Here is a 68,342-nt window from a genome sequence, read left to right on the forward strand (position 1 = left end):
CAAGGTTAAGCACCTGGGATATGGTTGTCATTGGAGCCGGTGGCAAGTGTGGGTTTGGTCCAGTGCAAATGGAGCATCTCTGTGAGCTGGGAGAATCTCTATGCAGTGGGAGCAGCCCTGAGTGGTGGGAGCAGCCCTGAATGGTGGGAGCACCTCTGTGGGCTGGGAGCATCTCTGTGAGGTGGGAGAATCTCTGTGCAGTGGGAGCAGCCCTGAGTGGTGGGAGCATCCCTGAGTGGTGGGAGCATCCCTGAGTGGTGGGAGCAGCCCTGAGTGGTGGGAGCAGCCCTGAGTGGTGGGAGCACCTCTGTGCGCTGGGAGCATCTCTGTGAGGTGGGAGCATCCCTGTTTTCCCATCAGGCTTCTCCAGTGGGGTGGGGTGAGGCATGGTTCCTGGAAGTTAAGCCTCGAGCTTGGCTCTCTGCGGCCCTGACAAATCCAGGAGCTTCCGACATCCTTTAATAAATGCCTTTGCAAAAAGAGGAACAACTGTAATAATCCGAACAATAAAGATTTAATTTAGAAAAATAAATAAATAAATGAGTGCCTTCGCTGTGTAACCAGCCGGAATCGGCTTCCGTGACTGCAGCTCAGAGCCTTCCCGATCCCGCACCCTTCTCCCTTTCTTCAAACCCTCGCCCCCGGATATGTTCCCATTGACTTTTAGAGAGAGAGGAAGGGAGAGAGGAACATTTACCAGTTGCCTCCCCGACGCACCCGACTGGGGATCGGGAATGGAACCGGAAATCTTTTAGTGAATGGGACACCGCCTGCCCCAACCAACCGAGTCGCCTGGCCAGGGCCCACATCCTTCTGCGTTATGCTACCCGGACCCTCCTCCCCCTCCAAACACAGACCAACAAGTCCCCGCAGTGAAGAGAGAAGTGTCCGCACGAGGACTCCTTCTGTGATGTCGCAGACACTGTTCATTCTACAGCGTTTACAGCCCGTAGAGCAGTCTGCGCCCCCGCAAACGCGCCAGTCAGCGGGAAGTGCTCTTGTGGGCGAAGCTCGGTTTATTACCAGGCCAACACCGCCTTCAGGCTGAAACCCAGCAAGTGGTTTGCCCAACACACTGTCGTCTGTACAGCGCTGCTGCGTCCGACGCCTGTTGTCGAGTGTACAATCCTACAGCCAGCACCTGCACGGCGTGCCCATATAGTGCAACAGACAAGCAGAGAAACACCACCAGCTACAGAATTTTATGTCTGGAAAGATCCTTGCTGCAGATGGAGAGACCGAGGACAGGGCGACTTGCCTAACACCACACAGCAGGTAAGTGATCAATTCAGGCTCGGCCCGCGAGGGGTATGCCGGACACACAAACATGCCAAATGTCGTGTCCCAGGGTCAGCCTTCTCCCGCTCACAGACGATCTTCCTCTAGATCAGTGGTTCTCAACCTTCAGCCCTTTAAATACAGTTCCTCATGCTGTGACCCAACCATAACATTATTTTCGTGGCTACTTCATAACTGTCATGTTGCTACCGTTTTGAATCATAATGTAGATATCTGATATGCAGGATGGTCTTCGGCGACCCCTGTGAAAGGGTCGTTCGACCGCCAAAGGGATCGCGACCCACCGGTTGAGAACCGCTGCTCTAGGGTATTTGGGAGAGTGTATCAGTCAGACCCACCCAGGTTATGATGCAGTAACAAACATCCCTCAGTCTCAGGGGCTGACACTTAGGTCTCCTCCATTCATGGCATGCCTGCAGCCCCCACTCCCTGCCGCCTGGAGTGGTCCCATCTGGAACACACCTGTCCCCACGCAGAGGGAAGAGGAGCTCTGGAGGGTCTCCGCCCGGCAGCGAAGTGCCGCAGCTCCCAAGGGCCCAAGTCCCTTCTCAGGACTCAGGGCCCCACCAGCCACGAGGGACCAGGAAGTGCAGGCCTTTCGTGTGCTCGGGAGGCAAGGAGCGGAGCACCATGATTTTCGGGGCTTACCTGCAATCTGTCCCATTGCATCCCGGCGGATGTCCTCTGCCGGACAGCCTCCTCACGTCCCCCAGGACCGCCGAGGCTGCTGCCCATGTCACCCCTGGACACTCCGGAGCTCAGGACCATGGTCCCCCTGCTGGGAGGCCCCCTCCTCTTGCGCCCCAGGAGAGCCCACACCAGGGAGCCCACATCCCCTAAGGGAAGTGGTGCGGACAGCTGTCTGAGTTAGACTCCGCTGGGGCCCTCATGTCAGTGAATCCCACGGTCTCCGCCCTTTTGTGTGGCTCATTTCACGGAGCACAGTGCCCTCAAGGTTCATCCAAATTGTGGCAAGTGACAGGATTTCCTTCCTTTTTTTTAAATATCTTTTTACTGATTTCAGAGAGGGAGAGGGAGAGAAACATCAATGATGAGAATCATCGATCAGCTGCCTCCTGCACGCCCCCTACTGGGCATGTGTCCTGGCCAGGAATCAAACTGTGACCTCCGGGTTCATAGGTCAATGCTCAACCACTGAGCCGCACCGGCTGGTATGGATTTACTTCCCTTTTAAGGCCGAGTCATTCCACTGTATGGACGGACCACACTCTGCTCACCCGTCCACCTGCCCACGGACACCTGGCTGCTTCCACCTTTGGCTCTCACGAGTGGAGGTGCCGTGAACACGGGTGGACAAGCATCTCGAGTCCCTGCCTTCTGTTCTTTGGGGCATAGTCAGTCTTTCTAATTACAGATTAAATGTTACTCTCATGGCCAATGGAAAATCACAAATGAGTCAAAACTCTAAAGGGGGCCCCCTTGGCACACCCTGCTTCCTAGCCTTTCTCCCCAAGTCCTCCCCTTTTCCGGGGGCTTCCTCTGCTGCAGGCAGCTCCCCACCTGGCAGAACCCTCCTCTCTCCCCTCAGCGATTCCTGGGCCACAGCCCGCCCGGCAGCACCCCAAAACCCCCTTCTGGAGACTGAACCAGCGGAGCGAAGCGGGGCACTGGAGCTGGGGCCTGGAGTCAACCTAATAGGGCAGTGGTTCTCAACCTTCTGGCCCTTTAAAACAGTTCCTCATGTTTTTACCCCCAACCATAAAATTATTTTCATTGCTGGAGAAACCAAGATGGCGACATAGGTAAACACCGGAAATTGCTGCCTCGCACAACCACTTCAAAAATACAACTAAAAGACAAAACGGACATCATCCAGAACCACAGGAAGGCTGGCTGAGTGGAAATTCTAGAACTAGAAGGAAAGAGAAAAGCACACTGAGACTCAGAGGAGGTGCGTAAGAAAAGGGCAGAGGTGTGGAGGCGCACGTAGAAAGGGCCGGCAACTGAGGACACGGTGGTCTTTTTCACCGCATCAGCCCTGACCTCCTGGACTTGGAGTTTGAGACTTGGGGCACCTGCCTGCTGGTCCTTCAGAAGGCGGGGAAGCTGGGCACCGCCTTGGCCTCCAGCTGGGCTCCGAGGGCTCCAGGTGGCTCTCTCTCCTCTCTTCCTTTGTAACCAGACGTGAGCTCCAAAGAGGAAACATTGCAAAAGAGAGGATTGCAAAATTCCTCTGGCACGACACCCATGGTTGCCCTTCCCTGTCCTCAAAATGCGTTTCCTCCCTCTGTCCACCTTCTCACTGAACTCTGCCTTTCTTTTTTTCATGAACTTTTTTTTCATCGTCACTCAGGGATATGTTCATGTGTTTGTTTTTTATTGATTCTAGAGTAAAAAGGAGAGGGAGAGAGGGAGAAACATCAATGTGAGAGAAACATCAATTGGTTGCCTCCCATATGCGCCCCAACCAGGGATCGAGCCCGCAACCCAGAAAGTGCCCTGACCAGGAATCCACCCTGAGACCCTTTGGTGCACAGGATGACTCTCCAGCCAACTAACTGAGCCACACAGGCCGGGGCCGAACAGCTCATTTTGGAATAATTTCAGATTTGGTGAAAAGTTGCAAAGGTAGTTTTCATAGACCCTGCCCCCAGCCCCCCTGATGTTCATGTCTTACAGAACCCTATACCTGCATCCCGACTGGGGGTGGAACCTACATCCTTTGGGGTCCAGGAGCAATGCTCCAGCCAACTGAGCCACCAGGCCAGGCCTCCCCATCAACATCTTTACTGACCAATCAGAGTGGCTCCATTCTGACCAATCAGGACAGTGTCCTTTGGATCAATCAAACTGCGAGGATTTGTATGAGGACGGACCCATCGGGTACTGAAGGCAGGGCCACCTGCCAACCAGCTGCCCTCTGGCTCTAGGGGCGCATTTGCCCTTTCCTCCCAGCTGGCATTTCCCCAGCTGGAGCTGAAGCACTGACGCTGTCCCCCTGGCACAGAGCGGAGCAGAGGAAGCAGCTGGCACAGGGCAAGGCAACCAGCGCGGAGCAGAGCGGAGCAGAGCAGCAGGGCGCAGAGGGAGCCCACAGCCTTGGCGGGCCCGGGCCCCACAGCAGGGCCGTATCCCAGCTGAGCTGTTTGGCACGCACCCAAGGTGCCTTCTTTACCCTAAACTGGAGATTCCTGTTGGCCTGGAATTGGCGCCAATGATCATTGGTTGACAGGGGTCTGTCCCTAGAGGCGGAGACTAGACAGAAGTTCACCCCAGGGGCCTGGTTCCCCACTGTCCTCACAGGAGGGCAGCCATCTGTCCTGGCGTCTGGGTCTCCTAGCTGGGCCCACCGCCTGGGCAGTCTGGTTTCCAGCGCAGCCTTTTCTTTCAGGACTCGGGCGGGGGTCCTCTCAGTGAGCCCCCGGGAAGCTGCCCCGCGGCTACCGAGGGCCTCCCCGCTCAGAGGTGCGCTCGGTCCAGGCCCTGGGAGCAGCGCTAGGAGTTGCTCTGTTGGCAGCTGGCGTGTGTTCTTAACGCCGGTCTTCCCTCCTCCTTACTCTCTCTTCAAGGAGAACCTGCTTCCGGGATTACAAGTGCCTCCAGGTCACTTCAAATAGATATAAGAATTTTTTAAAGTAAAATTATGTGTATCTATGTGCTGACCCACAATATTGAGACACAAATCCCCGTCCTTTCAGTACACCTTACGCTATCCCTTCAGAGAGGGAAGGAGAGGGAGAGAGAAACATCAATGATGAGGGACAATAATTGATCGGCTGCCTCCTGCACACCCCTACTGGGGATTGAGCCTGCAACCCCAGTATGTGTCCTGACCAGGAATGGAACTGGGACCTCCTGGTTCATAGGTTGGTGCCCAACCACTGAGCCACACTGGCCAGGCCTAAACTGTTCAATATGTTAAAGTGGATTCCCAGGTAGGGGCATCAGAAGCACTTGGGGTGCCTTCCCCAAACCACGTGGCTGCCTGGTGGGCCCCTCTGCTCCAGGGCGTCCCCAGACACCGCACTGACCTCCCCACCCCCCCCCCCATGTGCGACTCCTGTCCTCCCTCCTCCTGTGCCCCCAGGCTCGCCCACTGTTGGGGCCGTCCATGCCCCGTGGCCCTCCCTGCCCAAGGACATCTGTCTCCTCAGGCTTCTGCGCCAGGCTCAGCCTGCCCCACGCAGTGCGAGCGGCCCCGGCACCACTGGAGATGAGACACAGAGAGCTACCACCCCAGGTCCCTTCCCCCATCCCCAGCGTGTTGTTTCTCCTCGAGAACCCGCTGGCCTGAGCCCCACTCCCCCACAGTGTCACCTCCCCTCAGACACCTCTCCCCTCCTCCTTTCCCCACCCCCTCTGATGCCTCCTGCGGTCACCTTGCAGTTGAGTCCTGGTCCCTGGGTCCGTCGGCTTCCAAAGGGACCCACCTGGGACAGCACCTGAGCTACTGAGGAAGAGCTGAACGGATGAGCTAAGAAATGTGTAGGTCTGTGACGGTGGCTGAAGTTGAAGGAACCTCCATGTTAGCCAGACCTGGGGAGAGGGTATCAGTCCAGCATTCACTCACTCAGTCACTCACTCAGTCATTCCATAAACACCATTAGGGCCTCACTGCGGGGATGCAGTCGGAGCAGGAGAGAGCGCCCACCATCTCGGGCAGGCGAGACGATGGTCACTAGGAACAGGGCCTCTGCATGTGGCCAGAATGTCCGTCTGACTTCTCCGTGGCTTGTCCATCTGACCTTCAAGGTACGTAAGGGCGTGCTCTCCCAGCACTGCCAATGGGAGCAATTCTGTTTCCCAGGACGGCTGGAGGGAGCGCATGCGTGACAGAGGACTCCCTGGGTCCTGTTTTGGGGACAGGACAAACCTGGGAGGGGCCTCATCTCTGAGGACCAGTGCCCAAGGGTGGGTTCCTGAGACCCGGATGGAGGAGGGAAGGTGTTTATCTGGAGATGCAAGAGTGAGTCACGTGAATGGATGGACCTGTGAAATATACTGAAGGCGAGGAGAAAGATCTTCTCCCTGTACTCTTTTTGTTGTTGTTGATCCTCACCTGAGGATAATTTTTATTGATTTTCAGAGAGTAGAAGGGAGGGAGGGAAGGGAGAGAGAGAGACAGAGAAAGAGAGAGAAACTTCTGTGTGAGAGAGACACATCAACTGGTTGCCTCCTGGAGGTACCCCCTGGGGCAGGGAGAGAACCCACAACCTAGGTACGTGCCCTTCACCAGGAATGGAACCCGGGACCCTATGGTGCATGGGATTACACTCTAACCAGAGTCACACCGGCCAGGGCCCCTCTATGCCTTTATTTTTTATTTTTTAAATCTTTATTGTTGAAAGTATTACATGTCTCCCTTTTCCCCCCATTGACCCCTCCATCCCTCCCTCGTCCTCCATCCCTCTACTTTTTAAAATTCTTCACTAATTGACCCCTTGAAGTTCTTGACCCTTGAATCAAAAGACAGATTTCTGAAAAAAAAGCATAGAAATTATCTATAATAATAAAAGCATAATATGCTAATTAGACCAGACGACCTTCCGGGGGAAGCCGGGGCTGCAATGTAAGCCCAGGTCCTGGGTGCCGGAGGGAACCTGGTGCTGGCAGCAGGGGGAAGGAAGGACTACTCTTGCACAAATTTCGTGCATTGGGCCTCTAGTTTGGTATAAGTCTGACCAGACACAGGAGCCTGCATAAGGAAATGACTCCGTGGGTGCTCTTATGCTAGTTGGGTGAAGGGTGGAAAGTTCTAGAAAGATGTGATGGGACAGAGGCAATGAGGTCAGTGTGGGCACCTGGGGGAACATGGCAAAACCTGTCCACTCAGAAGCCTCTCTGTGGCTCTGCGTCTGGAGACAAGTATGGCCTCGGGCCTGCAGAGGGCAGCACCTCTCACATCAGGGCCCATGACCCGCCCAGGGACTTGGCAGTGAGTCCTGCCTGCCCTGCCCTTTCTCAAGTCCTTCAGCTTCAAATACCCAAAGGCCACGGGGCGTCTTTGGGGGAGTGTGTCCTGAACCCCGTCAGTACATACAGTGGACTGTGAGGCAGCTGAACCAGGAAGGAGATTCCCACACAGGTACCACCCGGTGACCTTGAGGACATTATACTCAGTGACATCAGCCAGTCCCAGGAGGACACATCCCGGGTGACTCCCCTTCTCTGCGGCCCCTGCAGGCGAGGAATTCACAGACAGACAGTAAATGCAGGCCACGGGGGCTGGGCAGGCGGAGGGGACTCAGTGTTTCATGGCAGTAGAGTTTCTGTTCTGCAAGATGAAACCAATTTGCAAATATGCAATGGTGATGTGTGCACACCTTGTGAATGTACTTAAGGCCACTGAACTGTGCCTTTAAAAATAGGCTACCAGGGTAAACTTTGTGTGAATTACAGCCGGGCTGGGAGGCTGGGCTGAGGGTGGGGGTGCAGGGTGACCTGAGGCTGTCCCTGGGGTGGGGAAGGCTGGGCCAGGTGCGTCGCTGTGGGAGGTCAAAGCCAGCCTGGGGCACTGAGGGAGGACCAGGCAGGTGACGGAGAAGCCCAGGCCTCCCACAGGCGTGGGGTGTGGTAACTGGGGGAAGGGTGCCTGCCCTCATTTTGCGGGACTGCAGGGAGGCGGTGAGTGGGCCCCGGAGCCCCTGGGTCGGCGCTGAGCCAGCACAGTCCGAGCGGGCGCCTGTCTGCATGCACGTCCCACCCCGGGAACCAGGCCCAGTCCACGCACCGCCTGCTGCCCTCTGAGAAGGTGCGGAGTCTCGTGGGCGGTTCTGGAAGTCACCGCCTTCGCTTCATTACGGACTGAGTCGTCACCCCTTGGGGAAATCCAGGGTTCGGGTCCTGAAAGCTTCGGCTACAATAGTTTGGTCAACCCGTCACTACATCAACTTAGAAGCGAAACTTTGAAATGGAAACTTGGCGTCACTGTCCTGAAAAGAGAATCGCCACCACTTGCCAGGCACTGAGACATCACACGCACAGACTGCAGGAAACAGAGCAAAGCCATCACACGCGGGTCGTGTAGATGCCGGTGCCGCCTAAGGCCTGGGAAAAGGGGAACGACCACGTGTCGGGAAGAAACTAAAGACCTCAGTGTCCACTGCTGCTTCCTCCCTGACTCAGGGATGAAGAGGAACTGCAGGGGGCGCTGTCTCTTTCAGGACATCCTGTCATTTGGAGAAGGGAGAGCTCCCCCACCCTCCCTCAGGTGCAGGTCTGCCTCTCCCAGGCCCCGCCCCACAGCCCCTCTACCCGGATAGGCCCCGCCCCACAGCCCGTCTACCCGGATAGGCCCCGCCCCACAGCCCCTCTACCCGGATAGGCCCCGCCCCACTGCCCGTCTACCCGGATAGGCCCCGCCCCACAGCCCGTCGGCTCCCGCTAGGCCCCGCCCCACAGCGCCTCCAGCCCTCGAGGTGAAGGAGCAAGGAGTGGGCGAGGAGCCCCTGATTGGCCCACCCGCCCGCAGATCATTTGCTGGCCGAAGGGGCGGGCCCAGAGGCGCTGACGTCACGCAGGGAACACCTGGGGAGCAGCTGCCAGGCCGCGCAGAGCGCACCAGTGGGCACTGGGTTAAGATGCCAGGAAGTGCAGACCGTGGACCTCGCACCCCGCCTCCCGGACCCCGACCCGCCACCGCTCTGGGCGACCCCGAGCGTGGCTGGAGCGTGTCCTTCGTGGGCTGCGGCTTCCTGGTCTTCTACCACCTCGGGGCGACCCGCTGCCTGAGCGAGCGCGCCCCGCACCTCCTCCGCGAGGCGCGCATGTTCTTCGGTGCCTCTGCTGGGGCGCTGCACGGCGTCACCTTCCTCGCAGGTGTCCCTCTTGGTACGTCCAGGGCCGCCCCCAGGCTCCTTGCCAGGAGGGGGCGCCCCCAGGCCTGGGCTGCGGGCGACTCCTAAGGTTTCGGGATGCCCGGTGGATCCGAGTTTGGACACGGAAACTGCAGGTGCATCCGGGGAACCCTGCAGACAGGTGCCCCCTCCACTGCGTCCTCTCGCCTTGTGCGCGTGGGCTCTGTCGCCCAGTCTGGGAGGGGGCGCCTTGGGAGCGGCTCCTCTGGGCGTGGGAATCCCGAGCATCTCCTCACCCCACCCCCTTCTGGAGCCGGGGCTTGAAGGAAGCCCCCATTCCCCACCACCTAGAGCTGCAGGCAGAAGGGAGCTTGTCGGAGGAGGCTGGAGGTGGAGCTGATCCTTGAGGTCCCCTGGGGATGCTCTGGGCCAGCTGAGCTGCAAACAGGAAGAGTTGATTCTCCCTGGGTCCCACTGACCCGGATGAGGGCTGTGGCCTGTGTCCCGGGTGGGCACCTTCTTCCCTTCAGGGACTTAAGAGACTGGAGACAGCCCCACAGCTCCTCCCTGCTCCTGGCACCACTGGTGCAGCCCAGCCCTCCTGGGTGCAGACATCTCAGGCAGAAAGAGGGCCAGGGCTCCTGGAGACCAGCTGATCAGGCTTGGAGGAGGTTGGGGGGCCATGATGGGTAGGGTGTGTGCAGGAGGGTAGGAGAGCTATCTCCTCTCCTTCCCAGTGTTTCAGGCCCTTCCTCCGGGCTGGAGTGGCCCCTGGACCCCCCCACACCATGCTCACCCTCCACACCCACTCAGGGCCGCAGGAAATAACAGCCCTTTAAGTTTTGTCCGGATTAACGTCTGTGCTTGTGGAAGCCAGTGGGAGGGAGGGGTGTGGGCTGGTGCCCAGCTGGCCTAAAGGACTGGGGTGCAGCCTCCTCGGCTGGGGTTCCCCATCAGGGGGCAGAGCTGGGAGCAAGGGGCAGTGTGGAGCTGCTGGCACCCAAAGCCCCAGAAGGAAGAGGATGCCCCTCATCAGCCCGTTTCCCTGGGCTCCTCAGGGACTTCCTCTTGGCTGTGACCAGGGCTGCTGGGGGGGACACAGCCAGCAGGGCTGCCCCTGCTCTGGTGACAGGAGTCTCCTGCCAGGAGGGCAGCCCTGCTATTGGAGGGACCTCCTGCCATTGGAGGGACCTGGGCTGAGTGGGAGGTGGGGTTAGGGGGCCACCCTGGCTGCCTTCTCCCTGCAGGGGGAGGGGAGCAAAGGGCAGGATGTGACCTCCAGGACGGCCAGTCCGCCCCCCCCACCCTCCGGGCTATAGCAGTGCTGGAGCCAGTCCTTGTCCCCAAGGTGACCTGGAGCCACCCACGCGGTTGAACATTTAACTGGGGCTGTGACCCCAGGACCCCAATGAGGTGCAGAGCAGTGCAGGGATTCGCATAACAGGGGACAGGCCGAGCCTGGGGCTGTGCCCCGCAGCACAGGGTGAGGCAGGTGAGAGGTACACGCAGGTGAGAGGTGGAGGCAGGTGGGAGATTGAGGCAGGTGAGATGGGGAGGCAGGTGAGAGGTGGAGGCAGGTGAGAGGGGAGGCAGGTGGGAGGGGAGGCAGGTGGGAGGTGGAGGCAGGTGAGAGGGGAGGCAGGTGGGAGGGGAGGCAGGTGGGAGGTGGAGGCAGGTGCGAGGTGGAGGCAGGTGCGAGGTGCAGACAGGCTTCCCGCCCTGGTGCTGGCCTGGTACTCTCTGCCCCCTGGAGTCAGGCCTCCCTGGCTCTGGCTCTGAGGGGAGAGGGGCAAGGAGAGCGCACCCGGGCCTCTGGAGGCTCGGTCCCGAGGCCAGGCTGGGAGGGTGCTGTGCAACAGGAACAGTGCAGGCCGCACTGTCTGTCATTTTACGTTTCCCAGAGACAGGAAGCAAAAAGTAAGACACAGTGAAGTTAGCCTTGTTCATCCCAATATCTCCAAGCAGTGCCCTGCTCCCATTTAGTCAGTATAAGGGTGTGTGTGTTGAGATATATATATATATATTTTAAATAAGTATTTTTACCTTTTTTTTTTTTAAAATACATTTTATTGATTTTTTACAGAGAGGAAGGGAGAAGGATAGAGAGTTAGAAACATCGATGAGAGAGAAACATCGATCAGCTGCCTCCTGCACATCCTACTGGGGATGTGCCCGCAACCAAGGTACATGCCCTTGACCGGAATCGAACATGGGACCCTTCAGTCCACAGGCCAACGCTCTATCCACTGAGCCAAACTGGTTTCGGCAAGATATTTTACATTCTATTTTGCATTAAATTTTGAGATCCTCTAACAGCTCAGTTTGGACGATCCCCATTGTAAGGGCTCTGCAGCCACGTGAGAACACAGCTCCCTCCGCCCGGTTTCTGGTCTTGCCACAGTCGCCCCACTCCCAGGCGGCACATCCCTCCCCCTGTGGGCTTGTCTCCCCACAGACCACACCCTGCAGGTCCTCACAGACCTTGTGGAGTCCGCCAGAAGCCGGACCATGAGCATCCTCCATCCGTCCTTCAACATAGTCAGGTCCCTCCGGGAAGCCCTCCACAGACACCTCCCGGACAACGTCCACCAGCTCATCTCAGGCAGAATGTGCATCTCGCTGACCCGAGTGTCCGACTGGGAAAACGTCCTGGTGTCCGAGTTTCAGTCCAAAGACGACGTTGTGGACGTAAGCGGTGGGCCTGTCTGGTGCTGGCAGTGAGGGGCGGTTTCATTCTGGGAGTCACACGGAGAGGCTGGCGCAGGCCACCTGCCCCCTTTCTTACACGGACCAGCACCTGGCCGGCCGGGACGCTGTCTGTTACCTGCACCCTGTGACGTACACGCTGTGCCCCCGTGGCCTGGGCCACAGCCTGGGAAACCAGCACAGGTACCGTGTTAAAGGATGGCTCCTCATCCTTGCAGGCGAGGCTTTGTCCACCTCCTCAGGGCCCTGTCCCTCCCACAGGCGTCCTTTCTCTCTGTGAGTCAGTGTTGTGTGCTGCTTAATGCTCTCCAGCTGGTGCTACTCCACTGTGGTCCCTGGACCCGTGTGGGCATCACCTGGGAGCCTGTGAGACTTGCAGTCTGAGGCCCCTCCTCCAAGCTGCTGCCTCGGAATCCCGGGCCGGGGTCCAGGGCCAGCGGGTCAAATAGCTTGAGTCTGATCCAGTCCTTCCCAGTCAGTCATCGCGTCCACAGCTCCAGGTCCGGTCTGCGATGGCCACTGGGACTCTCGTGGGCAGCCGGGACAGGAAGTTGATGTCCGCAGACTGTGGTGATAAGGCGCTCATATTTGGGGCTGAAATGCTATTGTGTGGTTGGTTCAAAGTTCATTCAACCCATTAATTAAAGTGCCTACTGTGTGCAAAGAGCACAGTCAGACCAGCTGCTCCTCTCGCTCACAGAGAGAAGGCTCAGGGAGGCCCAGGGGAAGGAAGGGCCTACTGCTTTGCCTGTGGTTTCACTCCCTTTTGTCTTCACAGGCCTTGGTCTGTTCCTCCTTCATCCCTTTCTTCTTTGGCTTAATCCCTCCGACCTTCAGAGGCGTGGTAAGTCTGCTCTTAAACTGTGTTCGCAGCGTGCTGGGCGCAGGCACCCTAGGTCCCCAAAAGCAGAGCCCTGTGTCTCTCAGCCTTGAACCAGAGATTCCATCGCTGCCCCTCCATTCCCACCCACCCCCAGCCCAACCTCCTTCACCAAGAATCCACTATCTGGCTTTCTGCTAGACAGGCTGCTTCACTTAATTTTTGTTGTTAAGCCTCAGCAGAAGGTTTTTTTTCCATTGATTGTTAGATAGAGCGGAAGGGATGAGGGAGGGGAGAGATAGATAGATGGATAGATAGATAGATGGATGGATGGATAGATAGATAGATAGATAGGTAGAGAAACATCGGTGTGAGAGAGACACATCAATTGGGAGCATCCAGCACTCAGAGCGAGGCCGGGGATCTCTCCTACAGCCCCGGTAGGTGCCGATGACCAGGAATGGAGCCCGAGACCTGTGGTGCTTGGGCTGACACTCTAACCACCGACACACACCGGCCAGGGCAGGGTCACTTCATCTTCCCCTGAGCACCGAGGACAGGTGCCCGGGGGCCTAAGACTCAGCCACTCCCTTCGCTCTCAGGGTGGAGCGATTCGGTCCCCTCTGGGACTGACTGTCCTTCCAGCCCGTGGCTTGGGGCAGAGCTGCCGACAGAGCTACGGTTCAGTTCCATCGGCAAACACTCTCTGTAGACACATGCGGCTGATGGCGAGCCCTGCCCGCAGAGTCCGAGTGGAGCGTGTGCTCTGCGGGCTCTGGGCCGCGTGCTGGGCTGTGCAGCACCAGGGCAGCTCCTTCCTGGGCAGCCGTCACCCACTGAGATGATTGCCTGCCCCCCCCCACCCGGACATCTGTCCTGTCTGCGGACAGTGTCACAATAGGGGACACTGGCTTGACAGGTGCCGACTCTCCACATTGTACCGACCCCGCCTGCCCAGCCGCAGGTGTTGACAGAGGCTCCCCAAGCCCGTCCTCCCCCATAGCCTCTGCCCATAATCTGAGCACCAGGGACCCTGCCAGAGCCTCTGACCGGACGGGTTTCTCTCTCCCTCACAAGCGGTACGTGGATGGAGGGTTTAGTGACATTATACCCTGCTTTGATGACAAGACGACCATCACTGTGTCACCCTTCCTTGGGGAGCATGACATCTGTCCTAAGGTCAAGTCCACGAACTTCCTGCATATGGACGTGTACAGGCTCAGTCTCCGCTTCTGCTTGGAGAACGTCCACCTGATCAACCAATCCCTGTTCCCCCCGGATGTGAAGGTGAGTGGGGCTGTTTGTTCTGCGGGTGCAGCTCCGTGCTCTTGTTTGCTTGGGGACCCAGCAGTGTCTCGACGCAAACCAACCAAAGCTGACCCCTCAATGAATAGGGATCGGAGAAGAGTCACTTGTCCCTGAAGGTCAGTGGTGCCCCAGGAGGGCTTCCAGGAGGAGGTGTCCCTGAATCACCTGGGGACATTTAAACTCTGCTGCCCCTCATGACTGTGGTTCTAGTGCAGTCGACCTTCCTGCTCCACAGGTTTCCCACCTGTGGATTCAACCAACCACACATCAAAAATATTCTAGCCCTAGTTGGTTTGGCTCAGTGGATAGAGCATCGGCCTGTGGACCGAAGGGTCCCGGGTTCGATTCAGGTCAAGGGCACGTACCTCGGTTGCAGGCTCCTCCCCAGCCTGGTACTGGCCGTGCTCGTGCAGGCAGAAACCAATCGATGTGTTTCTCTCACATAAATGTTTCTCTCTGTCTGCCCGCTCTCTTCCACTCTCTGTGAAATTCAATGGAAAAATATCCTTGGGTGAGGATTTAAATATATATATATTTAAATATATACACACACACCTACACATACACATACACTAGAGGCCTGGTGCATGACATTTGTGCACTGGGGGGGGGGCATTCCCTCAGCCCAACCTTCACTCTCTCACAGTCTGGCACCCCTCGGGAGATGTCAGCGGACCTAAGCCAGCAGTCGGAAATCCCCCGAGGGGTCCTTAGCACAGCAGCGGAGGCAAGAGAGGCTACCGCCACTATTGCTGTGCTGGCCAGCCATGAGCCCAGCTTCTGGCCATGAGCCCACAAGGGGAGCACACTGACCACCAGGGGGGCAGCTCCTGCATTGAGCGTCTGCCCCCTGGTGGTCAGTGCACATCATAGCGACCGGTCGTTCCACCGTTTGGTCAATTTGCATATTAGGGTTTTATTATATAGAACTAGAGGCCTGGTGCACAAAAATTTGTGCACTGGCGGGGTGTGTGTGTCCCTCAGCCCCACTTGTGCCCTCTCAGTCTGGGACCCCTCGGGAGATAACGACCTGCTGGCTTAGGCCCACTCCCGGGTGGCAGAGGGCAGGCCCAATCCCTAGGTGCAGCCCCTGGTCGGGCTCAGAGCAGGGCCGATTGGGGAGTTGGGGCGCTGCCCCCTGCCACGCACAGAGCAGGGCGGATTGGGAGGTTGTGATGCCACCCCCATTCACGCTCAGGGTAGGGCCGATTTGGGGGTTGGGGCTCCGCCCCCTGTCACACTCAAGGCAGGGTCGATGGGGAGGTTGCAGAGCCACCCCCTGTCACGCACAGAGCAGGGCCCATCAGGGGGTTGGGGCACTGCCCCCTGTCACACTCAAGGCAGGGTCGATGGGGAGGTTGCGGAGCCACCCCCTGTCACGCACAGAGTAGGGCCCATCAGGGGGTTTGGGGCTTCGTACCCTGTCACACGCAGAGCAGGTCCGATCAGGGGGTTGGGGAGCTCCCCTCTGTCATGCACAGAGTAGGGCCGATAGGGGAGTTGGGGCACCGCCCCCTGTCACACTCAGAGCAGGGCAGATCAGGGGGTTGGGGCACTCCCCCCTGTCACACTCAGGGCAGGGCCAATGGGGAGGTTGCGGCTCCACCCTGTCACACAGAGAGCAGGTCCCATGGGGGGGTTGGGGCGCCGCACCCTGTCACACACAGAGCAGGGCTGATCAGGGGGTTGGGGAGCTCCCCCCTATCAGGCACAGAGCAGGGCCAATCAGGGGGTTGGGGCGCCTTCCCCTGTCAAGAACAGAGCAGGGCAGATAGGGAGGTTGTGGCCCCGCCCCCTGTCACACACAGAGCCGCAGGCGATTAGGGGGCTTGGGCGCTGCCCCCGTCATGCTGCTCCAGGGGCCAGGAGGCCTCGCGGCTCTGCTGATCCTGGTGCCGGGAGGCCTCGCTGCTCCGCTGATCCCGGTGCCGGGAGGCCTCGCGGCTCCGCTGATCCCGGTGCCGGGAGGCCTTGCTGCTCCACTGATCCAGGTGCCAGGAGGCCTCGCGGCTCCGCTGATCCCCGTGCTGGGAGGCCTCGCGGCTCCGCTGATCCTGGGTTCGGGAGGCCTCGCTGCTCCGCTGATCCCGGTGCTGGGAGGCATATTACCCTTTACTATATAGGATAGAGGCCTGGTGCACAGGTGGGGGCCGGCTGGTTTGCCCTGAAGGGTGTCCTGTATCAGGGTGGGGGTCCCGCTTGGGTGCCTGGACAACCTGGATGAGGGGATGATGGCTGTTTGCAGCTGGTCACACCCCCTTCAGGGTGGGGGTCCCCACTGGGGTGCCTGGCCAGCCTGGATGAGGGGATGATGGCTGTTTGCAGCTGGTCACACCCACTTCAGGGTGGGGGTCCCCACTGGGGTGCCTGGCCAGTCTGGGTGAGGGGCTGAGGGCCGTTTTCAGGCTGGCGGGTAACTGAAGCTCCCAACCTCTCCTTTTTTTCTTTTTTTTTTTTTTTTTTTTTTATTCTGGGATTTATTTACCTTCTATGGCTGTCACTGGAACTGAGAGCCGGCTTTAGCTCTGAGGCTCGGCTCCAGCTCTGAGACCTCAGCTGCTGAAAGCAGGCATCTGGGTTTGTTTGGGTTCTATAATTGAAACACTGTTGCAACTCCAGCTCCGCTGGCTGGCTGAAAGCATGGGGTTTGTTTAGCTTCTATAATTGCAACATAGTTGCTTAGAGTGCAAGCTCAGAGCCCAGCAGCGGCAGGCAGGGAACCTTGGCTTCCTCTTTCACTGGAGCAAGGAAGCCTCCTGTTCACTTCAGCTACCTGGCTGCCGGCAGCCATCTTGGTTGGCAGTTATTTTGCATATTGCCCTGATTAGCCAATGGGAAGCGTGTCGGAGGTATGGTTAATTACCATGTTTGTCTATTATTAGATAGGACTAGAGGCCTGGTGCACAAATTTTTGCACAGGTGGGGTCCCTTGGGGTGGCCTGCGGGGATTGGGCCAAAACCAGCAGTTCAACACCGCCTGCCGCTCCTGCCTGTCACGCCTGATCATCCCAGCCCTACTGCACCTGCCACAGGCTCACACCCTGTCAGTCACGATCGGGAGAGGCTCGCACCGCCCAGCAGTGCTCACTAACTGTGAGCCCTGCACCCAAGAGGGGGCGGCCTGGGAAGTGATCAGCCCTCCAGGCAGGAGGTGGTGCTTGCCGGCCGGGATCAGGATCCATCCCGCTGACGTTCATACCATTTGTTGGGAGCCACCTGGTGGCCGCTTTTATATGGTTTCATCTTTGCTGAGCGTCTAGGGAGGGGAAGCGGCCATGGTGCCTGAGGCTGACTTCCAGGAGGCCGGTGGTGCTGTTGGGGATCTTGCCAGCGGAGTGGTCTGTCAGTGCCTGGCCCGTTCTCCGGAGATTGGACCTGCAGGACTACTGAGGGAGTGTGGTGGGTCGCCGGGACGGGTTGGTCAGCTGAGGGCGCTCCTGCTGTGGGAGCGCACTGACCACCAGGGGGCAGCTCCTGCATTAAGTGTCTGCCCCTTGGTGGTTACTGTGCATCATAGTGACCGGTCGTTTGGTTGCTTAAGCATGTGTGTGTGTGTGTGTGTGTGTGTATTCCAGAAAGTCCCAAAATGCAAAACTTGAATTTGCCCCTCGCTGCGCCCTACCCTGAATCCACAGAGTGACGTGGAGTCGGGTGCCTGCTGTAGCCTGTGTGCAAACCCTACACCATTTACATGAGGGACTAGAGCGTCCATGGATGCCGGTGCCTGAGAGGAGCCCTGGACCAGTCCCAGATCCTGGGGAGACTGTTTGTGGGTGCAGCCTGGGCGGTAGGATGTGTCGCGTTACCCACATGATCTTATTCGTGGCCACGGTCACAAACCACGCAGCACTGTAGTATGCCTTCCCACCCCAACAGGGTCTTGGGGGCCCAGGAGGCTGCAGGGAAGTGGGCAGGACAGTGAGCAGCCCGCAAGGGCTCCCCCTGGAGGCAAGGCCGGGCACCGGCTGGTTGGTGTGGGTGGTTTGTGCACAGAGCAGGGGAGGCAGCTGTAACTGTCCCCCAAGCACCAGGACAGGCCTGTCATGCTGGGTGGCAGCAAAGGCCCCATGGAGGGTGTCATTCCTGCCCAGTCCCTTGTCCGGCCATGCCCGGCCCATGGAGGCAGCTCAGAGTTTGAAGGACTCTTCAGTTTCAATGAACGAGGCTTAGCGAGTCGGCCGGGAGTTCACTTACTTGCCTGGCTTACAGGTGCTGGGAGAGATGTGCCTGCGAGGGTACTTGGATGCGGGCAGGTTCCTGGAAGAAAAAGGTACGTATGAGCTGGGGAGCAGACGAGCCCTTTTCTCTAAAAAAAAAAAAAATTAAAAAGAAAAGAAAATATATGGTTTTATTGGTTTCAGAGAGAGGGAGAGGGAGGGAGAATCCGCAGTTCGGGCAGTGCGCTGGCCGGGAACAGAACCGTGCCCTCCGGGTTCATGGGTTGAGGCTCGTCCACTGAGCCACACTGGCCGGGCCAGATGAGCCCTTTGCCTCCGCTGTTGGTCAGCAGCCTTGGAAAGCCCCAGAGCCTGTGCCCTCACTCGGTGAGGAGTCGGGCTCCTGACACATTCGCGTGGAACCCACCGTAAGATGTGTTCGGAGCTGCTTTTCTTCGATGCTGCACGTTGGCTCCTGTACTGACCGCGTCCATTAGTCTGAGGCCGAGACCAAGGAGCCCGTCTGGCCACCAGGACCTGCACGTGTTACCCACTCAGGAAGTGTCCATTGTGTCCCTTCCAGGTGCCACGCACGTGGCTGAGTGCGGGGGGCCCTGCCACCCGGAGCTCACTCTGGGGATGGATGACGTGTGGAGGGATGACATGCAGAGGGCGGGACAGGATGTGGGCTGCTACAGGGTCACACAGGAGGGAGCTGCAAGGCCTGGGGGAAAGGAGGGCTTCCAGGAGGAGGTGACTCCACTTTGGAGATGGATCGGAGGGGAAAAGGCCTGTGTAACTGCAGTGGCTGAGAGATGGACAGAGGAGAGGCGCACGCTGGGCCCCGTGCGCGTGGGGAAGCCTGCACTGCAGCAGCAGGGAGCCACGGAGGGCTGCTGAAGCAGGAGGGAGGGAGGCCAGAGGGGAGCGTGGGAAGGCCCCTCTGGATGTCCGGTGGCCGCTGGCCTCCTGTCATGGGTGGGTGGGTGTGTGAGTCATGCCCCTGTCTCCGTGCCCCGCGTAGGCATCTGTGACAGGCCCCGTCCGAGCCCGAGTGTGCCCTCGGCAGCGCCCGAGTTCCTTCCGTTCTCCTGGGAAACCGCGAGCCCCGAGGCTTCCCCGGGGGCGGCTGCCTGGCAGGGGAGGCCCGAGGTGGCCGAGCTGCTGGCCCACCTGCGTGTCAGCCTCCGGCCCTGGGACGAGAGCATCCTGGAGACCCTGTCGCCCAAGCTCATTGCGGGTGAGACGCCTCTGGCGGGACGGCAGGGTGCTGCTCTCTGTCGCTGAGGCTCAGAGGGCTCCTCTCCGGGTTGGGGAGGAGGGTGATGCTGCCACGGGGAGGAGAGGAGGCCCCACCTCCTGGCACCATCTCCCCACCCGGGCGCCTTGCTCAGCCTCCCTTCCCCTTGTGCACGGCCAGAGAAAGCCACACTCCCGGTGAGCCCGTTGGGAGTTAAGCGGGCATGCGCCCAGTTCCTGGGTCCGGGCGCACCCAGATCACCATTCTTCCAGAACACCATTCTCTGCCGGGGCCCCATCTCCACGCCTTCTTTCTGGAAGAGCCTGTCTGCCTCCCCTTCACCGAACCCTCAGCTTTGAACTTGTCCTTGAACGACGGTAGTGCATTTGATCATGTCGTCAGACACCAGATGGGCCAGGAGTGCAAATCGGGCACTGGGAGAAATTCAAAGATAAGCAAGACGCTGGTGCCCAGGTTGCTACGATTTGAGGGTCCTGAGGCCACGAGGAACGGGAAACAAGCCAGGGCTCCAGGCAGAAGAGGGCGTGTTGGGAAAGCCCGTAAGGCGGGTGGGGTTGGGGGTTTGGGGATTCGTGTCTCCTCCAGGGAGAGCTGCCAGTGGGACAGTTGATCCGGGGCCCGTGGCTGTCCCAGGGCTGTTCTGGCCGCACTCCCTGCTCCAGGGCATGGGCCCGGCTTCTGATTCTTTGGCAGCAGGATCTGTGTGTTTCACTGGAATTGCAGGCAGCACCTGGGTGAGGTGACACTGGGGGGAACGCCCCTCCCCCCATGGTATCTTTCAGGCCTGAGTGAGGCACTGAGACCCCGAGGTGGCTGCTGGAGCAAGATCTGCAGCTTCCTACCGGTGAAGGTCATGTCTTACGTGATGCTGCCCTGTACGATGCCCGTGGAGTCCGCGCTCGCGGTGGCCCAGAGGTGAGCAGTGTGGGCGGCTTCGTGTCTCGGCGGTTGAGTGAGGGTTAAGGGAGAGTTCACGTAAGGCCCCACGCCAGGGCCTGGCTCCTGTGCAGGGCAGTCGGGGTCACAGTCTATAGGGTCTGTCCCTGAGACGTGCCTCATGCTAAGGCCTGGCCCAACCCACCTCCTTTCTTTTTATTCATTTTTTATTGTTTGATTTTAGAGAGTGGAAGGGGAAGAGAGAGAGGGAGAGAGGGAGAGAGAGAGAGAGAGATCATTTTGTTGTTCCACCCCATTTATGCATTCATTGGTTGATTCCTGTGTGTGCCCTGGCCAGTGATTGAACCCACAACCTTGTCCTACCCAGATGATGCTCTCAGCCAACTGATCTACCTGGTCAGGGCTGTCACCTCCTTTGTCATTGCTGTTGGAGGCTTGTCACTTCCTGTAGCTCCGCCCTTTTATTTGGGGACTGTATCCCGGGGAAGGAGGGACTTGAGGCAAACAGGTGTGCACCCGGAGTCCTGGGCATTCATTTTACTCAGCTTTCTTCCAGCTGGCTTGGGTGTTTACTTCCTTTTTAGTGGGTTAACCTAGGGTGTCCATCTTACTGGTATATTTGACTAGAGGCCCGATGCACGAATATTCGTGCAAGAGTAGGCCGTCCTTGGCCCAGCTGCCAGCACCGGCTTCCTCCGGAAGGACATCCAGAATGATGTCCGGTCTAATTAGCATATTACCCTTTTATTATTATAGATTTTATTATTCAAATTTATCTCTATTGTTGAAAGTATTACAGATGTCCCCTTTTCCCCCCAGTGGCCCCCTCCACCCTGCTCCCACCTCCTCCCCAGGTCCTCCCCGCACTTTTGTCTGTCCGTGGGCTGTGCATACATGCACATAAATGGATTAGCCTCTCCCCCTTCCCTCTAAATACGTCAATCTGTTGCCTGCTTCCATGTCTAGATATTTTTTGTTCATCAGTTCAGTTTATTTTATTCATTAGCTTCCACGTATGAGTGAGATCATGGGAACTTGTCTTTCTCTGACCGGCTTATTTCACTTAGCGTAACACCTCTAGGCTGTTCAAAGGGTATGAGATCGTACTTTTTACTGCTGTGTAGTATTCCATGGTATAAATATTCCACAGCTTTTTTATGACTCATCTGCTGATGGGCACTTGGGCTGTTTCCAAGTCTTAGCTAGTGTGAATAACCCTGCTATGAATGTAAGGGAGCATACATTCTTTCTGATTGCTGTTTCTGACTTCTTAGGGTATATTCATAGAAGTGGGATCACTGGGTCAAATGGGAGTTCCATTTTTAATTTTTTGAGGAAACTCCACTCTGTTTTCCATAGTGGCTGCACCAATCTGCATTCCCACCAGCAGTGCATGAGGGTTCCCTCTTCTCCAAATCCTCACCAGCACTTGTCGTTTGTTGATTTCTTGATGGTAGCCATCCTGGCAGGTGTGAGGTGGTACCTCATTGTCATTTGGATTTGCATTTTTCTGATTATTAGTGACGCTGGGCATTTTTTCATGTGTCTCTTGGCCATTTGTATGTCCTCTTTGGAGAAGTGTCTATTCAGGTCTTCTACCCATTTTTTAATTGGACTGTTAGTCTACCACTTGTTGAGTTAGATGAGTATTTTATATATTTTTGGAAAACCCCTTAGCAGATGTATCAGTGGCAAATATGTTCTCCCATGCAGTGGGCTCCCTTTTCATTTTGATGCTGGTGTCTTTGGCTGTGCAGAAGCTTTTTATTTTGGTATATTCCCTCTTGTTTAGTTTTTCCTTTGTTTCTCTTGCCCTAGGTGATGCATTTTGAAGTCTTTTTCGTCAGATATGAGTATTGCTACCCCAGGTTTTTTTTTTCATTTCCATTGACAGGGAAAATTCTTCCATCCGTTCACTTTCACCCTGTGGGAGTCTTTTGTTCTGAGGTGGGACTTAATAGACAGCCTATATATGGGTTACATTTTCTACCCATTCAGCTACCCTATGGGTTTTTATTGGAGCATTTGAGCCATTTACATTTAAGGTTATTATGGATAGGTACTTATTTGTTCCTATTTTTATTCTTTATGCCTATATTCGCCCCCCCCCCCCCCATTTCTTCTTACAACAGTCCCTTTAGCATTTCTTGCAGTTTTGGTTTGGCGGCGATAAACTATCTTAGCCATTTTTTTGTCGGCAAAGCTATTTATTTCACTTTCAATTTGGAATGATAGCCTTGCTGGTTAGAGTAGTCTTGGATTCGGTCCCTTGCTTTTCATTACTTTGTATACGTCATGCCAGTCCCTTCTGTCCTGAAGTGTTTCTATTGAGAAATCAGCTGATGGTCTAATGGGAGCTCCCTTGTAGGTAACTTTCTGTCTCTCTCTTGGTGCCTGTAAGATTCTTCGTCTTTAACGTTTGCCATTTTTATTTTGATGTGCCCAGGTGTGAGTCTTTTTGGGTTCATCTTGATTGGGACTGTCTGTTTCCTGAACTTGAGTGCTTCAGTCCATCTTTTAAAGTCCAACCCATCCTTCAAAATCCAGCTCCGTTCGTCCACCCATGGACCTTCCCAGGTCTCTTCCTGCCCCAACAAATTAGCATCCTGTTCCCACACCATCTTTCCCTGTGCGGAAGTTCAGGCACTTATCAAAGCCCAGGCATGGGCCCTAGCCCGTTTTGCTCAGTGGATAGAGCATCAGCCTGCGGACTGAAGGGTTCTGGGTTTGATTCCGGTCAAGGCACATGCCTGGGTTGTGGGCTCAATCCCTAGTAGGGAGCACACAGGAGGCAGCCAATCAATGATTCTCTCTCATCATTGATGTTTCTATTTCTCTCCGTCTCCCTTCCTCTCTGAAATCTATTTTAAAAATTAAAAAGAGTTCTGTGCCTTCACTCAGCTTAAAAAAAAAAAAAGGCCAGGCGTGGGGTCCTTTGGGGTCCAGGGGCAGGGAGGCTGTGGAGGCCAGGGTCAGGCTTCCTCTGCTGGACTTGCATGCGGACACGTGCAGTCGGGCTGGTGGAGTGGGTGGTGTCTCCACTCCAAGCGTCGGGCATCTTGCCTCGGACAAGCAGAATCCGGGAAATCCAGCCTTCTCCTGTGATTCCCATGGAAACCCCTCCAGCTTTCCTGACTAAAGAGCGGCCGAAGTTTGGGGCTTTTAGGTTGTCTGTCCGAGCCCACCTTCTGAGGATTTATCCGATTGGGATTAGACGTGAGCCCGCCGTTTAGTGGCACAAGGGGCCTGTTGTCAAGCTGGCTGCCTTTCGTTCAGCTTTTGTTTGGTTCTCTTCGTTTGGCTCATCTTCCTGCTGACACTGTGTGTGTGTGTGTGTGTGTGTGTGTGTGTGTGTGTGTCTGTCCGCTTTTATCCTGCAGGCTGGTGCTGTGGGTTCCCGACATCCCTGCCGACCTCCGGTGGCTGTTGTCCATCACCTCCCAGGTTTGCTCTCAAGGGATGACGCACCTGCTCCCCACGTCCTCGCGGGTGTAGATGGACAAAGAGAGAAACAGCTGTTGCTGTGTGTCAGTTACTCTTATTGAGTTTTTTTATTTTTATTCTTTTATTTTTTTATTTTTATTTTATAGCTAGTGCATCACTGCAGCTTTAACATTGACATTTGTCTCTTTATTTTAAACCCTACTCCAATTTCTTGGGAAACTTGAGCTACCTGTATCTGTGCTATCACCTACATGTGCACGCCTGGGCAATCACATCCTCATACTCCTTGTACAGATAGTCCCATTAGCCTCGGCCATAAGGATGCTGATGGGAGCGTACTTATAAGGGACACATGAGGGCTGAGGGACACTCTGGTTCACCAGCTCATTGACAAGGTTCTGGATGATGGCGTGATTGGGAGAATTGAGACCATAGTGTAGTACCCAAGGGCAGGCACCCTTACAGGAGTTTGGGGTATAGAGATTGGGAGCAATGATCCCGTGATCCCAGCCCAGCTGATGGAAACTGACTTGGAAATGGTGGAGGGAACACTGGTTACCTTCAGGCCCATCATGTTTCTGGGAGGGGCCAGGAATCTTAGATGCGATACTGCCTGCTTGCCGTGCCCTCCGCAAGAGAAGAGAAGAGTCCCTTCCCATGAATTCCTCCAGGCCCCTGGGTAGAAGTTTGGCCTTCTGAACACTTTTATGAGTGTCATTGAAATAGAGTAACAGGAAGGCAGTGTCCAGAGGTGAAGTGCCTGCCACAGGAGCTCATGACCCTCACTACCTTTTTGATGCTGACACATGGAACGCAGTCGTAGAATCCGGTGCCTCTTGAGATTCCAGAGTCTTTGCTGAACGTGTTGTGTGATATCCATCTCTGTCCAAGCTCCAGATAGCAGGGAAGGTTTTGAGGAACCTCTTCCTTATCCACTAGGATGAACAAAAGCAGCCTATTGAGTTTTACTGATATCCCGAAGCTCTGTCCTCTGAAGGGCCTAGAAGCCCAAAAGGAATGAGCACGCCCAGCACCAAGGCCTTGGTTTCTAAACACCATTCCCCGCAAACAGGGGAAAACTCTGGGGGAATGACTGATTGCGGGGCCGAGCAGGACAAGCACAAGGTGAGCCTGGAACATCGGACGGCAGAAAGCAAGTGTTGAAGGAAAGGCGGAGACTTGTCCAAAGGATTCAGGAGCCAGCTTGGCTAACTCTGGGACAGTGTGGACACCAAAACACATCATTTGAATAACAGGTTGTTCGTGGAATCAGAGTCTAGCCCGGCCGGCGAGGCTCAGTGGATTGAGCGTCCCCCATGCACCAGAGGAGCCTGTGAGTCAATAAATGAGATGAAGGAATAAATACAAGGAGGACAAGGCAAAGCTCTCCCCTATGTTAAGTGCTAAGTGATCTCCGTAGAGAATGGACAATCCCTTTGCAAGATTCTCGGTAATAAAGGCGTTAGCCAATAATCATCAATAGAGGCCAGGTACAAGATATTGACTTGGTTTCAGAGTATCGCCCTCACATTGACTATTAATTACAAAAGCAAAACATAGGTTGCAGGGAGTTAACCTTGCAAATACAACCATAACCAAGTATCACATTTATATAGTCACAATAATGGGACAGACTGACATCACCTGCCTCCAGATATGATCCCCTAAGGAGGACACACATGTGAAAGACTGAATGACCCTCCAAGATGTCCCATCCTAACACTCAGAATCTGGGAACATGTTATCTTACGTGTCAAAGATCTTTTTGACAAAGATGTGATTAAATTAAGGATCTTAAAAATAGGGAGGTTATTCTCGATTACCTGGGCGGGGGCATGTAATTGTACTTCTACCTCACACGTAGAGAGGGAGGCAAAGGTGTCTAAGGATCCCACAGAGCTGACTTTGAAGATGAGGAAGGGGCCACGAGCCAAGGACTGTGGGCGCCTCTAAAAGGCAGGGAGGGGGTTCTCCCTAAGGGCTCCAGAAGGAGGCGGCCCCGCGGACACTGTGACTGTGACCCAGTGAACCCACTGCAGACTGCGACCGCCCACACTGCGACCCAGGAAGTCTGTGGTTTTCTTAGCCACTTAGTGTGTGGTCATTTGTTCCAATGGCAACAGGAAACCTATGCACATCACTTCTGTAGAATTCTGGGCAAAGATGCATAACTTGAGTGAAATGATGAGGAAACATAATTTAAGGGATTAAATACGGTTAAGGGACAGTCTACTAAATATCCTGCCTGTACCCTTTACTTTCTTTCTTTCTTTTCTTTTTTTTTTTTTTTTGGTTAATCCTCACCCGAGGATATTTTTTCCATTAATTTTAAGAAAGAGGTGAAGGGAGAGGGGAAGGAGGAAGAGAGAGAGCAAGAACAGGAGAGAAACATCAGTGTGAGAGAGAATCATGGATTGGTTGCCTCCTGCAAGTGCCCTGACTGGGGCCAGGGATCGAACCCGCAATCCACCTACCTGCCCTTGACCGGGAATCTAATCCACGACCCTTCAGTGTGAGGGCCAGCACTCTAACCACCTTACCACCCAGGCCAGGGCACTTGAAAAAAGTTAAGGTCATGAAAGACAAAGGCAGTTTAGCCCTAGTCGGTTTAGCTCAGTGAATAGAGTGTTGGCCTGCAGATTGAAGGGTCCCAGGTTCAATTCTGGTCAAGGGCACATGCCCAGGTTGCAGGCTCGATCCCCAGTAGGGGGCGTGCAGGAGGCAGCCAATCAGTGATTCTCTCTCATCATTGATATTTCTCTCTCCCTCTCCCTTCCTCTCTGAAATCAATAAAAGTATATATTAAAAAAAAAGAGAGAGAGCCCTGACCGGTTTGGCTCAGTGGATAGAGCATCGGCATGCGGACTCAAGGGTCCCAGGTTCAATTCCGGTCAAGGGCATGTACCTTGGTTGCGGGCACATCCCCAGTGGGGGGTGTGCAGGAGGCAGCTGATCAATGTTTCTCTCATCGATGTTTCTAACTCTCTATCCCTCTCCCTTCCTCTCTGTAAAAAACCAATAAAATATAGTTTAAAAAAAAAAAAGAAAGAAAGAAAGACAAGGGCAGTTTAAAGGAGACTAAAGGGACATGGAACTTAGTGCAGTCCCTGGCCCTTGACTTGAACCTGGCCTGCAGGAACAAGTGACAAAATTTCCGTGTGAGCTGAGAATTAAATAGCGCTGTGCTGGTGATACACTTTCCAAGTTTGCAAAGTCCTTGTTCTTAGGAAAAACACCGAGATATTTAGGAGTAAAGAGGCATAAACAGGTGTCCCAACCTAATTATTGCTCCAGAAAATCAGTCTCTAGCGCCATCACTCCCTCCCTCTACCTGCGTGACTATCCAGCAAAGGTTTCTGTGGCAAAGGTCGCTGGTTGGAGAATCTGAGCGAAGGGGACATGAGCCTGGGGTTTACACATGTGGTCAGTGAGCCACAGGCCCAGGCGCCTGGGAAACAGGAGGAGAGGGAGTGGCTGGCGGCCCCAGACCCGGCAGCAGACAGAACCTGCCCCTCCCTGCCCCCAGCTCCGGCTCCATCCGGGCTGCCTCACGGGCTCCTAGTGGGCCAGCATCTCCCCAGAGCGGTTCCCCCAGAACCCCAGACCCAGACTGGAGAGTTGGACTCGCGCCTCACAGAGGCCACTGCTTGAGAGAAGTCACTGCCCCCTGGGCCTCAGTCCTCCAATGCAAGTCAGGAAATTGACCTGCAGCCTTTGTAAGAATGAGGTCCGACTTAGCACACACTCACGGGCCCTGGGTGTCCTGTGGATGGCTGTCCATCCGTCGATGGAGAAAAGGCGGAGTGGCCATGAGCTGCTGGGGCTCCGGTCACTCTGTGGAAAAGGGGGAGCAGTTTGTGGGGCACAGCAAGCACCAGGAAGCGCGTGTCCTGTGGGTGCGCAGCGTCCTGCCCACCTGCAGCGCGGGCTGGCGTGGCCGGGCGGCCCCTCCCCACGGCCCAGGCCCAGCATGGAGCCCGGTGCACAGGAGGTGCTTGTGCCAGGAACACGCTGTCCCAGGAGGTGGACAGAAACAGGCAGCCTGGGGCGGGGGCGGGGAGGCCGCCTGTGGGCCCAGCTCCCGGGGAGGCGGGCAGGGGGCAGGGGGCAGACCAGGTCCCACTGAGGAGCCGAGGAGAAGCCGCCCACAGACACTGATCGAAGCCCTCAGGCCACCGGCTCTGAGGCTTTGCCACGAGACACCTGGACCGGAGCTGCTCTGGACACACGGACGCGCGGCCAGCAGAGCTGCTGGTGTGCTCAGGGCAGAGAGAGGCCAGACCCAGACAGAGAGGCCAGGAGGGGGGCGGGGATGCCCCCAGGGCTCCCTCAGCTCCCAACTCCTCATGGTCCCAGGGAGGAGGCGAGGGTGGCAAGTGCGTGTCAGGGGCCTGTCCAGGCCGGGCACCGAGCACAGGGCTGCCCAGCCGCCCTCCCAGTCCCATGAAGCCGGGCCTTATGCCCATCTCCCAGCTGAAGGGACTGGGGCCCAGAGCTGCCAAATGGCTTGACCCGGTGCTCCCCGTCCTGCCGGCCGGGTTGGAACAGACACTCCTGTGCGGCTCAGCCCCGTCTCTGCTTAAGTGGCTCCAGGAGTGACAGGCGGCCTGGACCCATTTTTGTCCGGTTTCAGGGGAGGGCAGCCTCCTGGCCCTCAGCTGCCCCAGCGTCTGGGTGGCTGGGCTCCGCGGCCAGCATCCATGGCCGCTCTGTGAGCCCAGTCCCTGCCTCCAATGAGGAGCACTGTGCAGGTGTGCGTGTGTGAGAGGGATGGGGTTACCCTCACGCGCCCCTCTCCCTGGGTAGGGGTACACCGTGCTGTGAGGAGCCCGGCTGAGGAGGGTGTGGGGTGCAGGAGGAGGTCGGGCCAGGACAGAGCACTGTGCACTCACCAGCTGGTACGGACTCCGCGTGGCTGAGCAGGGCCACCTTTGTGAGCTGGGGTGGGAGCAGCAGGGGGCAGGGAGGGCAGAGCCGGTGGGTGGGTAGCATGGACCCCGGGAAAGCCCAGGCGACCGCGGCCCTGTCTCTGTCCCTCCCGCACTGACTCACCTGCAGGCAGGTCCCTGGGGCCGCGTGCAGGGGCCCAGCGGGCGCAGCCAGAGGCTGTGATGCTCTGAACCCTGGGAGGGACCCGACCGCCTTGGAAGAAGCCCAGGCCCCCTCCCCGGCTGGGCCGCCTCAGGGGGCTCCGCCTGAGACCCCGCGGGGCCCTGGGGCCGCTAAGGACCCGGTTCATCCTCAAGGCCCCTTCCCATCACCCCGTCCTCGGCCAGCCTTGCTGGTGAGGATCCCTCCTTCCCACGGGCAGGGCTGACTGCTAGAATGTTCCTCCCTGTCCCCTCGACCGCTGGTTCCAGCCCAGCCTTCTGAGAGCCCGGAGCTGACTCGCGCCCTCTGCCTGGGGCAGCCTTGCAGAGACGGGCACCCGGGACCCCAAACAGGACCTCCTGACACGGTGTGTCAGCCCGGGTCCCAGGTCCTCTGACCCTGGTCCCGGGGGTCGGTGGCACTCTAGATGCAAGACCCAGCACAGAAAATGCCCTCCCGGCTGGCGGCAGCTGACCGTCCCCTCCTGCCCTGTGGACGCTGCTCCTGGTCATGTGGCCTCGGGTGTGGGCCTTGCGGACGCCTTGTCGGGCTGAGAGCTGGCAGGCTGCTTCCAGCCCCTGAAATGCCCGCCCCCTTCACAAAGGCTGCCTAGCGCCCCGCCTGCTCCATGTCTACCAGGCACCTCCCCCTTCAAATGGAGAACCGCACCGTCCAATAGAATATAAAGCAAGCCTCTCCGTTACTTTTAAATTTCTAGCCAGAAAATGAGACTATCTTCAATAATGGATTTTATCTAACTCAGTAAATCCCAAATATTACCATTATGACTTGTCATAAATATAGAAAAGTATTGTAAGAGAATGTATTCTTTTTTCCCTCCGTCTTCGAAACCTTTTGCTCTGAAAACGCATCTCAATCCAGGTAATAATTCTCAACGGCTGAAGTGAAATGTAATCCTACCAAAACAATACACCGTGTTTACTGGGAAAGCATGGCACGTGGTTTCGGTTCGTAAATTTAGGTTTTAAAAGCGGAAAATAAAATAAATCCAGTCGCTTGGGTGCATCAGCCACACGTGAAGAGCTCCGTGGCGAGCCTGCTGGACCGGGTGTGGCTAGACCTCGAGGAGGAGAAACTGGCGCCTCCAGCACCTCCCGCCTCCCAGGCCCCGGTGTCTCTGAGACCAGAGAGCAGGAGGCCGCCTCCAGGGAGCCCGCCGTCCAGCGAGGGAGACACACAGGCTGGAGCAGGCTGTGATGCAGTGAGAGTTCCTGGAGGGGGGAGGGGGGGACGCAGGTGTTCAGTGGGGACAAGACCGAGGGCCTTCGGAGGCAGCCCCACCTTGCAGCTGGGCCTTGGAGGTTAGGTGAGAATTTGCCAGGTGGGAAGAGGAGGGGGAGCAGAGGGAAGAGTCTGAGCAAAGGCACCGAGGCAGAGGGGTAGGAAGGGGGAGAGTCCTCTGGGGCAGGCTTGGGGGAGGGCGAAGGCCTGGGGCTCTCGGGGTTCCTGTGTATTTTGTGCATCAGGAATTGGGATCTGCAAGTTTGGGGATGGCCGTCTGAGATCTACGGAGATGGTTACCCCGAGGCCAGTCTTGCAGAGAATCATCCTATGGAGCGTGGGTTCACCCCCACAGGGCACCGGAGGGCCCTCAGACTCTGTGAGGGGGCGGAGAAAAGGCCACTGCACAACAGGTGACGGCCAAGCTTGTCCAAGGCCCCGAGGACACTCCGCTCCACCCCTGGGTCCCTCCGGCCGCCCCATTCAGTCTCTTTGTCCATCTAGGAGGAGGCGACTGGGAGATGAATGGGGCTTCCTGGGGCTGGAAACCGCCAGTTTGATATGATTACATCAGTAGGTTCACTTCTAAAACACTCGCCCGGGTGTTCATTCAAAACCAGTGCACTTGGCCCTGTGTACGTGCACGTTAGCCCTGGAAGGGGTGGCTCAGTGGGTTGGCATCACCCAGAGCCCTAAAGGTTGCCCGTTCCATGCCAGCTCAGGACACATGCCCCACTAGGGGGCGTGCACGAGGCAAATGCTCAGTGTTTCACTCTCACACCCATGTTTCTTCTCTCCCTTCCTCTCTAGAAATCAATAAACTCCAGAGGGCACCCCGGTTTAAGGGCGTTTTGGGGTGCACATATATACCCCCAAATGTAAACTCAGCAGGTGCAGTCAGGATGCTCGGAAGGCTCCCGTTTTCCTAGATGCCACCTCTTCATGGGGGGGCGGGGGTAGGAGGCTCCAGTGACCCAGCTGGGCTCCCTCCGCGGTGCCCCTCGGCTTCCAGAACGGGCCTGGGGGTCTCGCTGTTGGAGGAATGGGCCCATCACCCACCAGAGCATCATGGAGTGAACTGTGTCCCCCGAATTCCTCCGAAGCCCTCACCCCCGTGGAGTTGTATTTGGAGGTGGGGTCTCTAAGGTTAAACGAGGTCACGAGGGTGGGGCCTGATGCCCAGGATTAGTGTCCGTGAGAGGGAGCTCACTCCACCACGAGCAGGGCTGACAAGTTTTATTCCTCCCTCGTCCTGCCCACGGCCAGTGCGGGCAGGCGGCGCCCAGGGTCTGGGACAGTCACCCACAGGGTGTGCTGTGGGGAGTGGGGAGGTGGCAGGTGGGTCTGAGGGTCCTTCTGGGGCCTGGCCAGTGTCCAGTCGCAGTCTCCGCGGGTGTGGGCATGGCGTGCTGGGTGGAGTGAGTGGTGATGCCCGTCCTACGCATGTGAGGGTGGCCCGTGCACCTGGTGACCTGCAGGAGGCAGGCGAAGCCCCGGGTGCAGATGCCCCAGGACAGAGTGGCACTGGGGCCGGGGGAGGGGAGCAGCGATGGTTTTTCCAACGGAGAGGGAGATGCTGCAGTGGCCGAGGCTGACCGGGACCGGCGGGGACAGAGTAAAAACCACACACACACACACACACAGGCAGGCACACACACACAGGCACACACACACACAGGCACACACACAGGCAGGCACACACCGGGCTCCGTAAAAAACGCGGCCTCACACGATGCTCTGCCGCCCCCGGCCCCCCTCGAACTCCGAGGCGCCCGACCCGCTGCGCCGGCCAAAGTCAATGAAGATGCCTTCGGAGTCCGAGTCCACGGACTCCAGGATCTGGTCCACCAGGTGCTCGGGGCTGGAGGAGGGCGGGGAGCCGCAGGCGGGCCCGGGCTCCGGGGGCTGCGACGGGGGGTACAGTCTGCTGGGGCAGGGCCCCGACTGGGCGCCCGGGGAGGGTGTGCAGTCCCCCGCGGGGCCCTGGCCGGGCGCGTCGGGGCAGGACGTCATCTCGGAGACGGAGTGTCGGCGGATGCCCGCGCCCCCGGCCGCCGCGCCCTCGGCCTCGTGCTCGGCCACGGGGTTCAGCAGCGGCGTGTTGTAGCTCTTGGAGCGCACCACCGGGTTCTTGGCCAGGACGTCCCCGGAGCGGGAGCGGCGCAGCAGGTGCTTTTCTGCGGACGGACAGACGGACGGACAGGCGTCAGGCTGGAGGCCGGGGGAGGCGGACGGGGTGGCCACGGGGCAAACCGCGGCACCCGGGTGTCCCAGGCCTTTCCTCCTCCGGACCCCACAGCGGCTCCTGAGCGCACGGTCCGGGCACGGGAGAGGCCGGGGCCGGGAAGGGCAACGGGCTCCCGCCTCCCGTCTCCTCCGAGGGGCGCTGTGGAGCTGCGGGTCCTGCGTGGGAGTGGAGACCTGCTCAGCAGGTGGGGGCTGGGGGCTAAGACAACTGTCACGTGTCCCCCCATGCAAAGTCACACAGCTCCCACCAGCGCCCTCCGGGGCAGATCAGAGCCGTCCTCAGAGCTGGAGTCTCAATGTGCGCGGGGGAGGGCGCGGGGGGACAAGCCCACGCGGGGGTCCGCATGTCCGGGGGGCGGTGCCACACCGGGGCAAGTAGCCAGGGGCCCTTCGGCATGAGGTCAGGGCTGGGGTTTATTCCGTGTCCCAGGAGCCCTGGGGGGCCGGGGAGGTCTCCACTCCCTCAGGACCCGCAGTTCCACAGAGAGCCACCAGGCGGCAGGGCTGAGTGTGCGGAGCTGCTCAGAGGCCTTCCTGGACCAGAGGCAGGCTCCGCCCTCACCCTGCGGGTCATCCAGGGCCTCAGAGAACCTGGGAATCTCAGGGATCCCCTCCAGCCACTGGGGTTCCCGGAGCTGAGACGTGCCCGGCAGGTGGGGGGGCAGGATGAGGACGTTCCTTACACTGCTGTCCCCTCGCTGGGGCAGGGATGTCCGCCTCCACCTCCCAGGTCAGGCTCCTCCTCCCTGAGCTCCCTGCCCACAGCCTTCAGGTCACCCGGGCACACGACCCCTTGGGGACTTATCCGGGGACTGTGCACTCATTGGTCTGCCTTTCCTGGCGGACGAGAGCCTGAGGGTGGGGCTTGGTCTCGACTGAACCCCCAGGACCAGGACCAGGCACAGGCGCACAGTAGGTGCTCAGTTTCCATTGATGAGTAAACCCGTGGGCTGTCCCTTAAAGGAGCAATGAGCTGGTTTCTGTGGTCGTGCCAGGCAGCCCAGGACGCCAGCACCCTCACCCCCAACCCCACTCCTCCCCTGGGACTCCCCAGGTGAGCCCGGATTTCTGGGGCTCGGGTACGTGCTGTACCCTCTGCCCGGGCAACTCCTGACTCCCAGGACTGAGCAGGGATCTGACTCCTCGGGGACAGAGGACGCCGCTGGGCTCTCAGGGGAGCTGTCACACACCACTATGGTGTCTGCCCACTGGCCCCCCTCAGCCCTTGAAGGAGGGACCCCAGGTGACCCCTCTCAGAGTGACCAGGGCCAGGCACACAGCCCGAGCCTGGGCAGAGGTGGGTGGGCCCAGCGGTCACCTGCGCCCGCCCAAGGCCCCGGCGACCCCTACCCAGGATGCAGGAGTGTGTGAAGGAGCCCTCGCTGGAGTAGAGGCCGTAGGTGCCCAGGTAGGGCGACACCACCTTCTGGACCAGCGTCTCCAGGCGCAGGTAGTCCTTGGTCACGCCGCGGGACTCGTGCACGCCCTGCGAGAGGGAGGGGCGGAGGGTCACCCACAGCAGGCTCGGCCGCTCACCCCGGGCTCGGCTCACAGCCCTCCAACACCCTGCCCTCCTCCCAGCTCCTCGAGCTGCGGCCTCAGGCTCTGTCCTGCTCTGAGCCCCTCTGCTCTGTCCCCAGCAGCTGTGGGTCTGGGCGGCCGTGGTGCCCGGGGGAAAAGGACCCTGTGACCGCGTGCAGTTGGGCATCCTGCAGTCCGCCCCTTGGAGGGTCCCCATCGCGGCTCCCTGGAGGCTCTGGACGTCCTGCAGGGGCAAGCTCGTTGCCCTGGCCCGTCCTCACTCCCCGCCGTGGAGCGCTGCAGGCGGGAAAGGCTGCCCCGTGGGCCAGGCCTGGTCCACATCCAAGGCCCATCCACCGGACAGCTGCCCGCCCCCTCGGTGCTCCCCGTGAGGGGTCTCAGCCAGCGCCTTCCTGGCCCCTCCTGGCATCTCCTCCTCCGGTTTCATCCGAGCCAAAGCCTGGGGAATGAGGCTGCGCACAGGACGGCCTGGGGCTTGCTGACCAGGGGCAAGCTCAGTGTCCCCAGGACCCCCGCAGGGGCCGGCACTCAGCTGGCGTGTAGTGCTTTCTGAGTGAATGATATATGAATGAATGGATGGATGGATGGATGGATGGATGGATGGATGGATGGATGGGTGAATGGCTGAATGAGTGAATGACATCACTCCTCAGGGCTGTCAGTCCGTAAGGAACAGGATACACTCAGGGTGACGATCAATGACAGTCCGAGGCAGCAAGAGAACCCCACTCTGCTGCCCTCAGGGAACACTCACACCACAAAGACACGCGTGGATGAACAGGAAGGGAGGACGCTGTGCCGGCGACCACAGACGGCAAGAAAGCAGGGGGAGCTTCAGACAGGGAGACTCCAGACCAAGGCACGTGACAGGGAGAAGAAGGGGCCAGTTCTCTCAGACGCCATACAACCCTTCACGCACACGCGCCTGACAGCAGAGCCGCAAACGACGGAGGGAAAAGCTAACGGAAGTGCAGGGAGAAACGCGAATCTGCCCTCACAGCTGGAGACGCTGCACCCCTCTCAGACACATGGTCCTGCCGCAGGAATCACAGGACACAGCTGACCCGACGCCGCCAGCAATCCGCCGGGCGTAACTGACGCCCGTACCCCAGCTCCTCCAAGGATGGACGAAGACACATCCTTCTCCAGCCCCTGGAGCATTCGCCAAACAGACCCCACTCGGGACCAGAAAACACATCTTAGCACATTTTAAAAAGTACAAAGCATACAACGTCTGCTCTCAGATCCCTGTGAATGTAACCAGGAATCAGTAACAGAAAGATGACTGGGAAAATCCCCAAATACATGGAGATCAAACAACTCACTTGTAAATCATACCCGAGTCAAACACGAAATCTCAGGAAATATTTTAAAAGATTTTGAACTAAATGTAGTTATAACATCCAAATTGGCGAAATGCATCAAAAACAGTGTTTAGAGGGAAATTTATAGCACTGAGTGGGTATATTAGAAAAGCGAAAGACCCAAAATCAATAACCAGCTTCCACAAAGAAGAGCAAATGAAGTCTGAAGTGAGCAGAAGAAAAAAAACGTAACAATCAGAGCAGAAATCAATGAAACTGAAAACGAGAAAAATCAACAAAATCAAAAGCTAGTCCTTTGAAAAGCTCAATAAATTTAATAATCCTCTAGCCACGCTAACAAAGAAAGACATAAACCACTAGATCAGAAATGAAAAAGGACATCACTACAGACCCCACAGGCCCAGCTGTGCTTGGACGAGGAGGGGGTGGGATTCATTGGGCGGCCCGTCCGTCCGTCCGTCCGCCGCCCGGATGAACGTAACGGGCCCCGGACTCCCCTGGCCCTGTCTCCATCCCCAGCAGCAGTGCCGGAACGAGCATGACACCGCCGAGCTGTGCTGGCTTCTCATGAACTTCGTCATTTCATTTCCAGAGCTTGTTTCTGGAGTCTGCGCTCTGCTCCCGTTGCAGAGAGGAAATGGGGGCCCAGGGGCTGCATGCTTTGTGTGCACGCAGAGGCAGGGCTGCTCCCTGGCTCATGGGATCCCCTGAGAAGGAACCGTGGCTCTGCGGGTGAAGCACAGGGCGCACAGTAGGTCCTCCACACATGCTGACCAGCAGCTGTGACTTCAGATCCATCTGGAACTTGAAAGCAGTGGGGACAAGTTCACTGGGACAAGGTCATTCAAAGTGTGGGCCAAGCGGGGGGCGGGGCAGCGGCAGAGCCTTGTGGTTTGGGGAGGCACCCACAGGAGCAGGAAGGACAGCCTGGGGGGCCCGGGAGCCAAGCCCAGAAAGCGGCATGAGGCACGGTGGCCACCAGGGGGCGGCACCACCCAGCTGGCCACCCACAGGATGGGGCTCCTGGGATCCAGGTGGGACCTTATTCCTTGGCTCTAAATCCCCTGCTCCCAGGGGCATACTGGGGGCTTTCCACCCAATGTCTCCCCATTATCCCTGAACCTGCCTGCCAACGGGCGGCCTCACTCCATCGCACGACGAGAAAAGCGGCTCGAGAGACAAAGTCCCGGCCAGGTCTGACCGGACACCCTCGAAATCCCGGCTTGGCCGGCCTGCTGCCCCCGGAGCTGCCGGGCCACCTCAGCGGCCAGCAGAGCCGCCTGGGACGGCAGCCCCCCGTCACCAGCCCCCGTGCTCTGGGATCTTCCCGGCCGCCTGGCCGCAGGCCCACCGCACGGACCCTGCGTGAGCCGGACTCCCACGCAGGGGATCCAGACAGTGAGCGGGGCTTCAGCGCCCCCGGACTCGGGTGGCCGGGCTGCTGGCCTTGTTAGCTGCAAGCCCGCGGCTCCCGGCGGGGACGCGGTTTCCTGGCCGGCGCCCGCCCTGGTCCTGTGACAGAGCTGAGCCAGCAGTGCCGGCTGCCAGGCCTGCACGGGGCCCGGGGGGAGGCGGAAAGGCCGACTTGCAGTGGAGGCTGCTGGTGGCCCACCAGATCCCATCTTGAGCAGGCCACTCACCCCCCAGCTGCCAGGAGTGTGGCTGCCAGCCGCTCGCAGCTGCCCCCTCCCCAGAGCTGCCCCCTCAGATGAGAGCCCCCCCACCAGAGGTGTCGGGACTGCCGTGGGGCGTGGGGGAGGCGGCCCACAGCCCCAGGAGCTGACTGAGGAGGTGGAAGGCCCCGCCCTGCCCAGGAGGGATAATGTTGGTCCTGGTCACACTCCTGGGACCTTCCCCGGAACCCCGGGCACTGCCTAGCACCCCGCCCCCTAGTGTGCCAGCTGCGTTCCTGCTCCTGCTCACTCCCCGCCCCAGGTTCCTCCTGACAGCATCCCGTCCCTGACTCATGTGGACCTAGGTCCTCCTCTCAGCGCTGCTTCTAGGGGTCTGGCCTGAGACACCATCTACCCGAGCCCGGCCGTGTGCCCACCTGTAGCACCAGCAGCATCTGCACGATGGCGGGGGGCACGCGGGCGTGGGCGCGGGCCAGCGCGTCCTCCAGCTTCACGCTGAGGGTGATGGTGTTGCGGAAGTGCAGCAGGGCCAGCTGGCGCACCGACGGCTCCTTGCCCTGCGGACACAGAATGCGCCACGCCCGCCAGTCACGAGAGACCCCAGACACAGGGGCAGGGGCCCACTGACCTGTCACACACAGAGCCCCTACTGTGCGCTGAGCACGGCCTACTATGTGCTGCTCAGGCTTTGTAGGGCTCTTAGGAAGGAGCTGCCTTATTTCCATCTTGTGGGTGGGAAGCGGGTTGAGAGGGCCAGGGGCAGCATGCCTGGCCCTGCTGTGGGTGCAGACAGCCCGCAAAGGCAGCGAGGGGCAGAAGGGTGTCCCTCCCCAGGCCAGGCCGGGCTGTCACCGTGCCGGGGGTCCAGGGCGTCGGGCTGCTCACCTGCACTGGGTAGAAGATGGCCTGCAGGGTGGGCAGCACGTCGCTGAAGAAGAAGTCCCAGGTCTCCGCCAGCGAGTCCAGCAGCTTCTGTCCTGTGGGCACAGGAGCCGTCACTGCCCGTCCGAAAGGCACGGCAGAAACTCACACCCTCCCCGGTCGGGTCGGACCGGACATCGTCTCCCGTCTGCAGGGTGCGGTGCTCAGGCTGGGTCCCGGGCCCGGAGGCGCCTCTGAGGCAGGGCCCAGAGCACTCGGCAGCTCGGTGGCCCGGGGTCCACTCTAACCGTTCTGTGCCTCAGTTTCTTTGTTAAGATGAATGAAACGAGCTAAACAGGGCCTGGTGCAGAGGAAGTGCTGGTGTGCACTCGCTGCCGGTCCCCGGTCCTGCCCACACCAGGCCCACACAGCGGCCAGACCTGTACCAGTGCTGCCCCCTCCCCCCACCGGAGCTTCTGCTCACATCCTTGTCTCCTCTCGCCTCATTCCGGTAACCACCCGCCAGGCAGTTGAGGAACCCCCCCACCCATGCGCCTCTCCTTCCCTCCCTCCACTCTCCCACCAGTCTGTCCATCTATAGCACATCTACACGGTGCCAGGCCCTCCCCTGGGGACCCAGAGTCCCAGCCTCACTGCATGCAGGGAAGCAGGGCACGGAACAGCAGTTGTGAGGACGATGGCACGGGGTCGCCTCACTGGACAAGTGAAGAGAAAGCCTCCAAGAGGTTCAAGGTCCTTCTCAAGGGCCTGGGTCCCTGACACCCAGGCTGCCTGGCGGGGGGTGGGGGGGGGGAGAGGGGCGGGGGCGGTCTGGGGAGCAGGGAGACCATTTCCAACCACAGCAACACGCCCCAGGCAGGAGAGGAGAGGAGGTGTGATCCAAGATGATATAGGATGTTTGCTGCACTGACCGACATCCTGGGTGTGACCACAGAAGTAGACGTGCGGGAAGCAGGCGGTTGGACCAGCTTTGCAGGCATTTGCGCCCTGAGGAGGAGTGGTGCCATGCTCAGGGGACCCACCCCGGGGGATGGGGCCGCTGAGGGCCCCAGGCTGGCCCGGGACCCCCAGGAAATGCAAAGTGCGGACCCTTCGCCTTCCCACTGGGAAGAGCAGAGTTCGGATGAGGGGCTGCCGGGCGGGAGGAGCCGACCCCCACCTAGAAGCCAACGAGGCACCAGCAGGGGCGCGGTGGGCATCTCTGGGTGAGGAGGGGCAGGTCTCCCAGACTGCACTGCTCCGGTCTGACCGCTGGAGGTTTCCATGGGAACTAGAGTCAGACAAGAGCCTTGGTCTTTCTTCTCACTTCCTCGCGCTCCGGGCCCCTCCCTCCGCCTGTAAGGCCCCAGGTCTGTGTCGGAGCCCAGCTCCGGGAGGGGGCCTGGCTGGCAGTGACGGGGGTCAGGCCTCTGTGCTCGGCCGTCTGCTGGCCCTGGGCTCCCTGCCAAGCAGCCAGTCCCCGTCCCCCGGGGCCCACCTGGATCTGCAGCAGGACAGGCGGGTGCTTGTGGCCCCGGAGTCTCTGCCTGAGCACAGAGGTCCCTTCAGGTCCCCGCCATCGCCAGCAAGAAGGCAACTGTCGCTAGGCCGGCGTGGGGTGCCCAGGGCGTGGGCCAGGCCAGCGTCTGCCGGGCTCAGGACACCCTCCAGGCCCCGGAGCAGAAAGGCCATGGAAAGCAGACGTCACACACGGAGCCCGGGCCCGGCCGGAGCCGCACGCTGGCCGAGGCTGGGCAGCAAGGCCTCGCCCACTGGCCAGGATCCCTGCTGGGGACTGAGGTCTGGGGGTGACAGTCAGGCAGCACGGAGCTGAAGCTTTGCTGCGGGGCCCCAGGGGAGCCCCGCACCCCGAGCCTCAGTGTGGCCGTCTGTAAAATGGGTGCAATAGCTGTCCCACTTGCACGGGGCTACGATCAGGAGCTCAGGGAGTGTGGCTGTGGCCACGATGACCGGGTGGGCCATGTCCCTGCTGACATTCAGCAGGGCCCAGGCAGCGGCTGTGGCCCAAGCCGTTCTGTCCCGGGGGCAGGTCAGTCTTCCTTTGCCACCTGCTGAGGGCCGACTCTGAGGCCTGGATGTCGGCTCAGGTCTCAGCCCGGCTCGGGCAGTTACCAGGGACAGTGATGACCATGGGGCTGGCTGCTGAGGGGGTCATCCTGGCTGCGGCTGGAGTCCACTCCTAGTAGCCATCGCGCTGAGACCACCAAACAACAGCCTGGGACGCGTCCCGGGGAGGAGCCTCCACCTCCTGGCTGGCCTCCAGGCTTCTCATTTACAGGGATCACTGCTTGGGAGCCCACATTCAAGGCCTCCATGGGGGCGGCGACAGGAGCAGTGGTGAGGGTCCGGGGCCGTCCCAGGGGCCGCCACCTTGTCCATCAGAGCCACGGGCAAGGTCATGGCTGGGCGCAGGCAGCAGCCTCCAGGAAGAACTCGCCCTGGGACCCAAACTGGCGTGGGAGGCTCTCGAGGCTGTTCTCAGGGTGACAGGTCGGTTACTGTTCCCACTGCAGGGCTGAAGGGGGCCAGACGTCGTCCGGAACAGGCTATATTCCGAGGCTCTACTCAAAGGCCGCCACCTCCATGCAGCCCTCCCGGATTGCCAATGAAACCAATCCCTTTACCCTGACACGCAGCACACTGGACTTTGCCATCTGGTGTCCCCACATGGCTGTGAGGCCCTGCTGGGCAGTGCCTGGGTCTCCTCCGTTTCAGGTCCCCAGGGCCGCCTGGGCGCTGGCACGTGCTGAGCATGTGGATGGAGCCCGGCCAACCCCTCAGTCTCAGACGGGGACACTGAGCCAGAAGGAAAGGCTGCGTCTTTGGCTGGATGAGAACGGGCTCCGGGCCTGTCCCTGAGGCCAGGGGGTTTGGACGGGTCTGGCACTCCTTGCTGGGCGGCCTGGTGGACACGGCCGCTGTGGGCAGGACTCCACCCAGCCACACAAAGCTCCCCTTCTCCGAGGATCCCCTCTCCCCTGGGCTGGCGCTGGTGGGAGGCGCAGACTCCACGGGAATGTGCCGAGTCAGGAGAGGGGCGTGGGCGGGCGTCTCCGCCAGGTGCCAAACCCTCACTGCCCGGCCTGCAGGCTTCGTGCTGCCTCCTCCGGGAAGCTGGCCCGGAACCTCCCGGCCCCATAGCTGAGGTCCTGTGGCCCTTTTCAGGCTCCTGCCTCAGCAGCTCCACCCGCTGTGCCCCGGAGAGGGGGGCAGGGGAGCTGTGGAAGGAACGGGGCACACAGCTCGGAGTTCACCCAGAGCCGCCAGCCCGCCAGGCCTCAGTCTCCTCCTCTGCAAAATGGAACAACAGCCCTTCTCGCCAGCTCAGAGTGAGGACCCGAGGAGGCATCTGGAGCAGCGGAGAGGAGTGTGGGCTCAGGAGCCGTGCAGCAGCCGCGTGGCCTGGGCGTTCCTGAACCCCACTGTGGCTCAGTTTCCCCATATGTTCAGGGCTACAACAATGGTACCTCCTGCACAGGTTGCTGGGGGACCCAGTGAGTTAGCAGAGTCAGGAAAGTGTCTACAGAACAAGCATGTACTCTGTGCCCGTGCACAGTAGGTGCTCAACGAATGTGCATGGACCCTGAACCCAGCCCCGGCCTGGGCACAGAAGACGCTACCTGCGAAGGCTCTTCGGGTGAGCTGGGCTCTCCCATCGCCTGACCTCTCCTTAAGGGGGCACACCCTTCGGCCGTGGCCCCAGGGACATTGGGAGTCCAAGGGTGTGGACTGGGCACGCCCCGCTGAGACTCAGGGCCTGGAGGAGGGTGGTCGGGCAGGACCCTCCCTACTTGCTGAGGCCTGAGCCGGGCAGAGGCCAGCTGGGACTCACGGGCTCCAGAGGGCAAAGGTGTGTGCCCTGGAGCAGGCTGGCCGGGGTTCGAATCCCACCTCCCCTCCTTGTATGGCCAGGGACAAGCCGCCCATCATCAGTGCACTGCTCCCCAGCTGGCGATGGGAACAATGGCCCAGAGGCCGCATGGGTGGGTGTGGCATTAAAGAGAACCCTCCCAGCACGCCGGGCAGGGAGCCCCCTCCAGCTGCTCCCCACAGGCGCCAGCGCCCTGCTCCAGCCTCTTCCCCTCAGGCCTGTGGTTCCCAGGCGGCTGTGGGCCGGGGATGAGGCAGGGCCTTCTCCCCGACACCTCTCGGGCCTCCTGGGCCCCTGCAAGCTGGGGGGCAGATGCTCTCCCCAGTGAGGTCCCCTCCGGGGTCAGGCCTCAGCCCTGCCGCCCCTGACGCATCATCTCTGTCGCTCTGAGCCCTCCCGACCAGGAGGGCCCCGTGGCCCACCCAGAGCCCTGAGGCCCAGGCGAGGCTGGCAGTCCAGGGCTCCCACGGGCCCACCTGCTGTGCCACCTCCCTGGTGGCAGCCACGATGCCCAGCAGCCACCCGGCCAGCAGCCTGGCCCAGCGCACGGTCCGGCCGGGCTGCCACTCACCCTCGTAGAAGCGGATCTTGTCTCGCAGGATCACCATGCCCGTCGTCAGCAGCTGGTTCTGGAAGGCACAGGGAGACGCCGTCACCGCCTGAGGGAGCCCGGGCTTCCTGGCGGCGGCCGAGGCCCAGCGGGGAGGGGCTCAGCGACATGCCACCTCCCACCGCCCAGCCGGACCCTCAGCTCGCCTGGGAGGACACGGACCACGGACCCACCAGGGGTCGTCACGAGACAGGAGGTGGCCGCAGGGACAGCCCCAAAGACAGGTGGAGCCTGGAGCCTCCGTTGAGCCGGCAGGCAGGCTGCCTTCACCCCCACGGCCACGGGAGGGCGCGGGAGGGCGCTGGAGCACGCAGGGCGGCCACGAGGGCCTGCAGGGTCCTGGCCGCGCCCTGGGCACCGGCTGAGGGGTCTCAGCCCCATTCACAACAGCCAAGAGGTGCACATGCCCCCGTGTCCCCCAGGGCAAGTGGACAAACGGGGTGCACACAACGGGATGTTACTCGGCTGTAAAAGGGACCGAGGCGCCCACACCTGCCACAGGACCCGCTGTGCTCAGCGAAGGAAGCGGACACAGAGGCACGTGTGAGATTCCATCCCCGTGACATGGGGCTACGGGGGGAGGGGCCTGGGGCTGATGATAAAGTCGAGGTTTCTTTGGGGGGAGGGGGGAGGGAATGATCTGGAACTAGACAGTGGTGAAGGTCACAGGGCTGTGACTACACTAAAACCCCGGAGCTGGGCAGCTGAACGGGTGCATGCCTGGCGTGTGAATCACGCCTCGACAGCCGTGTGACCCCGGCAGGTCCCGTGTGTCCGAGGCTCTGCAGGCCCGCTGCCCGGGTGGGGGGCCAGGAGGGCGGCAGGGCCTGGGCCAGAGGGGCCTTGGCGACGCTGACCCGCCGTGGCTCAGGGCACAGGGGCTGTGAGGCGACCCAAACACGACGTCAGGGGCCCGCAGTGACGGCCCAGGAGCAGGCGGGCCAGTAATAGCAAAGCCCCCGAGTCCTGCCGCGTGCCAGGCACCGTGCTAAGCCCTCACCTGAATTTACTGTTTAACCTTCACAGCCCTCAGCGGTGGCTACATGGGGAAACTGAGTCATGCTCCAGGTGCCCTTTGAGGGTGTGTGAGCCCCGGTCTTTCCTGGCCAGCTCAGGAAGCAATCCCAGCTGGGCAGGAGAGCAGGACCACCCACCGGGGAGCGGGACCACCCACCTGGCGAGCGGGACCCCCCACCAGGGAGCGGGACCACCCACCTGGCGAGTGGGACCACCCGCCTGGAGAGCGGAACCACCCACCAGGGAGCGGGACCACCCACCTGCAGGTACTCCGTGAAGAAGGACCCCAGCTCTGTCTTCAGCAGCTGCCTGTGGGCAAGAGGGGAAAGGAGAGTGAGGGAGAGTGGGGGTCAGAGGGCGCCCTGGGACCCCTCCTTCCTGGCCCAGAAGCAGGAATGTTCCAGGCAGGGCGCAGCCTCATTGCACAAATGAGCTTCGAGAATCGAGGGGAAACCTCTGGTAATGGGGCCATGGATGGCTGGGCACAGGCTCTCGTGGGATCAATGCGAATGGCCAGTCATGGATTTAACGCACAATTCAATTCACTTAATTTAAGGTGGCCACACGATGGGGAAGAGCTGGGGTTGGGGCAGCCCTGAAGGACCCACAGGCCCTGGAGTCAGGGGCCTAATCCCGGCTCCAGTGACCAGTCCTCTGACCTCGAGCAAACTACGACCTCTCTGTGCCTCAGTTTCCTCATCTGTAAAATGGGATGATAAGGCGGCCATTCCTCAGGCGCTGTGGAGTGTGAGGCATGGGAAGCGCAGGGAACGCAGCTGGCACAGAGCGAACTCTCAAAAGAAAGGCCCTGCTATCCCCTGACAGTTCCCGGCACTTGGCTTTGAATCGGCTAAACAGAAGCTGCCCAGCCCGGTGGGCGTGGCTCAGAGGTTGAGCCACGACCCGTGAGCCAGGAGGTCACGGTTCTGTGACGGTCAAGGGCACAGGCCCGGGTTGCGGGCTGGATCCCCAGTGTGGGGCGTGCAGGAGGCAGCTGATCAATGATTCTCTCATCACTGATGTTTCTCTCTCTCTCCCCCTCTCCCTTCTTCTCTTAAATCAATAAAAAAAATACATATTTTTAAAAGGACGTACTGTACTAAGCCTGGCAGTACTGTGGTAAATAAAAAGATTGTGTTTGTCTAAAAAAGAGAAGAAGTTGCCCCAAACAGCCTAACTGGCCCAGTCACCTGACCTCCACCTGCTTCTTGGATAAGGATCACGGGGCTGTCCAGGGGGTCCTGGGGCCCAGGGGTAATCGCTGCCTCCCCCACCCCGGACACACACTCCGGAGGGAGCCCCTGCTCTACTCAGTCCCCAAGGGCTGGTGACAAGGGCACGTGTTCTGGTGTTACAGTTGCCCCCTCCCCCTCCCGCCCCCCTCCCCCCTCCCCGTGCTGTGTATGCCGCGGACGGGAAGGGGGTAGACACTGCTGGAGGCCTGTGCCGCTGCTCTGCTCAGGAATTTGGAAATATTTCCTATGTTCTGTTGCTTAAACACAGCAAGTTCTTCAGGCTTGCGACAAATCCTCTCCCCAAGCAGAGGCCTGTTAGGAACACAGGGCTGCGTGAGCCCCACCGACACCCCCGGTGGCTTCTGCCCCCCTCCGCCCCCCCGCCTGGGTGGCCACATGTGGGCCTGGGAGGCCACAAGCACCTGCTCTCATGCTTCCCTGGCCCTGTCTGTCCTGCTTGGGGGGAAGGGGGGACCCCTGACCCAATTACCCCTCTATTCCCGCCTTGAGATCAACGGGGCGGAAGGGGACAGCACAGAGGCGGCACATGCCTCCCTGTAGCAGCTGTGTGACCCTGGGCAAGTCTCTCGACCTCTCTGAGCCTTGGCCGCCTCCACTACAGCCCAGCACTATGGCAGCCGCCTGACAGGTTCCGGGAAGCGGCCCCTGGGGCTCCTTCCTTGGCGCTCACAGGAAAGGAGGGCGACCAGGGATGCCCCTCCCCTCGCTGGGCAGGTGGGTCCCTCCTGGGTCACAGAATGAATGCCTTTCCTGACGCTCGCACGGCCAGCGGGAATGTGGGAATGTGGGCCGTGGGCGTTATCTTGAGCCTGAGCAGATGTCCTGGGGAGGGCGGGGCGGAGGCCAGAGGCAGCGCCAGGGGCAGCTCTCAGGGTGGAATCTGGGTGAGGCTGGTGGACCGGGCTGGGGCCGGGCGGGCGGCGGGCGGGGTGTTGCCCCGGCACAGCCCTCCCTGCCCCTCACAGACCGGGGCCTGGCCTGCTGGCACAGCCACTCACCTGACGCCTTCGTTGAGGGTGAACAGCTCCTGGTCGGGCAGCCCCTTGCGCTGGAAGACGGCGATCACGCCGCTGTGGATGCTGCAGGGGAGAGGAGCGCTGTGCCCAGACCCGGACCCTCCCAGCCCCCGGGACCGCCCCCGCCCCGTTTCCATGGCAGCCTTCCTGCTGGGCTCGGGGAACAGAGGGTCCAGCCAGAAGCAGGGATGGACCGTCCTGGTGGGACCCGTCCACACCCCAACCTCAATCCCAAGATCCTGTGTCCCAGCCTCCCCTGTGCGCCGGGCCCCGCCCGTCCCCCCTCCAGGACTCCTGTGTACCCCACACTCCCCTTCCCTGCCCGTGCTCCTGAGCCCTCCAAGCTCGGGTCGCACTCCCCAACGTATCCAAGCTGCACCCCCCCTCCCCCTGCCCCTCACCCGGGGCATCAAGGTGCCCGAGCCCGAGCTACTGCCCCCGCCCCGAGCGGCAGGCCCGGGATCTGCACCAGCCCTGCCCGGCGCGGCCCACAGGGCCTGTCGGTGCCTGGGCCCCCCTTCCATCCCCTGGTTCCTGCCCTCAGATCACAGGGGGCCGTCAGCTTTTGCGCACTTTCTGTGCGGAATGTGTGATTCGTTCGGGTAACTTGTTTCCACCGTTACAGAGTGTTGCTCACGTCTGTGCCCAGTGCCTGGCTCAGAGAGGCAGCCTGGTAAGTATGTGGTGAAATTCACCCCGACTCCCTCACCCTCCGAATCCAACCGATCCTGCCCTCCTGCCCGCTCGGTCTCTGCTGCCCGCCCGCCCCCCGCCCCCGGGCCCCTCCTCGCTCACCTGGACCCGCACCCGCGGCCTCCCCCTCCTCCGCTGCGCCCGTCATTTCCCTGCCAGGCACCCACGCACAGACACAGCAGGCCTGGGCGCGGCATTCGAGGCTCCTCGGGAGTGACCGCTCCTGAACTCCTGGGCACCTTACACTCTCATCCCGAGTGCGGGGCCTGTGGGGGGGCCGCCCTCTGGGTCTTTGCATCCACTGCCTCTCCTGCCCGCAGGCAGCCTTCTCCTCCCGTCCACTAGGCAAGCAGCTATGCAGATCGGAGCCTTGGCTCGGCTCCAATGAAGCCCTCCCGGCTCCCTCCCTGCTATGTGTAGACTCATGTCCCAGCACTTCGCCGATTCCCATCGGCTGGCTGCATGACTTGGTGAGCAGGGGTCAGCAGGACACGTGCTGGTCACGTCACAGGGCGGGCAGAGGCCACCAAGCTCCTGCTGCCCCGACTGCCTTCGCCAGCCCCACTCTTCCCAGCCACCAGGCTGGCTGCCCACTTTTCAGACGAGGAGACTGAGGCTCAGAGAGGCCAAGGCCCCTCTGGGCAGCCACAGAGCTCGCCCGACAGCTGCGGCTCTCCCCTTGCACCTCCCGCAGGCAGCAGGCCCGGGCGGGTTCCGGCTGAGGCCCTGCAGGGCGGGCAGGACAAGGCCCAGCGTCCTGGTGGGTGGAGGGTCTGAGCTCTGTGCGCACGATGTGGGGACGTGCCCGGTTCTACAGCTGATCCCAGCTGAGCCCGGCGCCCGCCCGGATGCTCGTCACCCGGTGCTCCGGGGTCTGGTGTGGGAAGGCTGCTATTCCAGTGTCCAGGGACGTGCGGCCTCTGCCCTGTGTCCTGTCAGTGAGATGCGGGTCTTGCGTGTGCCCGCCCCGCTGCTGTGAGGATGAAACGCCGGCCTGGCCAGGAGTCAGCCTCAGGTTCGGCCACGGCCAGGATCTACGCACCCAGCTCCCCAGCCACAGGCTAAGAAAAAGGGAAAACCGGGCGGGGGGGAGGCTAATGGCCACGAGGAAGCCAGCTGTCCTGGCGCAGCCGCCCCTGGAATCCGACACCTGGGACCTCACTCTCAGCTGCTGGGGGCAGCTGGGGAGGTTGGGGGGGGGGGCGTGGTGCAGGTGGCCCCACCCAGCCCTGTCGCCACCGGAGGAACTAGCCCTGGCCTTGCACTCTGTCCCCTCCTGTCTGAGCAGCCCCGCCCACCGGGTCACCTGAGCTCTCACCCCACTGCCCACCTCCAGCCCCCACCCAGGCTGGCTCAGAGCGGGTGCGGTTCAACCCCAGCTCCGGGCTTCCTGGCCGCACGCCTGGGCCAAACGTCCGCCCACCGTGCCTCAGTGTCCCCATCCACACAATGGGACTCAGCACAGCCCCTGAGGGCGGCGATGGGGGGCCGGTGCCCTGCAGCTGTGACAGGTGAGGAGGGCCACAGGGGCTCTGGGGCCATCTGCTCTGTGGTTCCTCAGTCTCTCCCTCCGACCAGCACGTGAGGCGGGGACTGTCACACCCAGCCTGGAGCCCGGCCCAAACGTGGGGGTGGGGGTCAGGGCGGGGGGACAGGCAGGATCCGCTCCTTCCCTTTCTCTCGGGCTGAGGTTCCAGCTTCTCCCAAGTCCAAGTTGGGTAAACAAACCCTGCTGAGCCCCCAGAGGAAGGGTGGGGAGGGTGAGAGGGCCCACGTGACTGGTCCTGCCCCCAAAACAGAAGTGAAACCCAGAGGCCCCAGCTGTGGCGCCTTAACCAGAGGAGGGCAGGCCCTGGTCCCGGCAGGCGGCCTCCCCGCCAGGGGCCCCGCCCTCCAGCGGCTGCCCTCACTGGGCCATCCCTCAGAGGGCCTGGCCCTCCCCACGTAGGACACGAGACAGGGCCGCGTCCCAGCCTCTTCCTGGGCACCGGATGGGCACAGGGCTGGTGGGACAGGCCTGCCCAGGACTGGGGGAGGAGGGGCTAGTTGTGGGGTTCTGGGGGCACCGGCGGCACCCTGGCCTGGGTGGAGGCTAGCGTGGGACTGCGAGCGGCTGGGACCTAGCTGGGCATCGCCTCTCTGTTGCCCACCTGCCCGGCAGAGAGTGAGCGGGTGGGGGCCACCCAAAGCATGGCCTCTTGTGGGTGAGGGCAACGTACATCCGGGACCCCTGTCCTCCCATGGGCCCCTCCCCTGCTCTGGACCCGCCTCCAAGGCCTCTGAGGATGCGGTGGGGGGAGTGGGCCCTGCCGGTGTCCTCACGCTGCTGCCCCCAGAGGGCCGCCCCACCTCTCCATCCAAGGGTGACAGAGCCCAGTGTCCCCATCGGTACCCCACGGGGTCACACCCAGCCCTGAGGAGTGAAGTGGGGGGCTGCCGGCCCCCTCTCCCTGCCCAGGTGAAAGGCTCAGGGAGGCAGGTGTGGGAACCCCATCCTGCCCCAATCTGACCACCTGGGAAGGGGGGTGTGGCCTGTGGGCAGGTGACCTGCTCCTCAGCACACAGGTGTCACTCATACCCTGGTTGCAGTCCCCCTGGCTTAACCCCGCCCCCAGGGCTCCTGGCTAGGTGCGGGGGGGGGGGGGGGCGCGGGCGTACCCCACGCAGGCAAAGGCTTGGAGCTCTTCTCCAGCGGCACCGACCCGGTGAGCCCCCGCCTGGGCTCTGCCCCTTCCGGCAGGGTCAGAGGGGAGGTGCGAGCCCATTCCTCCCAGCTGCCTGGGCGCACCTCCCCATCTACCGGCTGTGAGCTGTGCAGCCAGGTTCTGATGCCACAGGAGGGGGAGGGGGAGGCCCAGGCATGAGGGGGGGGGGCAGTGTGTGGCTGTCCCGCCTGTGGTGACGGAGGACAAGCCGAGTGGCCGAGTGGCTGAAAACAAGGCAGAGCTGTTTCCCTGCAGAGGGAAGGCCGGGAAGTCTCCGCCAGGATCTTCGGTTTCGACCTTTCCCAGCTGGAGAGGCGCCTCAAGTCCTCGTGCCGACACTCCTCCATCCACAGCCTCCCCTTCCATCCTCCCTCCATCCACAGCCTCCTGCTCACCTCCTCCCTCCCTCCACAGCCTCCGCTCGCCTCCTCCCTCCCTCCACAGCCTCCGCTCGCCTCCTCCCTCCATCCACAGCCTCCGCTCGCCTCCTCCCTCCATCCACAGCCTCCGCTCGCCTCCTCCCTCCATCCACAGCCTCCGCTCACCTCCTCCTCCATCCACAGCCTCCACTCGCCTCCTCCCTCCATCCACAGCCTCTCTTTCCATCCTCCCTCCCTCCACAGCCTCCCGCTCACCTCCTCCCTCCATCCACAGCCTCCCCTTCCATCCTCCCTCCATGCAGTGGTTCTCAACCTTCTGGCCCTTTAAATACAGTTCCTCATGTTGTGACCCAACCATAAAATTATTTTCGTTACATTAGTTACATTCATAACTGTCATGTTGCTACTGTTATGAATCGTCATGTAAATATCTGATATGCAGGATGGTTTTAGGCAACCCCCGTGAAAGGGTCGTTCGACCGCCAAGGGGGTCGCGACCCACAGGTTGAGAACCGCTGGTCTACAGCCTCCTGCTCACATCCTCACGGCTGCTCTCACTCTGATCCTCTGATCCCGTGTCTCAGAGGCCTTCACGATGACACTGGGCCCACCTGGATAACCTCCCTGCCCGAAGCGCCTTAACTTAGCCACACCTGAAAAGTCCCCTCTGCCTCGCAATATAACGTGTTCCCAGGTTCCAGGGAATCTCAGGGGGTCACCACTCTGCTGACTCCATGCGGGCCACCTTGGAGGGGCAGGGGGCTCGGGATCTAGGGCCTGGCCCAGAGCGAGGAGGTGGGGGCGACAGGCCCTCAAGGCCTCCACCCCCCTCAACCAGACTGCTCACCTGGAGGCTTCCAACCACCTCCCCGGCCGCCCGGAGACCCCCCTGGGGCAGAAGCGCAGGCGTCCCCGGGGCTCCCTGAGCCTCAGCTGCAAGATGGGGGTCCTGCGTCCCACCTGGAGTTATTTCGGGGGTGCAAGGAGCTCCTCCCACCCGAGTCTGGATGTTGTGGCTGCTCAGCATTGCTGAGATCGGGGTGGGGAGCACTGTGGGGGTTGGGCCAGGGCCCCCTCCAGGACCAGGGGGGTGCAGGCCAGGGGGGCAGCTCCAGCCTCCGGGCCCTCACCGCCAAAACCCACGTCGCCAGCCCCAGGGGGACGCGATCTCACACATGCCCTTGGGCAGTGGCTTCAAGTCACACCTGGGCTCAGACCCCAGGCCTTGGAGGTGGGTCTGTGGGGAGAGTGACAAGTGTCACCGGCACCCCGTGGCCCACACTCTCCCCTGCTCCTGCCTGGCTCGGCGCCTCCACTCTAACATCTAGCTGGGGCAGGTGCTGGGCTCTCCAAACCTTAGCACTGGGGCAGATCAGGCCTGGCAAGGAGCAGGGTATCACAATGGTTAGCACCCTCTGCCCCAAACGCAGGTGTGGGGAACCAGTGTTGGGGTCTGGGGAGCTCCCTCCATCCTCATCTCAGAACACGACCTTCTCAGAGCTGGAGGCCCCCCCCCCCCCGCCACGCCCCACAAATGGAGGCGGAGCCTGGATGCTGTGCCGCCAGTCACGGATCCCCTGGAGCTGGCGGGGCAGGGAGGGCCCGCCCTCCTGGGTTTGGACCTCTGGCCCGTCCTCCTGGGTTTGGACCTCTGGCCCCAGAATCCCGAGAAGAAACTTGCTGTTTTCGGTCACCCAGTTTGTGGCGATGTGTGACGGTGGCCCCGGGACACCAATGCGGTCACACAGACAAAAGGGGGTGCATCTTGGACTTGAAATGAGGAGCCAACTCAGCAAGGCAGGACCCACTGCAGGCGTCCTGCCCGTGGCTACTGTCCTGTGGGCCCGGCAGGGAGCCATGCGAAGACCAGAGGGCCCTGTCCCCATCGGCGTCACTCAGGGACCTGGCCGGGGGGCACTCTGCTCCCTTCTTGGCTCAGTCCCCCCTCTGCCTGGGGGCGAGAGAGGACTCGCTCTGCCATGTCCTATGTGGGCCCGTCTCCCAGGGCACTGTGTCCCCCTCTGTGCCTCTAAACTGGGGGGGGGTGTATTGTCCCCCTCCCTGGGCTGTGATGGTGGCAAAGTGAGCCCAGGGCCATGAGGGGGCGGGCACACGCTAGGAGTGCAGATGGGGGGGGGGGTAGCTGCCTGGGCCTGTGGGCGCTGCTATGGGGAGGGACGTTCCTCAGCAGCCCGCCAGGCCCAGCAACAGGACGGAGTTGAGGTTCCCAAGTCCCTTAAGTAAAAAGTGGCAGAGGGACCAGGTGACCTCTCAGGGGAGACGCAGAGCTGACCGCAGGGTGCCCCCACCTCTGTCTGAGGGACACCAGGCAGGGCCGACCGCAAGGGTGTAGCTCACGAAGCTCAGGAACCAGCAGATTCCCGAGGAACCTCCCCAACCCCAACCCTGCAGGCCCACCCCAACCCTGCAGGCCCACCCAACCCTGCAGGCCCACCCCAACCCTACAGGCCCACCCAACCCTGCAGGCCCACCCCGGCAGGAGCTGGGGCCTGAGTTATGAGTGACAGAGGACCCGCTACATGCCGGGCACTGTGCTGAGGGCGTTAATACCCACCTTCACGTTTAATCCCTACAGCAGCCCATTTCATGGGTAAGGAAACTGAGGACCAGGAAGGTGCAGTGACTTTCTCCAGGCCACACCACAGGGAAGGGGCAGAGCTGGGGTTTTAATTAAGGCTGCTTGGCTCCTCCCGTGACACCACAGCAGAGGGGGGGGGGGTGCTGTGTCTGTGTCCCCAATTCTGGGAGAGGGGACAACGCCTGTGAGGACGGTGCGCAGCCATTGGGTCAGTGAGAGTCCCCAGAGAGGCTCCCTCTTTCACTGTCTCCACGTGGGTCCTGTATGGAGGGATCGGCATGCGGGACAGATGGGGAAACTGAGGCAGAAACTTCCCAGCGCTCAAAGCAGGGGGCAGAAGACAAGGCCGTCCGGGTGGAGCGCCCTGCCTGGCGGGGGAGGAAGGTCCCACCAGGACGCTCAGGAGCCCGCCCCAGGCCGCAGCCGGAGGAGCATCTGGCAAGACTTCGCCGCCAGGCGTGTGGGGGGTCAGCACCCACAGCCCCTCCCCGGCCTCACGCTCCCCCCTTTCCTTTCGGTGGGAACGTCTGTGTGTGAAACGCCCGCGAGCAGACACGCTGCTGAGGAATCCCACTGACCATCCCCCTCCCGGACCCCAGCCCGGCTCCCCATGGCCCTGCCTTCGGGGACGGCCCTGGGGGAGGGTCGCAGGAATGCCGGCAGCCGCCGCACCCCGGCCGCCCCGCCGACAGCCGACAGCCGGGAGGACGGGGCCGCGGGAGGGAAAACCGCCCGCCCACCGCGATCCGCGCAGACAGGAAGCGGCAGCACCGCCCGCCGCGCCGCCCGCTCCTGCTCTTCGGCGAAATGGGAAAAGGCTTCCTGCCCTCGCCGCCCAGGTGGCCACGAGCCCGGCGCGGGGACGGGGAAGACCCCGGGGGGAGGCGGCCCGCGGCCCCGCCCACCCGCCACCCGCGAGCCGGGCGCTCGGGGCCAGCCGGCGCGCGGTCCGCTCCCTCCGCTCTAGGAACACGTCGCGCTGAACTTCCCCGTCCGCCCCAAACTCCGGCGCCGCGAGTTCTCGCGGACTGAACCGCGCGGTGCCCGCCGCACCCGTCCTGGCGGAGGGCTCGCCCGCTCCCGCCCACGGCGGCCAGGGCTCCCCGCTCCGGCTCTGGGGCCCCGGGCCCACGGGCGGGCCGGGAGGGCGCGGCCTTACCTGTTCCAGGTGGCGTTGGCACAGGCCCGGCGCTGCTGGGTGCCCCGCTCGTCCGCGGAGGCGGCGGCCGGCTCTCTCTTGCCCAGGTCACTGAGGCTGGGCGAACTCATGAACTTCAACCTGCGGAGAGTCCTCATCGTGACCCCGGCGGCCCGCTCCGCGCCCACGCGCGTCCGGCGCCGCGCCCTGCGCCACGCGCCACCCCGCGCCGCGGGCCCCGGCCGGCGCTGCGCTCTCTACGAGGAAACTTGGGAGAGAGCAGGAAGCCGAGCGGCCCTCCGGGGTCCCGCCCCGGCCCCACGCCTCCGCCCCGGGCCCGGCGCCGGCCTGCCCTCCGGGTTAATCATTGCTCCGAGCGGCGGCAGCGTGGAGCGCCCCGAGCATCGCGGGCAGCGCGGACCCGGCGCAAACACAGGCCGGGGGCGGGGCCAGGCCGGGGGCGTGGCCAGAGGCCGGGGGCGGGGCCAGAGGCCGGGGCGGAGCAGGTGAGGCCGGGGCGGAGCGGGGAGGAGGGCGGGGCTGTGCGGGCGAGACGGGGCGGGGCCACGAGCTGCGGGCCAAGCCCGCGCCTCCGCCTCTAAGCCCCAGGTCTGTCCTATCCCGGTCGTGCCGGACCCGCTCCGCTCCTCCGAAGGCCACCCACGCCCACAGGAAACCCACACGCGCGCGGTAGGAACAAACCAGTCCCAAGCGCCAGCCCCGCCCCGCCCCGCCCCCGCGGACACGGCCACACGATGCTCCCAGAACTCCCCCACTCGGCAGGGCCTCAACCAGAGGCACCCCCTTTTCCCTGCCCCTTCCACAAAGGCTGTGTTCACGCAGACGCCTCTGTGGTTCTCATGAAAGCAGACAAAGCCTACAGCCCCTCCGCAGGACCCCACCCACCCTGCTACTCCAATGGGCCTCCCCTGGCCTGGAGGAGCTGCTAGATTGGGGGGCTGGGGGAATCAGGAGTGGCTTTCCCAGGGGACAGACCAGTAAAGCTGTTGCTACAGCCCCTGCCCCCCCTCCCAGGTCCCTTGAGACCCCATCAAAGGGAGCTGCCGGCCAGGCGTGCACAGCGCTTTTAGATGCTTGATCCGGGCCAGTCTCCCTCTCGGAGTAGGAATTTCTCATTTCCCAGCTGAGGAAACTGAGGCTCCGGCGTGAAATAACTCGACCCATGTCATACAGTCAAATGACCAAGCTGGGCCTAACCAGGCCTCCAGTGCACATGGCACAGACCCCCCTCCCCCCCAGCTTCTGGGATTCCCACAGGTTCACCCACCCCTGCCCTTGCCCCTGTCTTCAGGTGGCAGGATGGCAGTGCGGCCTGGTCGCCCTCCTGGCCCTCCTGAAGCTGTGCCTGAGCGGAGCAGGTCCTGGTGCCAGCAGAGCCCCGGCCCCACGTCTTCCCCTGAACACGTTGTACAGAAGAGGGAAACTGAGGCCCTGAGGCCACTGGGTCCCCATGGAGGGTGGCACTCCACCCTCGATGGTGGAACCAAAACACCCGGTCCCTGGGAGAGAGGTTCCATACCACGGAAGGAGGCGAGCCACCTCAGGGTGTCACTGCGCAGTGTAGGGTGACATCAGTGCTCCCACTCAGACAGGAGCCTGCACCTCAGCGTGAAGCAGGCAGTGGGTGGAGTTCGGCAAGGCCCAGCCGAGAAGCTAAGGGGCGCCTCTTGTGGCTCCGGGAGCCAGGGGAGACCCATCGAGGTGAAGAAGAGCCTGGTGAGAAGACACTGTCCAGTTCAAATCCAACAGCATTTCCTGAGCACCTACTACGTGCCAGCCATTACCCTCCTCCTAGGGAGGCAGAGTCCCAGCTCACAAACTCCAGGGCTCTGAGCCACAATCGCGGGTGTGGACGCTGTTCCCAGAGCTGCCACCCCAGGCTGAGACCGTGTGACCTCCTCACCTGCACCCAGCCGCCTCCCTGGTGGTTTCTCACCCCTTTAGAAACATCTGTGGGTGCTGCTCCTTCCGCCTCCACTGTCACCGCTCCAGGCGGAGCTGATGGCATCTCTGGCCAGGATGACAGTCACCTCCTTCCCCCGCCCCGGGGCCACACGGGGCAGTAGACCAACCTTTCCTCCTCGGGAGCCTTGCTGGGCACCCCCGTGGGTCCCCATCGCCTGGCGATCAAGTCCGAAGCCGCAATCCTAGAAAGGACCTTCCCGCCTGTGCCCTCGCTCCCCCGCCCCAGGGTGTCTTCCCGCGAAGGCTGCCTCCCCTCCCCTGGCTGCCTTTACCCTGGAGGGGGCTCAAGGTTGCCCCTAGTCATCCGGTGGCTTTTTGTCCTATGCCATAAGCCACACTGTGGTGACGTCTACACTCCCGCGCCCCCACGCAGTGGGCACGCAGTAGGCACGCAGTAGGCACACAGTAGGCATGCAGTGGGCACGCAGTGGGCACGCAGTAGGCACACAGTAGGCACGCAGTAGGTATGCAGGATGAATGGCTGGATAAACACCTGTCTCACAGGAGGGAGGGATTAGACCAGATTGGCGCAAACGCCTGAAGAAAGGTGCCACCCTGGACAGACGGAGACAGAATAGGGCACTGCCCCTGGTGAGGCGCAGGGAGCCAGCTGGGTGGGTCGGGGTGAGAGGCTTTCCTGAGCTGGAGGCGGGCTCAGGAGAGGCAGGCAGGCTCTGGCTTCCATCAGCCACTGGGTGGGAGGGCCGCCCGGCTGGCCTGCTGGCTGGACTCCTCAGATAAGAAACTCAGGGAATGTAGGAGCAAGAGGAGGGGCAGCGGAGGTGCTGGGAGGGGGTCTTGGTGGAAGGGGGTGGGGTGGCAGCATGGGCTGGGGGAGGTGGCCGCAAGGAATTCCAGAGGCAGGCATGGCCCGGGGTTTAAAAGCAGCTACAGTCAGAGTTAAGGAATTAGCTGTGAGCGCCAGGCCCAGCAGTACACCCGGCAGCCCAGGGCTGGAGCAGCGGGGACTCCGTGCGGCTGTGACAGCCAGGGGGACACTGCGGTGGTGGGGAGCAGCCGGCCCCCAGGGCCACAGAGTCTGAGGCCGAGGCCAGGAGGGGACAACGCCATCACAAACCCCGGAGCGGGCCCTGGGCGCCGAGGGCCAAGTCCAGCCCCTGCATGGTTCTGCAGCGCCTGCAGCGTGGGGGAGGGGGCCAGGCCCGGAGCCTCAGCCGCGGGCTTCACAGCAGAGGCTGAAAGGAAGCCCTGACTCCTGGCTTCCCAAGAAGCGTCAGATGACCGGGCCTCGGGCCCAGGCCCCACGTGACGCCCTCCCTGCGCTGCTACCCCCGCAAGCAGGCACGCGGCTCCCGGTGCCCCTGGCCCGCCACTCACCGACGGGGCCTTCCAGGCCTGGTAAGGGGCGGGGGGCTGAACAACTATATGAGGGGGCGCCCAGGGCAGGCCCCTCTGTGCCTGAGGCTCTGGGAGGAGACACTCTCTTAAAGGAAAGGGAGGCCAGAGGGACTCATTCATGAGCCCCCAAAGCTGCCTGAGTGAGGACCTACGTCCCCGCCACAGGGTGCCAGGAGCAGGCACAGGGCCCGGTCCGCAAGGAGCACCCACTGTCCCCAGGGCTTGTCCTTCTGCAGGGAGAGGGAGCCCTCAGTTAGGCGGCCAGACTTGGGGTCCACCTGGCCCTGCTGTCAGGTCAGGTGACGGCTAGGGCCTCAGTTTGCCCACCTGTAAGATGGGTGAGGCCCAGGGCTAGACTCCTGCCTTCTTCCCCTTCGCTGCCACGGGGGAGTGTGGGGGGCAGGGGGAACCCGAAAGCCCTCTAAAGGCCACGTGCGCCCCGTGGACGGGCGTGGCTGAGGCGGCGACCCTGCTGTCTGATGGCTGTGACGGCACCGAGGCCTGGCCCGGAGACATCACCCTCACAGGTGCGGCACCGGGACCTGCAGGATGGCCTGGCTCCCGCGGGAACCGGGGAATCAGGGTCCTCAGGAGGCCTGTGCCCTGGGCTCTGCAGACCCTGAGCCCGGTACCACCTTCCGCTGTTTCCTACAGGTGGGCAGCCTGGAGCCCGGGGCCAGGGCCTGCAGGTACCCCCGCCGGCTTCCCCAGCTCTGCGCCTCCCACCTGTGCGGGGGTGGGGAGGCAGGGCGGAGGGAGGCCCCTCGAGTCATCCAGCCTCTAGTCCTCGAAACACGGCCAGGCAGGGGTTACAGAGAAACTGAGCCCGGTAGGCCAGTCAGAGCCAGCGCAGAAGCTAGAGCCAGCAAGACTGTCCCCAGCTCCCTCACTCCTGCCAACAGCGACTTCAGCCCTGCCCACCCCGGGCACTGCCCGCTCTGAGGGGCACTTCTGCCCCCTGGTGGTGAGGCCTGGGGCTCCCCAAGCTGATGGGAAGGCCTCCCGCTGGCTGGGGAGCCCTGGTCAGGCGACACCCAGGGAGGGGCTCAGCAGTGTGCCAGGCACGCGGGAGCCCTCTCATCCCACCTCTGGGAAGGACAGGCAGGTGTGGACCTGCCCCCGAGGGGTGAGGTGGCCTGACAAGTCATGTGCTCCTGGAGTGCACGCCAGCTCCCGCACTGAGGACAGCTCGCGTCTGCCAGGGGCCCCGCCCACAGCGGGCCCTGAGCAAACAGCAGCCGCGGTTTCTTTACTTTAATCACTTTAATCAACATCATGAACAGAGGCAGCGCTGGCAGGATGCGGGCGGGGTGGGGGGGGCCTCCACCACCAGGGGCCCCTCCAGCCTCCTGTCCAGAGAATGGCCACCCGCCTGCCTGGGCTGCCCGAACACTTGAGCTGGATGCAGAAAAGCAGAAAAGGCAACCTTGCTCTGGCCGAGTCGCTCAGTTGGTTAGAGCGCCCTCCCGCCCAATACACCAAGGTTGTGGGTTCGATCCCCGGTCAGAGCACATGTAAGAATCCATCAATATACTAGTATGCATAAAAAACACGTGGTGCAACACCCCCCCCCCCCCAATAAAGGGGTAAGGCAATCTGCCTCCTGGGCTGAGTCCCGGGCTTCTACCCGTTTGGGTAGAGTTGTGTCCCCCCAAAAAGACACGCTGAAGTCCTGCCCCCCATACCTGGAATGTGACCCTGTTTGTTTTTTGTTTTTTTTTAAAAATATATTTTTATTGATTTCAGAGAGGAAGGGAGAGGGAGAGAGAGATAGAAACATCAATGATAGAGAATCATCGATCGGCTGCCTCCTGCACGCCCCCCACTGGGGATGGAGCCCGCAACCCAGGCCTGTGCCCGACTGTAAATTGAACCGTGACCTCCTGGTTCATAGGTCGACACTTAGCCACTGAGCCACGCCGGCCGGGCCATGTGACCCTACTTGGACTTAGGTGGGACCCAGCTGCGATGAGATCACCCTGGGGTGGGGTGGGCCCTACATCCGATGACTGGAGTCCGTAGGGGAAGGCCCGTGGGGACACAGACACAGACACGGAGGGAGGACGCCACGCGCAGAGGGAGGCGGAGGCTGGAGCGATGCGGACGGAAGCCCCGGGTTGCCAGCCGCCGCCAGAGGCTGGGGGAGACAGGGAGGCGCGGCCCTGCCACCCTGGGTCTCCCTCCGGCCTCAGCCCCGGACCCTGAGGAAGGAGGCTCCGACGTGAGCCACTGCGACGCCGCGACATGCTTTCCCCCGACAGGCTGCCCTCCCGGCCCTGGCTCGGACCTCGCGTCCGGGAAACCTCAGTGTGGAAAGGCCCAGCCCCGAGCTCAGGCGGCAGACACCCTCCTTCCAGCTGCTCTCTGTCCAGTGGGACACGCAGGCTATGGGAATCGGGAGTCGGAGGGGAGCAGCCCGCCCCTGCGCACTGACAGCGGCCGCGCTGTGCCCGCCGTGCCCACACTGCCGCGCCGTGCCAGGCCGCAGCCCTGCGAGGCGGCCGTGACCATCCCACTGCGCAGACGTGCCGACCGAGGTCACACGGGGCAGATGGTCGAACTGGGCTCGGCTGGCAGCTTTCTAGCCTCCCCGGGGCACCTTCTTGGCCAGCAGCCCTTTCTTAGAAGGATCCTTGGAAAGAGGGAGCTGCTTCGGGTCCCAGAACTCCCCCGGCACCAGGGGAGGGAGCCCCAGGTCAAGGGAGGACTGGGTGGGGCCGGGGCCCGGGGGAGGGCTTGTTCAGCCACTCGCCCCCTCCCTCACCCTCCCTCACCCCTCCCTCACCCCTCTCCCGGAGGAATTCCCGGTCCCAGCCGGACCCGGCCCCAGCTGGTAAGCAGAGCGAGGTGGGACCACAGCCTGGCCTGCCTGTTGACTGTAAGCACAGCCCCGGTGGCCGCGGGCCTCTGCCGAGTCCAGGGCTTGGCTCACGGAGCAGGTGTCCCCTCGCCATCCCTGCTCCCGCGGGAACCGGTCCAGCCGTGAAGGGACGGACTCACTGAGGGAGGAACCGCCCCCGAGAGTCTCCGCGTGTGGGTGGGGTCCCATCTCCCCACGGGGCGAGAGGGACCCCTTCCTGCCCGGCCGGCCCGGCCCACGTGCCCCCGCCAAAACCCTGCCAGCTGGACCCGCATCCGCCTTCCAGATGAGGCGTGGAGGTTCCAGGCCCTGCTATCGCCTGCAGGGTCCCAGGCTGGTGAGGGCAGGGCCAGGACGGATGCTGGGGTCCTATTCCAGTCCCTGGCTGCCCCCCACCCCGGTGGGCTGTGGACTGAATCCAGGCCTCTACCTGGAGGGGCTGGGACTGTCCCACCTGAGCCTGGGCAGGTCCTGCTCCGCTGCCTCCTCCCAGCCCCAGGGCCAGCACGCACAGGCCCGGCCCTGCCCTGCCCAGCAGCTGGCCCTCCTTTCTGGGCCCCAAGCCCCCGAGGGCTCAGGATTCCCCCGGCAGTGCCCCTCCCAGACGGCCTCACTGGCCTGGCGGCTCTGGAATGCGCCCTGCTGCCAGCATCCTGGCCCCACGTGACCTGCACCGTGGCCGTGGCCGGAGGCTTCAGACAGGGCCTCTGCCTGCAGGAGGGACTCCAACTCTCCAAGCCTGGCGTCCAAGGCCCCCGCAGCCTGGGCACAGCCTCCCACTCCGCCCCTCCAGCCCCTTTCTCAGGCCCACCTCCACCCCGAGACCAAGCGACAGCGTGTGCTCTGGACTCGCCGCCTGCGTCCCCCTCCGACCTTCCTCCCGTCCCTCCCGCGGCCGCGCCTTCAGTGACTGTAACAGCGAGAGGCCGCACAGCGCGGGGCCGGGGGGGCCGTGGGGCACGCTGCCTGGGTGGGTCTGCGGCTTCGGCCGGTCAGAGCGGACCACTTGGCTGTTTAATGGCTCGCGGTGCCTCAGTTTCCTCTTTTGTAAAATGAGAATGTGGGGGAGGAAGAGACTTTGCCCTCCAGTTCGTTTAGCTGGTCTGATTGTCAAAGGGCCATGTTAGCAAGAGACAGTAACCAAATTTAATACATGTGTACATACGTATGTACATGTATGTACGTATGGGAACCCCGCACGCACCGGGGGCAGAGGCCTCGCACGCAGGAGAGGCTGAGGCAGGAGGGACCCGGCGTACAGGGCGCCCTGCGTGCGGGATGCAGGGCGGCGCCTGGGGCTGCGGAAGGCCCTGCGGACCAGGGAAGAGCCGGGCTCGGGAGCCGGCGGTCGGCCTTGCCAGGCAGGTGGGTCAGAGGAGGTGCCGCTGGTGATCTCTTATCCTGAGCAAGGACCCCTCCAGTTCTTCTTGGTAGTTAAGGGGCAGCTCGCACGTTTCTCTTGAACCTGCAGCTAAAGTTGCCTTTAGCTCGAAACTATTTGCATACCACAGAGGTGGCTCTTGGGGTGACTCATGGGGAACCCCCCGTTGCATTGTGACGCCTTCCTCCCTGGGTGATCCCAAGGCTGTCAATGAATCCACAGCTGCGGCCGCTGAGACGACGCCTGGCCCACGCGCCATTATCACCAGCTGCCGCGCTCTGCCCCACGCTGCCCCCATCGCAGTGGGCAGTCCTTTCTCATGACACAACCATCAATGCCCAGGCCGCCCCTCTGCCCTGTGTCAATGCCCAGGCCGCCCCTCTGCCCTGTGCCAGGGCCTCCGGACAGGGCCTGCCCCGCCCTCAGCCTGGGCTGCCCTGCGGCTGGGCTCCTGCAGGCAGAGGCCCCCGGGCACTGACCGAGATGGTCTTCTGGCCCCAACTCTTGTCCGGCTCCTCTGCTGGGCCAGGCCTCACTGGGGCTTCCCGCTTCCTCGTTGTCGAATCCGCTTTGAGCAAGAGGCCTGCTGGGCGCGCTTAGCAACCCCCCACCCTGGTGTCTTATCGCCAGGCCTGCCTTCAGCTCAGGGTTCTGTGGGGTTGACCTCACCAGAGCCCCTGACCCCACACGGTCCCTCTTAGTCCTCTCCTTTCCCTGGGCCCCGCCCAGCCCCTGGGCAGTGACCCTCCATGTGTCCTCGTTGGAGCTGAGACCAGCCCCCCCGCCCCCCCCCGCCCCCCCCAACACACACACACTCTGTGTAGATGGTGCAGAAACTGTCCCCCCCTGTAGCCACAACAGACTCGATTATTACAAAAATCTGACAGGAATTCCCAGGTCCCACCGGGCCCTGGGGTGTCAGATCCGGGAGGCAGGGTCTGCAGGGATGGGAGGGCGAGTCACAGAGCTGGCGGGGGCCGGGGCGGGGCCGGGTTCCCTGGACTCCTGAGATGGCCTGAATTTAGCAGGAGTGTCAGGGACAGGAGCGGGCGGGCTCTGTGCGGCTGGGTGAGAGGTCGGCATCCGCAGGGTGTGCTGGGATTCCTCTGCATCGACCACTCGAAGGCCCAGAGCTGGGCGATCTGAGAACTATGCAACCGAGAGCTCCTTCCGACATCTCCCGGGAAGGCGGGGAACAAACATACAAACATCTTCTAAATGCACACCTGACGCCCTGGCCGGTGTGGCTCAGTGGATAGAGCGTCGGCCTGCGGACTGAAGGGTCCCAGGTTCGATTCCGGCCCAGGGCACATGCCCGGGTAGCAGGCTTGATCCTCAGTAGGGGGCGTGCAGGAGGCAGCCCATCAATGATTCTCTCTCATCATTGATGTGTCTATCTCTCTCCCTCTCCCATCCTCTCTGAAATCAATAAAGAAATATATTTTTTAAAAATGCACAACTGAGCTTGTGAGAAAGTCAGGGAAGTCACGGGCCAGACTGATGGCATTAATGCTGCCACTAAGACGCTGTGCCCACGATAGTGACGGGTGTGTAGTATCGATCGCACTAAAGGCCAGCACCGTGTTTGAGCTATGCAATACCAGAGTGGTGCCCGCAGTGCCGTAGTGGTCCACGCCCACCAGCCTGTGCAGCTGTGATGAAAAAGGGGTGCGGTCAGAAGTCTACACAACAGAACCTCACGTGAGCACAGATTCCTACGTGGGCAGGTGCCGGTGGGTCACACCTCAGGCTTGTGACTTCCCTTGTCCAGGGTTATCCTTGCCTTAGGCCAGGCCTGCCGGGGCTTCTGTGCCTCTTTCAAATGCCTCTTTTCCGCAGAAAAACCCTCCAGCGAGCACATAATCCTGTGAACTCTCCTGAAATATTCCTCCCGTCCCTCCTCCCTTCCAGGCGCAGGGAAGAGGCCGTGCCCTGCCGTTCTTGGGAGCATTTTTCTCCATCGATTGAGATCTTGCTTCCGGACGTACCCTCTGTTTGGCTCATAAACTTTCATAAACATTCTCTAGAGGTTGGGACATTCTTACACGGACAGAAGGCATGAGGCCAGGTGCCGGGTAGGGAGCCAGTGTGCGGGGCGTGAGTGCGGTGGCACCGGGTGCCGGGCACCCAGCCAGGTGTGCGGGGACAGGACCGGGAGAAGGGAGGGCTTGCGGTCTCCGTGGGCACGGCCCTGCCTTCCTTGGTGTCCGGGGTCTGTGGAGAAGTCCCGAGGCCCCAAGGGCCTGGGCACGTCTCGGGGGTGCCGGGCACCTGTGTGGTAAGTGGGAACACGGGCCCCTTCCCCGGCTCCAGCTCCCCTCCCTCCTGGGGGAGGGGGGTAGCACAAAGGCCACCTGTCAGCGGACAGTGAGACCCTAGCAACCTGGCCAGCGGCTCCGGCTAAGAAAGGCCGTAGAGAAGCGGCGTCTAGATGGGCCGGATTGTTAACAGCTCGCCTCTCCTGTTTGATCTCACAGCTTGCGCACGGCGCCCCCTCCTGGCACGCCCTGTTTCCTTCTGTTTCCTGTGCCCCATAAAACCCTCTGTCAGCAAAGTCTAGGCCAGCGGTTCTCAACCTGTGGGTCGCGACCCCTTTGGCGGTCGAACGACCCTTTCACAGGGGTCACAACATGAGGAACTGTATTTAAAAGGCTAGAGTCTAGACTCCATAAAATCATTTTCGTTGCTACTTCGTAACTGTCATGTTGCTACTGTGATGAATCGTCATGTAAATATCTGATATGCAGGATGGTCTTAGGCGACCCCCGGGAAAGGGTCGTTCGACCGCCAAAGGGGTCGCGACCCACAGGTTGAGAACCGCTGCTCTAGGCGGTGGCGAAACAAGAGCACCAGCCGGCCGGCCCTGGTGTGGCCTGTCCGCAGGCTGGATGGGACTTAGCGGGACAACTTCCCGGTGGCAGTCGGGCGGCGGTACACGTCACTGGTCGGCCGGCACCCACGTGAGTCCTAATAGACCTTTGTCTTTCACAGCCACTCGGCCGGGTTAGGTCTTAGGCCTCCACACACCATAGGCTGGGGTGCTCTGGGCCCTCAGCACTCTGCAAAGCAGCACGCCTGCCTGGGTCACCTCCATCACGCCTGCACAGACGCACGGCAAGGTCAACTCGGGCTCCCGCTACTCCGTGCCCAGCAGACGCCCAGCCGGAGGAATCTCGTTCGTGAACATGGCCCAGAAGACGCCCGTTCCCCGTCACCCCAGATCAGAGCCTGCCAAGCGGGGCGCCTGGAGTCCCTGCAGTTTTCTGGATCTGGGGACCCCGGAATTGTCTGCATGACCCCTGGATGTGAGGGTGCCTCCTGCTGGGAGAGGGGCGTGGCTTTCATGCCTTCCCCTGAAGGGCTGAGGAATGAGCATGGCACATCTGCACGGAGCATCTGTGGTTCCCAAAGATTTGCAGCGGACGAGGAAGGAAAGACATTGCTTTTGCAGTTAAGCACATTCAGCTCTATTATAGATTGAGGCGAACCCTTCATGGATTTTGAAGGTAACACGAAATTTCAAGGTTATGGGGCCGCACTGGGTCCCGCAGAGACCCCCCGAGGATGCCCCACTCCCTCTCCCTGGCGGTCAGGAGAGCCTGCGGACCCTGCTCCAGACTCCAGGTCCTTGGATCAGCCAGACCACGGAAGCACGGAGGATGCTGCTCAGCACATCACACAGGGAACCCGTGATGGGCGCTCCTAGGAGGAGCGTCCCTTGGGTCTCATCACCAGGAAAAGCTGTGTGTTCATCTGAAGGGCATTCTGAATCTAGTGACCCTCTTTTCCCTTTTTGCTCTTGCTGCTAGGAAGCTCAGGCAAAAAGTCAGTCCCTATCTTACATGTGCACTGGACCTCCTAGCATGCTTTTTTTTTTTTTTTAATCCAGGTACATGATAGTGACTATAGCAATAACACGGCACAGGTATCACATTAAGAGCATTTTCTAATGGCCAAGCACAGGCCTGAAGGACGTACAGTCAGGCTACTGCTACACCCTTAGCGGCAGGTGTTGCATTCCTGCTCTGGACCGGGCTGATGAGGCGCGGGCGGTGAGCGGGGCGACGGCAGAGCAGCAGGTGGGGCACTGGGCTGGCACCCCCCACGCAAGGGAGCAGCCACCATCGCACTGCTTTCTGGGGCGGGAGGGGTGGGTGAGCAAAGGGACTGGGGGCTCTTCTCCCAGGCGTGGGGGCCCCGGAGACCCCAGCTTCCTCCGCTCTCCCCACCTTGCACACCTGCGTCAGGGCCCCTACACCTCCCTGTCCAGAAACGTGGTCTAAGTTTGGGAACTGAAAGCATCTCAGAGGCCCCACCTGCCCCTCCTTCCCGTGCCGACACCATCAAAGCAGGAGGACGTCAGTCTGGCCTCCCGAGGAGGGAAGTCGGGTGACCTCGTTTCCAGGCCTCCCCGCGCCGCTGGCACCCACAGGAAGCCAGGCCCCCAGCCCTTGGAGTCCATTTCACAGGTGGGAAGACGGAGGCCTCGCGCCGAGCGGGACAAGCGGGGCCGCCACGAGCACGGCTGTCGCAATGAGTGGGGAACGCAGCAAGTGCTAAGGGCCCGCTGGGGAGGCCCTACCAGTCAGAGTGTCCACTGACGGGGAAACTGAGGCCCAGGTTAGCGGAAGGGCTGAGGTCGGAGCCCAGCTCGGACCGGAGCCCCCAGCTCACAGCCACTCCCGCCTCTGCCCTGAGTCCTGTGAGCGCTGCAGGCCAGAGCCTGTCCCCAGAGGCGGCCCCTCCCCTCCCTGCGGGGCGTCCCAGCGCAGGGACGCAGGCAGTGGCCTCCAGAGAAGGACACCGGCTGCCCTGGGTGTCCAGCAGCCGCGACATTTCAAACCGGCCTGGAGGTGACTGCCCAGCAGGCCAGCGTGGGACCCAGCCAGGTGGACGCCTGACCCCGTGTGGGCGAGGGCCCAGCAGGGGCACCGCAGGGGCCTGTGGTCAGCAGATATGTGCAGCCCGTGGGGAGGGTATCGGGGGGACAGCGCAGGCCACACAGGCTGCCAGGGCAGAGGCCAGAGGTGACCCTCGGCCTCTCCATCTCCCCCGCCCCGCAGTGCTCTTGGCCCCCACGCAGCTGCTGTGCCCAACCTGCACCCCGGGTGGGGGTCGGGGTACACGGCCGGGGTCAGACAGCCAGGTCTCCCTCGGGGCCGGCCAGGAGCGGGACTTGGAATGAAGCCCAGTGAGGCTGGTACACTTGGCTTCCTGCCCAGGCCTCCCGGGGCAGGAAGGGTAGGGGGCCCACAGGCCGGGGCCAGGCAGCTGACCTCAGGGAGCGAGGGGGTTTGGAGGGGAGGGTTTCAGGGAGACCACCACCTGGGCTCTGACCTCCCGACTCGCAGCTCTGCTCACATCGCCATCCTCCAGCCCAGGCCTCGCCAGCCCCAGGCTCTGCCCGGCCCCAGTCTCCCACTCGGCCCCCATCACAGGAGGCTGTGGCGATGGGGAAAGGACGGGGTGGGAGATCAGCGGTGGGGCCTTGGGGAGCCCCCGTCCAGCTGGATGCCGAGGTGAGGCCGGCTCCCAGCTCGGGTGCCATGAGCGCTGGGGTGGGGGTCCCAGAGGCTTGTTCAGCTCAGGATCCCCGGCCCTGCACCTGCGTACACGGGGGACCCTTGTCTGTGGGCCAGTCCGCCTCAGGTGCTTTTCATCCGTGGGGCCTGGGGGTGTGTCGGGCGGGGTGGGGGTCCTGGGGCGCGGCTGGGTGATTTGCCAGCCACACGCGGGCACGGCCCACAGAGCTAAGGCTCAGAGAGAGGAATCCTGCGGCTCCACCGGCCGCCCGAGGGCCGGGGCCGGGGCTGGGCCGGTCCACAGCCCGGGTCCTGGCGCCTGCTGTCCCCCAGCTCGCCCTGGAGCTGGGCGGGGGGTGGGGGGGGTGGCCTTGCCCAGACGCTGCCTGGCCCGAGGGGCTCCTCCTCACAGCTCCTCGCCAGTTTGTGGTTGTGAGTGACCGAGGGCTGGGCCTTTCTCTGTGGTTCCCAGCGTGGGTGGCGGAGAAGGTGGGGATGGAGGGGGGACGTCTGCCTGCCAGGAGGCCGCACGGCGGCTGTGACCTACATGGCTCCTCCCGCCCTGGCTCGGCCCACAGGGACTCCCCCAGACTCCAGGGGCAGGTGGCACGAAGGGGACCCCGGGGCTTTGCTGCAGGGATGAGACAAAAGGGTGAGCATGGGGTCACCTGCTCCTGGGGTGTCTGGGGGAGCAGCAGGGGAGCCAGGGGCCTCCCTGAGCCTCCTGAGCAGGGTGAAGTGGAGGCCAGCATCCTCGTGAGCGGCGCTGTCCCTGGAGGCCAGGCCCATCCCTGTCCACGAGCTTGCCCTCCGCTCTGCCTGGGACAACCTTCCCCTGGGCCAGGTCTGGTCGGCCAACTCCTATTCATCTTGCAAAACCCTGCTGAGGATGCCCTCACCCACGGAAGTCTTTTCCATGTGCTTTAGAGAACAGCACTGCCGGCCACAGCTGCCGTGGGCACACTCCCACCGCGGGCCGGTCCCCATGGCACCCCCGGTGGCCCAGGCCGCCTGCAGCCCCGTCCCCTGAGGACATGTGGTGAGGGCAGTGCTTGGACAAAGGCCTGGCCCTTGCCCTCCTTCCATTTAACAAGTGGTCCTTAGAGCCTGCCACGTGCCAGATGCTGAGCGGAACAACGGGTTTGGGCCTGACCTCGGCAAACCTTCCCTGTGCCGCCTCCGCGTCCCTCGGCCTCCACGGGCGCCTGTGCGGGTGGGGCGGGGTGTCCTCATTCTACCGGCGGAGGACAGAGGCCCACACCGGGCACACCGTGGGCTCTAGAGCCCAGCATCTGACTGCATCCAGGGTGCCCAGCCCAGCCCAGCCCACCTTCTCTGCCCACCCAGCTGAAAGTCCAGAGGGGGCAGGGGACCCTCACCGCGCCTGGTGGGGCCAGGAAGGAGGCTGCCGGGCCTGGCTGGGCCTGGGCAGGCCTCCTCCTCCTCCTCCTTTCCTCTCGCCCATCCACTGCCCACAGCGCCCACAGAGCTCAGACCAAGGTGACGGCCTCCGACCTTGACCGTTAGCCCGGAGGCCTTTTCCCTCCTTCGGGCTGGTTCTTCCCACTTTAGGGTAAAGCGGAGGTCGGCTCACCTGCACTGGCCCTGCCTCCTCCGGGCCTCGGCGTCCAGGCCCGGCATCCCGAGTGGCCTCCTCTCCGACCCGCCCACCCTGCCTCCCCCTCCCTCTCTTCCTCCCTCTCCCCCCGCCCCCCAGGCTGCCCACGCTCCCTCAGGGCTGCACCTGGGGTTGTGTCTGCGATGACCTCCTTTTGGCTGCTGCTCGGGGCTCTTGTGAAATCAACGCATTTCCCGTGCCTGTGGTTGTCCTTCCCCCAGCCCTGTCCCCAGGGCGCCTCCTGCCGGTGCCCCTGACCGGCCGCCTGGGCCAGGCTCCGACCGCAGGCAGCAGAGCCCAGGGCGGACTCCGGGGCGCTCATGGGTCTGTAGCGTCACATTCCAATGGCCACTCCGCCAATGACAAGGAGGCCGGAGGCTCCGTGACGCGCAGGCTGTGGCGGAGGCCAGCTGCTCCGAGCTGGGCTCTGGGGACGCGCAGACCTGGATCTGAAGTGCAGCGCCGTCACTTGTCTTGGCGCGGCCTCAATCGCCCGCTCTGTAAAATGGGGACACAGCCAGGCCTGCCCACAGGGCTGCGTCAGGACCAGGGCCCCGAGTGCAAGTCCCTCACCCAGCGGCAGGCCGTGGGGGTCCCTCAGCGGACGAAGCTGCTTTGGTTCTAAAAGGAGCCTCCCCTGCCCGCCATGGCTCAGGACCTGGTCCGGCCCCTCTCCTTGCAGGTCTCTCGCCACCCCTACCTCACCCTCCTCCAGGTCC

General features: G+C 61.6%; 2 protein-coding genes and 1 pseudogene across 3 annotated transcripts; 1 reads left to right on the top strand and 2 right to left on the bottom strand.

Annotated features, from left to right (window-relative positions):
* The first annotated feature begins 8,839 nt into the window (after nt 1-8,839).
* On the top strand, nt 8,840-23,752 carry LOC132225984 (1-acylglycerol-3-phosphate O-acyltransferase PNPLA3-like). Its single transcript, XM_059680894.1, has 8 exons — nt 8,840-9,090; nt 11,512-11,744; nt 12,541-12,606; nt 13,660-13,869; nt 18,100-18,160; nt 19,072-19,287; nt 20,091-20,223; nt 23,586-23,752. The coding sequence occupies exons 1-8, from the start codon at nt 8,841-8,843 to the stop codon at nt 23,698-23,700; spliced, it is 1,284 nt and encodes a 427-aa protein (XP_059536877.1). The 5' UTR covers nt 8,840; the 3' UTR covers nt 23,701-23,752.
* A 140-nt stretch (nt 23,753-23,892) lies between these two features.
* On the bottom strand, nt 23,893-28,641 carry LOC132225935 (bone morphogenetic protein 15-like; annotated as a pseudogene).
* A 2,562-nt stretch (nt 28,642-31,203) lies between these two features.
* PRR5 (proline rich 5) lies at nt 31,204-53,350 on the bottom strand. 2 transcript variants are annotated; one of them, XM_059681408.1, is made up of 8 exons: nt 52,919-53,350; nt 45,365-45,445; nt 43,371-43,419; nt 42,055-42,112; nt 37,616-37,702; nt 37,147-37,287; nt 33,580-33,715; nt 31,204-32,159 (listed from the first exon to the last, which is right to left on the bottom strand). In XM_059681408.1, the coding sequence occupies exons 1-8, from the start codon at nt 53,053-53,055 to the stop codon at nt 31,778-31,780; spliced, it is 1,071 nt and encodes a 356-aa protein (XP_059537391.1). In that variant the 5' UTR covers nt 53,056-53,350; the 3' UTR covers nt 31,204-31,777. The 2 variants fall into 2 exon arrangements, with proteins under 2 accessions (XP_059537391.1, XP_059537390.1); XM_059681407.1 differs by having other exon boundaries at nt 37,616-37,707; nt 52,919-53,349.
* Nucleotides 53,351-68,342: the final 14,992 nt, after the last annotated feature.

The sequence above is a fragment of the Myotis daubentonii genome, chromosome 2 (genome assembly GCF_963259705.1).
Source record: "Myotis daubentonii chromosome 2, mMyoDau2.1, whole genome shotgun sequence".
Taxonomy (NCBI): domain Eukaryota; kingdom Metazoa; phylum Chordata; class Mammalia; order Chiroptera; family Vespertilionidae; genus Myotis; species Myotis daubentonii.

What these genes read in the sequence shown, in the direction of transcription:
- LOC132225984 (XM_059680894.1), top strand. Translation starts at nt 8,841, where the DNA reads ATGCCAGGAAGTGCAGACCGTGGACCTCGCACCCCGCCTCCCGGACCC. An exon ending in TGTTCCCCCCGGATGTGAAG is followed by an intron (nt 13,870 to 18,099) that starts GTGAGTGGGGCT and finishes CCTGGCTTACAG; the next exon opens with GTGCTGGGAGAGATGTGCCT. An exon ending in CAGGTTCCTGGAAGAAAAAG is followed by an intron (nt 18,161 to 19,071) that starts GTACGTATGAGC and finishes TGCCCCGCGTAG; the next exon opens with GCATCTGTGACAGGCCCCGT.
- PRR5 (XM_059681407.1), bottom strand. Translation starts at nt 53,055, where the DNA reads ATGAGGACTCTCCGCAGGTTGAAGTTCATGAGTTCGCCCAGCCTCAGT. An exon ending in ACCCTCAACGAAGGCGTCAG is followed by an intron (nt 43,420 to 45,364) that starts GTGAGTGGCTGT and finishes TCTTGCCCACAG; the next exon opens with GCAGCTGCTGAAGACAGAGC. An exon ending in CCATCTTCTACCCAGTGCAG is followed by an intron (nt 37,288 to 37,615) that starts GTGAGCAGCCCG and finishes CTGTGTCCGCAG; the next exon opens with GGCAAGGAGCCGTCGGTGCG.